This window comes from Argopecten irradians, chromosome 11, assembly GCF_041381155.1.
Source record: "Argopecten irradians isolate NY chromosome 11, Ai_NY, whole genome shotgun sequence".
Classification (NCBI taxonomy): Eukaryota; Metazoa; Mollusca; class Bivalvia; order Pectinida; family Pectinidae; genus Argopecten; species Argopecten irradians.
The window spans coordinates 7893175-7944176 of NC_091144.1; the positions used below are offsets into that span (position 1 = coordinate 7893175).

The 51002-nt window shown below is 33.7% G+C and overlaps 1 protein-coding gene across 1 annotated transcript; it reads left to right on the plus strand.

The window, feature by feature from the left end:
- Positions 1 to 36262: 36262 nt before the first annotated feature.
- LOC138334674 (hematopoietically-expressed homeobox protein hhex-like) lies at positions 36263 to 48381 on the plus strand. Its single transcript, XM_069283334.1, has 4 exons — positions 36263 to 37151; positions 45917 to 46104; positions 46986 to 47036; positions 47391 to 48381. The coding sequence occupies exons 1-4, from the start codon at positions 36722 to 36724 to the stop codon at positions 47568 to 47570; spliced, it is 849 nt and encodes a 282-aa protein (XP_069139435.1). The 5' UTR covers positions 36263 to 36721; the 3' UTR covers positions 47571 to 48381.
- Positions 48382 to 51002: the final 2621 nt, after the last annotated feature.

The following is a 51002-nucleotide window of genomic DNA, read 5'->3' on the forward strand; positions in this document are numbered from 1 at the left end:
TAATAGTTAATAGGAGGTAAAGTATGGAGGCCCAACACGACAGAATGTCTACTACACACATTATTCTGTAATAGTTAATAGGAGGTAAAGTATGGAGGCCCAACACGACAGAATGTCTACTACACACATTATTCTGTAATAGTTAATAGGAGGTAAAGTATGGAGGCCCAACACGACAGAATGTCTACTACACACACTAGTCTGTTATGGTTAATAGGAGAGAATATCGAAAGAATGAGAATTAAGGAATCATTTTTAAAATATATTCTTTCCTCGTTACAGATTTTTCAAGTGTTCTGAACATTTATGAGGTTTTCGTTAGTTTTGTCTATGTTTACATCATTCGTTGGAATAGATGCATTGCTCAATTATAATTATGTACAGATTATAGATTTATAAGGTGAAGAAGCATTGCTTAACATAGACCGAAATCGGGTATATATCGGGTATATAAAGACTTTGTTGGCTCTTACATTTTTATTACCTATCTGTACTTGAAAATTACGCCAGTTGGAATATTTTAGGCCGCTTGGATGTGTATGCCCTCGTTGATCTAACGTTTTATATACAATTTTGAAGAGCACCCTTAGAAGTGCTCGCTATGAATACCAGGCGGAGGTATATCTTTGATAGATTGTTAGGAATTCACTTCCAACTGTTTACATTTTGACAGAAGAGGAGAAACGTAGCGGCCAGACCGGGATTCGAACCCGGGACCCTCATGATTGACCCAGTCCAATTCCAGACCGGGATTCGAACCCGGGACCCTCATGATTGACCCAGTCCAATTCCACTACACATAAAAGGATCTTGGTAATCAAATCAAGTCACATTGACAACACTTTATTGGTGCAAAAGGAACATCTGTGAGAAAGACAGTGGGTTTATGTCACACACATGTTAAATCCGAAAGTCACTTTATCGTTATTTCCCCGTCACTGTTACTAGTGTCAGCACGTTGTTTTTAATTCGTCTGTTTATTTAACGCTTTATTCAAAATTATGCTGTTTTCTTTACTTTAAAATAATAATTCGTTTGATAAATCAATGCGTGTATGATTATTGTTCTGATTTTGTGTCATTTTCAGCAGAGACACAGTAACAGTCATATATATAGGTATTGTAGAAAAAAACATGCATATATATGCATTGTGTAAAATAAAAACTTAAATTTATGTTATAAAAATGATATTTACATTGTAAACACAAATAAAAAAAAACACTAATAGTGTATGACATAGAAGACTTGACATTTTTCTTAGACGAACCGTGATAAAAACATCCCGATAACCTGTAAAATCACCTTTAATGTAGTTCAGAAGAGCATCAATGGACTTAAGAAATATGTTTTGTCATTGTGAGTCACGGAGGTAGATCCTTCACGTAACACAGTTACATAGCGCTGTAACAATATAATGAAAAATTGATCCATAGCCAATAAACTTCAAATAAAAAGATTAATTAGGATTTACATGGATACCAGTCTCCGATAGCTGATTCTTTAGTTTAACTCACACATTGTTACTCCAGTTCAGAATTATCAATTTAATGACAAAACTTGTTTGAAGTCCACTTTAAGAAAATAAACTTAAGCTATTTCTCGTACAAATCCCCTGATCGCTAGTTTGGGGTTGTTTATTGTAGAGATACGTCTCAAAAGCTAGTTTTGGGTTGTCTCTTACATGGATTTACGTACCTACAGTTTTATAAGTTTTTATCCAGGTTGGATTTCCAACATTAAAATAAGTTCATAATGCCAGTTTCAAGTAAACCATTTATAATAATATCTCTCTTGCTGATCTCAGAACAAATCCCAGAAATCTTGAATTAGTGTTATCACACAATTTATCACTGTCGTGTATAGTGTAAAGTGACACTTAGAACCAGTGTAGTAATACTCGGACAGCAATGTGTATCTATATTAATCTTTTATCATTCTGTCGTGTATACCTTAAAACAACAGTCTGTAAATTGATATAAAACCACGATGTATATATAAAATTAATCACTGTAATTTACTTAAACATAACAACTAAACTTACAACAGTATTAGAACTTTTGACAGCAGGACAGTAGTTTATTCACTGCATTCACGTATCATCACTGATAGAAAAGACCAGCAGTCTACATTATACAAAGAAATAGAACATACATTATCGCTGAACACCGTCTGAAATAAAATCAACAACTGTACTTAATTGACGGGCATTACCGTAAATCAGCTTATTTCCGCTTGAGATTTGATTTCGAATGGAAGTGAAAATTGTGAAAATTACATAATAGTCGTGTAAATGTTTCAAACAAAGTGGCAATGGCATTGTATACAATGTATGTCTCAATCGCGAAATTATGTCGCCGTGGAAAAGTCATTAGGCATGAAAACACAAAATTAAAAACCCGCATAAGTTTGCACATTTTAGTATAATGTTAAAATTTGGGATATTTCCTAACTGTCGAATGTGCAAAATGTTACTCAATACATGCATATTCTTACAATTTAATCCAGTGACGGTGCTACATGTACATAAATACTATTGAAATAAATAATATTGGTCTGCTACATAGGCCGTTGCTAACCTTTTGAACTCTGACAATTTCATAATATTGTTCCCTTTAGAAACCATTGTTATGTTCATAAACATCTCCATGTTTCCATTATGTCGGACTGTCTTGGAAACCAAACCTCTGTCTAGTTATATTCTTTCGATGTTTCTTCATGTTTGCTACCCGGACACTCGATCTCCTTAGTCAACATTAAGGTAATTAAGACCTGTTCTTGACATCTGATCAACAATTTGGACTCCTCATTTTTTGCTATAAGCCCTCGAACAAGCGAAAAGTTAACTGCTGTTTAAACATTCCAATTAGCGTGATAGGAGGCCTAATAAAGGGTTTCCTGGGAAATAATCATGTCCTCTTTTACAGCTAAATATCCGATAGGGAATTAATTGGAATTACTATACAATGTATCTATACAGTTACCAATGATTTTCTTCTGTTATTGCCGAACGACTATAGATTAAAGACACTTGGTGTGTATTAAGAACATTTGAAAGTGATTTCCCATGAAACAGTCGAGGCCCATGCTACCCCATTGTGAACCCCGTAGACAGTTCGAGGATGTTTGACGATGGGACGATTGCTCCCAAGTGGTCAGATTTGGTGAGGATTCTCGATACTGGATGTTTGCTGATTGGCTTGGGCATGTTTGTCTAATCAGTCCAATGATAGTAATAACACCTGAATTAGGTCATCCACATTCAATATAGGCCCTATTCACTTTTATTAGTCCAGCAATTGACATATTTGATCCGGGCCCTACCTAAGAGCCATTTACACATCCCGTTATACTCGTTTAACAAACAACCGGGAATGTCCGGTGTACTGCTGGTATACAGGCAACAATACTCTTCATATTAACTACCTGTGTTTATCTATAAACGTTTTCAATTAAAGTAAATCTATCAACGCCAAAACAAAATAAATGTTTCCATTTGTAGTGATATGTAATTGAATACACATGTGTAGTATTGAGGGGATGTTTGTATCACTCTCTGATTGCACTTTCCATACTTTTACTTAAGATATTTATACTCTTCTACAAAAAATCAGAAGAGAAAATTAATAAAAAAAAAATATTTCAGATGTCAGTTAAAGTAATTGTGTCTTTCAATCGTCTTATGATTAACCATTCAAATCCTATGCAAAATGAATATGCGGGCTTCTGCAATACAGATAGCTGCATCAGAGAAATGTTTACATGGATTGATGTCTTATATGATTACGTTAAAGTGGACTATTACTGTTCGGTGGTGCAAGGCAATTATGCAATAGCCAATCCATTTTTAGATTCGAATCGAAGTTTAAAGAACATTAAAATTATTTTATCGTAACAAACAATTTTTTTTTTAATTTACATCAGAATCTAATTTCTATGTACATCTAAATTGTTTTTTTTTTCGTATGGCCCGAAGGGCCGGTGAGCTTATGTCATGGCGCGGCGTCCGTCGTCCGTCCGTCCGTCCGTCCGTCCGTCCGTCCGTCCGTCAACATTTCCTTTAAATCGCTACTAGTCATAGAGTTCTGCATGGATTGTAACCAAATTTGGCCACAAACATCCTTGGGGGAGGGGGAACAGAACTTGTATAAATTTTGGCTCTGTCCCCCCCGGGGCAGGAGGGGCGGGGCCCAATAGGGGAAATAGAGGTAAATCCTTTAAATCGCTACAAGTCATAGAGTTCTGAATGGAATGTAACCAAATTTGGCCACAAACATCCTTGGGGGAAGGGGAACAGAACTTGTATAAATTTTGGCTCTGACCCCCCGGGGGCAGGAGGGGCGGGGCCCAATAGGGGTAATAGAGGTAAATCCTTTAAATCGCTACTTGTCATAGAGATCTGAATGGAATGTAACCAAATTTGGCCACAAACATCCTTTGGGGAAGGGGAACAGAACTTGTTTAAATTTTGGCTCTGGTCCCCCGGGGGCAGGAGGGGCGGGGCCCAATAGGGGAAATAGAGGTAAATCCTTTAAATCGCTACTAGTCATAGAGTTCTACATGAATTGTAACCAAATTTGGCCACAAACATCCTTGGGGGAAGGGGAACAGAACTTGTATAAATTTTGGCTCTGGTCCCCTGGGGGCAGGAGGGGCGGGGCCCAATAGGGGAAATAGAGGTAAATCCTTTAAATCACTACTTGTCATAGAGTTCTGAATTGAATGTAACCAAATTTGGCCACAAACATCCTTGGGGGAAGGGGAACAGAACTTGTATAAATTTTGGCTCTGATCCCCCGGGTCAGGAGGGGCGGGGCCCAATAGGGGAAATAGAGGTAAATCCTTTATATCGCTACTTGTAATAGAGTTCTACATGAATTGTAACCAAAGTCGGCCACAAACATCCTTGGGGGAAGGGGAACAGAGCTTGTGTAAATTTTGACTCTGGTCCCCCTGGGGGCAGGAGGGGCGGGGCCCAATAGGGGTAATAGAGGTAAATCCTTTAAATCGCTACTAGTCATAGAGTTCTGAATGGAATGTAACCAAATTTGGCCACAAAACATCCTTGGGGGAGGGGGAACAGAACTTGTTTAAATTTTGGCTCTGACCCCCGGGGGCAGGAGGGGCGGGGCCCAATAGGGGAAATAGAGGTAAATCCTTTAAATATCTACTTGTCCTAGAGCTCTACATGAATTGTAACCAAATTTGGCCACAAACATCCTTGGGGGAAGGGGAACAGAACTTATATAAATTTTGGCTCTGATCCCCCAGGGGCAGGAGGGGCGGGGCCCAATAGGGGTAATAGAGGTAAATCCTTTAAATCGCTACTAGTCATAGAGTTCTGAATGGAATGTAACCAAATTTGGCCACAAGCATCCTTTGGGGAAGGGGAACAGAACTTGTATAAATTTTGGCTCTGACCCCCTGGGGGCAGGAGGGGCGGGGCCCAATAGGGGAAATAGAGGTAAATCCTTTAAATCGCTACTAGTCATAGAGTTCTGCATGGATTGTAACCAAATTTGGCCACAAACATCCTTGGGGAAAGGGGAACAGAACTTGTATAACTTTTGTCTCTGCCCCCCCCTCCCCCCGAGGGCAGGACGGGTGGGGCCCTATATGGGAAATAGAGGTAAATCCTTTAAATCACTTCTTGTCCTAGAGTTTTGTTTGGATTGTGACCAAATTTGGCCATAAACATCCTTGGGGGAAGGGGAACAGAACTTGTATAAATTTTGGCTCTGACCCCCTGGGGGCGGGTGGGGTGGGGCCCAATAGGGGATTTAGAGGTTAATATTAAAATTCCTTCAGAAAAGAAACAATGAACCTGTATTCAGAACATTACTTGGCATTACAAACCAGGTGAGCGATACAGGCCCTATGTACATCTAAATTGTTTTTTTTTTCGTATTATGAACATGCGTCTGATGGATCACATTATGTTCTGTAGGAATAAATGAGAGATGGTACAACGTACACAAGGACACAGTTGTACACGGAGATTGCGATCAATGGCAAAATGTTGTACCAAAGGGAAAGTTGTCACTTTATAATACAGTTAGCCTCAGATCCAATGAACAACACATATTGTATCCGTCAAATTCCGAAATGACATACACTTACACTTATGAAAGTATTATACATACAAGAACACTCGGAGTGATCTCTCAGAAAATAAGAGCATATATTGATAAAAGTTATGATAAGTCTTATAAGTAAATCCTGGAGCATAAAATATCCTATCATAGAAGAAAATCCTATTACTGTTTAAGCCCGTGTTTATTCATCACAATACATTACATTTGGCCAGGTTTGCCCTTGAGTATGTCGGCAGTAACTATTTTGGGTACCCCTCACACATTTGAGGCTCCAAATGTCTGCCTTAAATTGCCCCATATTTGTATGTAACTCGTCAAAATTTCAAATCCGCGACACGAAAGCCAAGGGTCGGTTGGAGTATACCCGTTTGAGATTTGCCTCTTTGGGTGTTTGGACGGAAACACCACTCGTGGCTTCGACAACACAGACCCCGACAGCGGTGTCAGTTTCACGGGCTATGTTCCTTATAATGGTGTTTTCGCACACAATTGTCAAACAAACGAATAGATAGTTCACTTTAGAATAAACAATATTTCCAGTGCTGGGCTCGACTCTTGTTTTCCGCCGTACTTGAGCCTATGGATGACAAAGATTGGTAAACTACAGTATTAGAGAGAAAGCGTATTGGGGCCTATGGTTCAGGTCGGCAAGGTGGGGGAGGGATACTAATAATCTGGGGATATAGAACAACTATACACACAAAGAAACTCATCCACATGGATGATACATTAGGCATGTCAGTTCTTGGGGTCTAATTGTACTTCGATACTTAACGACAATAATTTCAGTTAAGTATTACTCTTTTAGTACACTTCCGCGGATAAACGCAACGATCTACATGGCAGAAATATGGAACGCCATAGCTGTCTCTTATGATACTATATGAATTTGTGTTTTCGTTATATTATATATTTTTATCATTATATGATTTAATCTTATCAATATATGGTATCGTTTTATCTATATTTGATTTGATATGATCAATGTATCATTTGTTTTTACTATTGTTTTATTTTCATTTGTCATGGTATTATTTTCTTGTATCATTATATCAATCGATTTCACCATTATTTGATTTGGTGACATATTTATATGATTTACATCTATCATTGTTTTATTTGGTGTTATCATTGTATTATTATTTTATTTGATTCCATCTTTATTTGATTTGATTTTACCATTGTATGATTCTACTTTACATTATTCCCAAACATCATTATTTTATTCCATAGATACTTTATATGGTTATACTTTTCCATTATATGGTTATACTTTTCCATTATATGGTTATACTTTTCCATTGTATGGTTATACTTTTCCATTGTATGGTTATACTTTTCCATTGTATGGTTATACTTTTCCATTGTATGGTTATACTTTTCCATTATATGGTTATACTTTTCCATTGTATGGTTATACTTTTCCATTATATGGTGATACTTTTCCATTATATGGTTATACTTTTCCATTATATGGTTATACTTTTCCATTGTATGGTTATACTTTTCCATTATATGGTTATACTTTTCCATTATATAGTGATATTTTTCCATTATATGGTTATACTTTTCAATTATATAGTGATATTTTCCATTTTATGGTTATACTTTTCCATTGTATGGTTATACTTTTCCATTGTATAGTGATATTTTTCCATTATATGGTTATACTTTTCCATTATATGGTTATACTTTTCCATTGTATGGTTATACTTTTCCATTATATGGTTATACTTTTCCATTGTATGGTTATACTTTTCCATTGTATGGTTATACTTTTCCATTATATGGTTATACTTTTCCATTATATGGTTATACTTTTCCATTATATGGTTATACTTTTCCATTATATGGTTATACTTTTCCATTATATGGTTATACTTTTTCATTGTATGGTTATACTATTCCATTTTATGGTTATACTTTTCAATTGTATGGTTATACTTTTCCATTGTATGGTTATACTTTTCCATTATATGGTTATACTTTTTCATTGTATGGTTATACTTTTCCATTATATGGTTATACTTTTCCATTATATGGTTGTACTTTTCCATTGTATGGTTATACTTTTCCATTATATGGTTATACTTCAAATAAAGATGAAATCAAATAATATAACGATAAATGAAAATAATACAATGATAACACCAAATAAAACAATGGTAGATGTAAATCAAATATATGTGTCACCAAATCAAATAGTGATAACATCGATTGATATAATGATAAAAGACAATAATACCATGACAAATGAAAATAAAATAGTGATAGAAGCAAATGATATATTGGTCAAATCAAATCAAATATAGATAAAATGATACCATATATTGATAAGATCAAATCATATAATGATAAAACCATACAAAACAATGAGAACAAAAATTCATATAGTATATTTGAACCATATGAGACAGCTATGGCATTCCATACAGAAACAATGGTGACTGTTTTCAATATGGACAGATATAATATAATATTCCGGTTACATTTCATTCTTAGAAGCTATTTTGATACATTGTATTAAATTAATATTTGCTGAATTTTTCATATTACAGAGTATTTACCCTTCTTTTGGATAGATGTACATTGTGACGTCATCATTTTGAGAGCGAAACTTCCGTCGTTCCTCTTCTACTAAATTTATGACGTTGCGATCGCAAACATGACATCAAAGTCAATGCCTACCCCGCAAGGGCTGACAACTTCGTAATATGAATTTGATATTCAAAATTTGGAAGACCTCTATCGTACGGTCATCTTCAAGAAGACCTGTCAATGACTATAATATAAACAGCAAACTTAACTAGTTGTTTTGCTTACTTAAGATAGTATCTGTTAAGGGGAGGAGATGTCATTGACCTTTTGTGGAGATCGTGATCATGTTTTAATTCATTTCATCCACTAAGAGATTAATGAATCTCCGTAGTTTGTAAGCCTCCGCCTCCTAATCGACATGTAAGGGTCTCTATTTAGACTGTAATTGAGTCGGCATTACAAACTTCCGCAAAATCGCGATTAAATCAAAAGTGAGAAAACTGCGAGAGGCTGTTCTCTGACAGATAACTTGTATATTTTAATTTGTGTACTCATCATGTCTAGTTGTCCAATGTTTATCGTGTAATCGATAAAGGTATAAACAATTCTTATCGAACATGTTGAGCAGATATACACAATGGAATATGGTATAAGATACAGTGCATATATTTACCTATATCCGATTCTTTACTTCTGGCTTTGCTTTATAGAAACCAACAGTTACATCTAATTTGTGTCAAAACATTTGCTAATATTATTTTTTACTACTTATATCCTACGCCTCTACATCTAGTTGGTGTCCAACTGTCACAGATGATTCGACAACTTCAGATCGTGTTCGCTGTGTCATGGTTTGTTTAATAAATGACTACTACTCAAGGGACAATAATGATACAGAGGTGAAGGGAGCAGACGACAGGGAAAGGTTGGTCTACAATGTCAATGGGTCACACATATCCTATTAGTGATGACGACAATAATGCAAGTTCTATATTTTATGACAGGTTAAATTAGTGTTTCAAGGTACGTTTGGATCAATTTAATCATTAGACCTTCTAATCTTTAGTTTTCTTAACTGGTCGCTGGTCACCAAAATGATTTTATTTTTTTATTCAGCTGAAGTCATTCCTATTTGCACGTAAGTCGCATAGTTACCTCTGGGTCGTGTGTTCGCATCCAATGTGGGATAGTTAACAGGTACTGCCATATATACAATGGAGGTGCTTTTTTCATCGGCTTTTCTCCTTAACTTAACATTAATACCGATATAGGTATGTTTGCAGTATTTGATATCGACATACATTTGCAATACCAAATAGAAATCAAAACCTTACATTACATTATTCATATTTGTACACTTGTAATCGAAATGAAATAAAGTATTGCATGTATTTGTTTCAGAAAAGTAAGCTTTCTTTTCACCTGCCATATAAATATCTAGGTGATGTCAACGCCATAAATGTAACTGTTGTATCATAATTGAAATATTTTATTAACAATCAGTCAACTAGGTTGTGTTCAGTGTTCACAATGTTCATCTTTGTCAGGAATAACGTAACATCATTTCGACCAATCAAAAATCACGAAGCATCATTTGAAATTCTGTGTACATTAGATATATATCAGACCAGCGACACTACCTCTATCATGTAGCAGTACTGTAGTAAAGCCTGGAGACCATCAGGTTGTAGACTATTTCCTAATTTGATACGGGATTAGGCATTCGTCACCTTGTATAGCCTGCTATATCTGTCTCACTTCTACATGTCAGGTTTGTCATATATAGTCAGCTTCATATCAATTTATAGAAAATAAAACAAGTGTACCCTGTAAAGTATCGGGTGTTATGTTTTACTTTTATTTCAGGAAGCATGTTCTGAAAAGCGGATTTTATCATCTCGTAAATATTTTTTATCATAAACTATTTCACATCTGTTACGCGATTGTATTGGTGTTTTTTTAATTATTGTGTGTTGTTTACATTCTAATTATTACTAGTAATAGCTATATTAGTGATACTTATATTAAACATTACTAATTGCCTGGTTAGGAAATTCGTTTTTTCCACCCTCTGTTTCCTTCTATCCTATGATTATATCCCAGAGTATTACTCCCGGCTGACCATGCTCTGTAAGCCTAATCTACGGACTATACTCACCACAGGTAGATAAAAACGGCGACGTCCCGTCGCTATAATTGTGTGTACCAATGTATTTCCACATTAACTGTTTAAACAGTTAACGCGTTTTATCAAGGTAAAAGCGCGTGACATTTGGAGTAACAGCATTTTGTTTTCATAAATATTAAGATATTAAATTAAATTTCTATTAGGGTTAGATAAAGAAAGCGATATATCTGTTGTGGTTGTCGATACAAACGGTTTATTAAACAGATACTTTGTGGAATGCGATTGTGCTAATCTGATTCCCTATTACTCTTGAAAGGATTTGTCTTTCGTAATAAATCACCGTCCATGAGTCAATCGATTGGTAAATCTACTTCGCTAATACGCTCAGTAAAATAGGCTGTCACAATGCGCATTACCGGAACTGCCATACTGTAATTAATACTCGCTGTCCGATATATCCATGTACACGTGAAACAGACAAATTAGAACAAAAATCAAATATAGAAATACATATTCTATAATTCTAATGGTACATCACAATACATACTAGTGCCTATTGCACAGAATGTATTTTTTGTGTTTGTTAATTTGTTTTATATCAAATTCGTTATCAACATCATCTATCAGATATTGTTATCGTGATGCGCTTCCAATCCCCAGGATAGGCATCGCTAAATCCATTGTCTTATACATCAAAATGTTTTCCTTGCTTTGGAACTCAAGGCTACTCAAGATCGATAACTGTAATTCAATGGCTATTCCAGCGATCACTCAGATACACGTACTTAATAATGAAACTCATCGTTAAAATCTGAAAAAGATATCTACCACTCCTAACGGAATCAAAACATAATTATATGTAAATAAGTAAAACTGCAAACTTAAAAGAGAATTTTATGAAACAATTAAATGAGTTATGTATAAGAGTTGTAATGCATTAAAAGTTAACAGTATGGTATGGCTTGTTAACACTTTCTATGCTATACTGTGTTAGTGTAGGTAGATATCATACATTTACATAAAAGTATTGTCTGATCTACCTAAAGTACTACACAAAAACACCCCATAAAAAGTGTCAAAGATGGTTTTGAGGGTTTGTCTAAGTACTAGTCTACTTTCTATTATTACGAAAGACACCTGTAGTACGTTCTATTATTACCAAAGACACATGCAGCACTTTCTATTAATACCAAAGACACCTGTAGTACGTTCTATTATTACCAAAGACACATGCAGCACTTTCTATTAATACCAAAGACACCTGTATAGTTCTATTATTACCAAAGACACATGCAGCACTTTCTATTAATACCAAAGACACCTGTAGCGTCGTGTTTGCACTTTTGATATAATGATCAATTTATTAAATAATAGCTGATCACAATTCTATCGATGTTTTCCTTCAACATTTACTAATGTTTATGACAAGTTATCACATAGCTGATCATTGAAGACATAGTACCAATGCCACATCACTTGTTTCTAAACTCGGTGTGTGTTTAAATATTTGATGCAGTTATTATTATAATTATATATTATTATTTGTGATTTACCTTTGTCGCCCAAGAATGGCGTTTCCAATGTAATATGTATTCAAGTTTTTTAAATGTCAATGAGTCTACCGACTTGTAGACCAAAACTGTATTTTCGACATCATGAAGAACTTTGTTAAAAAGTTTGAGTTGTCTTTATCATAATGATACATTTATATAAAATTCTGTTATATAGTATGTGTCCCATCACTAAATCTGGAGTTTGAGCGATTTTCCATTTATCATGAAACAGAAAAGGATTGTGTTATCATTTTCTCTTACTTCATCGAAGTGATCTTACATTTGGGTAAGTATGTTGCTATGCGCACAAAATAAAAACGAAAAAAAAAACCACTTATATAACTGTTTATTAGTCACATCAACAAATTATTCCCAAACCAAACTTACTGTGGAATCCAATCCTGGTGATACTGAGTATTTTTTTCTTTCCAAACGACTTAATTAATAGCCAAGATTCAACTGTTAATTAGATATATGGTTTAGCTAATACTTGTTGTTAGGTTTGTTGTGTTTAACACGCCACAATAAGTAGTAAATAAAACAAATCATATATTAATTAACTCTATACAACAAAAAGAACCTACAAAACTTTGTTGATAGTCGATTAAAATATTTTCTCATTCTATCTTTGTGGGGAAAAGTGATTTCGTGTTGATTTTACATTTATGGATATTGTCTATCATATCCTTATCATTGTTAACCTTTATTGTGTCAATCTTACAACAAAGAGAATCCGACAGTCATGTTGTTTGATGATATTCAGCACGACCACATATTACAGAACTAATTAACGATTGCTTCTGACATTTTAAGCATGTTGGTCTCCGAGATCACGTGATATCAAATCGGTCCTAGTCATGATACATTTTATTAAGAATTATTTTAGGATATGAATAATGTCAAAACTGATAATAAACTGATAAAACTGACAAATGTGAACAGAAGTGTTGTCGGAACAAAACTCCTTGAGATGGGCGTACCAGGGGACTTGTAGATTAGCCGTGTCCAAGTCTCGCTGTGTCCATTATGCAGTTATTATAGGTATTAGGACTGGAGTAGATATTAGATTTTACAACCCACACTATAAGTGTATATTGTTATCATAAATATACTGTTTACTTACATATAGATAGAACTTATCTATGGACAAATCCCTTATCATCCTCCCGACCCTAGGACTTCTTACAGCTCAATCAATTATAAATCAACTCGGGTCAATTTAATATGTTTATGTACGTCAACCAAGTAACAATGCTTTATAAATGTCCTCTATATACATTCTATACACAACCGGACGATAGACATAGAAGCTTACACAGATAATAATGATGAAGTTGTCACGAAACCTTTCCATCAATTATTTTAGATTGTAAATCGTTAAATTGATGTAAATAACATTAAACTACATGCTTTAAAATACTTATACCGAATTATTATTATCTGTACTTAAACCAACTGATGTACGCGGAGAAATCGCGTTATCATCCTTAATAAAGATTTCATCTCCTTAGTTATATTTTACCCGTATTTAAGTCACCTCTTTGGTTTTACTTTACCTGTATTTACATCACCCCTTTGGTTCTACTTTACCTGTATTTTTGTCACCTCCTTGGTTCTACTCTACCTGTATTTAAGTCACTTCTTTGGTTCTACTTTACCTGTATTTAAGTCACCTCTTTGGTTCTACTTTACCAGTATTTAAGTCACCTCTTTAGTTCTACTTTACCTGTATTTAAGTCACCTCTTTAGTTCTACTTTACCTGTATTTAAGTCACCTCCTTGGTTCTACTTTACCTGTATTAAAGTCACCTCTTTAGTACTACTTTACCTGTATTTAAGTCACCTCCTTCGTTCTACTTAACCAGAATTTAAGTCACCTCTTTAATTCTACTTTACCAGTATCTAAATCACCTCTTTGGTTCTACTTTACCAGTATTTAAGTCATCTCTTTAGTTCTACTTTACCAGTATTTAAGTCATCTCTTTAGTTCTACTTAACCTGTAGTTAAGTCAACTCTTTGGTTTTACTTTACCAGTATTTAAATCACCTCTTCGGTTCTACTTAACCAGTATTTAAGTCACCCCTTTGATTCTACTTTACCTGTATTTAAGTCACCTCTTTAGTTCTACTTTACCTGTATTTAAGTCACCTCCTTACTTCTACTTAAGCAGTATTTAAGTCACCTCTTTAGTTCTACGTTAACTGTATTTAAGTCACCCCTTTGATTCTACTTTACCTGTATTTAAGTCACCTCTTTAGTTCTACTTTATCTGTATTTAAGTCACCTCTTTACTTCTACTTAAGCAGTATTTAAGTCACCTCTTTAGTTCTACTTTACCCGTATTTAAGTCACCTCCTTGGTTCTTCTTTACCAGTATTTAAGTCACCCCTTTGGTTCTACTTTACCTGTATTTAAGTCACCTCTTTAGTTCTACTTTACCTGTATTTAAGTAACCCCTTTGGTTCTACTTTACCTGTATTTAAGTCACCTCTTTAGTTCTACTTTATCTGTATTTAAGTCATCTCTTTAGTTCTACTTTATCTTATTTAAGTCACCTCTTTAGTTCTACTTTATCTGTATTTAAGTCATCTCTTTAGTTCTACTTTATCTTATTTAAGTCACCTCTTTAGTTCTACTTTACCAGTATTTAAGTCACCTCCTTGGTTCTACTTTACCTGTATTTAAGTCACCTCATTAGTTCTACTTTACCTGTATTTAAGTCGCATCCTTGATTCTACCTACTTAATCTGTATTTAAGTCACCTCTTTAGTTCTATATTACCAGTATTTAAGTCACCTCTTTAGTTCTACTTAACCAGTATTTAAGTCACCTCTTTAGTTCTACTTTACCAGTATTTAAGTCACCTCTTTAGTTCTACTTTACCAGTATTTAAGTCACCTCTTTAGCTCTACTTTACCTGTATTTAAGTCACCCCTTTTGTTCTACTTTACCAGTATTCAAGTCACCTCCTTTATTCTACTTTACCAGTATTTAAGTCACCACTTTGGTTCTACTTTACCAGTATATAAGTCACCTCTTTAGTTCTACTTTACCTGTATTTACATCACCCCTTTGGTTCTACTTTATCTGTATTTAAGTCACCTCTTTAGTTCTACTTTACCAGTATTTAAGTCAAATCCTTGGTTCTACTTTACCTGTATTTAAGTCATCCCTTTAGTTGAACTTTACCAGTATTTAAGTCATCTCTTTAGTTCTACTTTATCTGTATGTAAGTCATCTCTTTGGTTCTACTCTACCTGTATTAAAGTCACCTCCTTAGTTCTACTTAACCTGTATTAAAGTCACCTCTTTGGTTCTACTTAATCTATATTTAAGTCACCTCTTTAGCTTAGCTCTACTTTACCTGTATTTAAGTCGCCTCCTTGATTCTAATTAATCTGTATTTAACTCACCCCTTTAGTACTACTTTACCTGTATTTAAGTCACCTCTCTGGTTTTACTTTACCTGTATTTACATCACTCCTATGGTTCTACTTTACCTGTATTTAAGTCACCTTCTTGGTTCTACTTTACCTGTATTTAAGTCACCTTCTTGGTTCTAATTTATCTGTATTTAAGTCACCTCCTTGGTTCTACTTTACCAGTATTTAAGTCACCTCTTTAGTTCTACTTTACCTGTATTTAAGTCGCCTCCTTGATTCTACTTAATCTGTATTTAAGTCACCTCTTTAGTTCTATTTTACCAGTATTTAAGTCACCTCTTTAGTTCTACTTTACCTGTATTTAAGTCACCTCCTTGGTTCTATTTTACCTGTATTCAAGTCACTTCTTTGGTTCTACTTTACCTGTATTAAAGTCACCTCTTTAGTTCTACTTTACCTGTATTTAAGTCACCTCCTTGGTTCTACTTTACCAGAATTTAAGTCACCGCTTTAATTCTACTTTACAAGTATTTAAGTCACCTCTTTTAGTTCTACTTTACCAGTATTTAAGTCACCTCTTTAGTTCTACTTTACCTGTATTTAAGTCGCCTCCTTGATTCTACTTAATCTGTATTTAACTCACCCCTTTAGTACTACTTTACCTGTATTTAAGTCACCTTCTGGTTTTACTTTACCTGTATTTAAGTCGCCTCCTTGATTTTACTTAATCTGTATTTAACTCACCCCTTTAGTTCTACTTTACCTGTATTTAAGTCATCTCTCTGGTTCTACTTTACCTGTATTTACATCACTCCTTTGGTTCTACTTTACCTGTATTTACGTCACCTCCTTGGTTCTACTCACCTCTTTAGTTCTACTCTTTCTGTATTTAAGTCACCTCTTTAGTTTTACTCTTTCTGTATCTAAGTCACCTCTTTAGTTCTACTTTACCTGTATTTAAGTCGCATACTTGGTTCTACTTAACCTGTATTAAAGTCACCTCTTTAGTTCTACTCTTTCTGTATTTAAGTCACCCCTTTGGTTCTACTTTACCTGTATTTAAGTCACATCCTTAGTTCTACTTAACCTGTATCAAAGTCACCTCTTTAGTTCTACTCTTTATGTATTTAAGTCACCTCCTTGGTTCTACTTTACCTGTATTTAAGTCACCTCCTTAGTTCTACTTAACCTGTAGTTAAGTCACCGCTTTGGTTTTACTTTACCTGTATTTAAATCACCTCTTTAGTTCTACTTAACCAGTATTTAAGTCACCCCTTTGATTCTACTTTACCTTCATTTATGTCACCTCTTTAGTTCTACTTTACCGGTATTTAAGTCACCCCTTTGATTCTACTTTACCTGTATTTAAGTCACCTCTTTAGTTCTACTTTATCTGTATTTAAGTCACCTCTTTAGTTCTACTTTACCTGTATTTAAGTCACCTCTTTAGTTCTACTTTACCAGTATTTATGTCACCCCTTTTGTTCTACTTTACCCGTATTTAAGTCACCTCTTTAGTTCTACTTTATCTGTATTTAAGTCACCTTTTTAGGTCTACTTTACCTGTATTTAAGTCACCTCTTTAGTTCTACTTTACCAGTATTTAAGTCACCTCATTGGTTCTACTTTACCAGTATTGATGTCACCCCTTTTGTTCTACTTTACCCGTATTTAAGTCACCTCTTTAGTTCTACTTTACCTGTATTTAAGTCACCTCTTTAATTCTACTTTATCGGTATTTTAGTCATCTCTTTAGTTCTACTTTATCTGTATTTAAGTCACCTCTTTAGTTGAACTTTACCTGTATTTAAGTCACCTTTTTGGTTCTACTTTACCAGTATTTAAGTCACCTCTTTAGTTCTACTTTACCTGTATTTAAGTCGCATACTTGATTCTACCTACTTAATATGTATTTAAGTCACCTCTTTAGTTCTATATTACCAGTATTTAAGTCACCTCTTTAGTTCTACTTTACCAGTATTTAAGTAACCTCATTGGTTCTACTTTACAAGTATTCAAGTCACCTCCTTTGTTCTTCTTTACCTGTATTTAAGGCACCACTTTGGTTCTACTTTATCTGTATTTAAGTCACCTCTTTAGTTCTACTTTACCACTATTTAAGTCAAATCCTTGGTTCTACTTTACCTGTATTTAAGTCATCCCTTTAGTTGAACTTTACCAGTATTTAAGTCACCTCTTTGGTTCTACTTTACCTGTATTTTTAAGTTCTACTTACCTCCTTAGTTCTACTTAACCTGTATTAACGTCACCTCTTTAGTTCTACTCTTTCTGTATTTAAGTCACCTCCTTGGTTATACTTTACCTGTATTAAAGTCACCTCCTTAGTTCTACTTAACCTGTAGTTAAGTCAACTCTTTGGTTTTACTTTACCAGTATTTAAATCACCTCTTCGGTTCTACTTAACCAGTATTTAAGTCACCCTTTTGATTCTACTTTACCTGTATTTAAATCACCTCTTTAGTTCTACTTAAGCATTATTTAAGTCACCTCTTTTGTTCTACTTTACCCGTATTTAAGTCACCTCCTTGGTTCTTCTTTACTAGTATTTAAGTCACCTCTTTGGTTCTACTTTACCTGTATTTAAGTCACCTCTTTAGTTCTACTTTACCTGTATTTAAGTAACCCCTTTGGTTCTACTTTACCTGTATTTAAGTCACCTCTTTAGTTCTACTTTATCTGTATTTAAGTCATCTCTTTAGTTCTACTTTATCTTATTTAAGTCACCTCTTTAGTTCTACTTTACCAGTATTTAAGTCACCTCCTTGGTTCTACTTTACCTGTATTTAAGTCACCTCTTTAGTTCTACTTTACCTGTATTTAAGTCACCTCCTTGGTTCTACTTAACCAGTATTTAGGTCACCTCTTTAGTTCTATTTTACCTGTATTTAAGTCGCATCCTTGATTCTACCTACTTAATCTGGATTTAAGTCACCTCTTTAGTTCTACTTTACCAGTATTTAAGTCACCTCTTTAGTTCTACTTTACCAGTATTTAAGTCACCTCATTGGTTCTACTTTACCAGTATTTAAGTCAAATCCTTGGTTCTACTTTACCTGTATTTAAGTCATCCCTTTAGTTGAACTTTACCAGTATTTAAGTCATCTCTTTAGTTCTACTTTATCTGTATGTAAGTCATCTCTTTGGTTCTACTCTACCTGTATTAAAGTCACCTCCTTAGTTCTACTTAACCTGTATTAAAGTCACCTCTTTATTTCTACTCTTTATGTATTTAAGTCACCTCCTTGGTTCTACTTTACCTGTATTTAAGTCACCTCCTTAGTTCTACTTAACCTGTAGTTAAGTCAACTCTTTGGTTTTACTTTACCAGTATTTAAATCACATCTTCGGTTCTACTTAACCAGTATTTAAGTCACCCTTTTGATTCTACTTTACCAGTATTTAAGTCACCTCTTTAGTTCTACTTTACCTGTATTTAAGTCACCTCTTTAGTTCTACTTTACCAGTATTTAAGTCACCTCATTGGTTCTACTTTACCAGTATTTAAGTCACCCCTTTTGTTCTACTTTACCCGTATTTAAGTCACCTACTTGGTTCTTCTTTACCAGTATTTAAGTCACCTCTTTAGTTCTACTTTACCTGTATTTAAGTCACCTCTTTAGTTCTACTTTACCTGTATTTAAGTCACCTCTTTAGTTCTACTTTACCTGTATTTAAGTCACCTCTTTAGTTCTACTTTATCTGTATTTAAGTCATCTCTTTAGTTCTACTTTATCTTATTTAAGTCACTCTTTAGTTCTACTTTACCAGTATTTAAGTCACCTCCTTTGTTCTACTTTACCTGTATTTAAGTCACCCCTTTGGTTCTACTTTACCTGTATTTAAGTCACCTTTTTGGTTCTACTTTACCAGTATTTAAGTCACCTCTTTGATTCTACTTTACCTGTATTTAAGTCGCATCCTTGATTCTACCTACTTAATCTGTATTTAAGTCACATCTTTAGTTCTATATTACCAGTATTTAAGTCACATCTTTAGTTCTACTTTACCAGTATTTAAGTCACCTCTTTAGTTCTACTTTACCAGTATTTAAGTCACCCCTTTTGTTCTACTTTACCAGTATTTAAGTCACCTCATTGGTTCTACTTTACCAGTATTTAAGTCAAATCCTTGGTTCTACTTTACCTGTATTTAAGTCACCACTTTGGTTCTACTTTACCAGTATTTAAGTCACCTCTTTAGTTCTACTTTACCTGTATTTACATCACCCCTTTGGTTCTACTTTACCTGTATTTAAGTCACCTCTTTAGTTCTACTTTATCTGTATTTAAGTCATCTCTTTGGTTCTACTTTACCTGTATTTAAGTCACCTCCTTAGTTCTACTTAACCTGTATTAAAGTCACCTCTTTATTTCTACTCTTTATGTATTTAAGTCACCTCCTTGGTTCTACTTTACCTGTATTTAAGTCACCTCCTTAGTTCTACTTAACCTGTAGTTAAGTCAACTCTTTGGTTTTACTTTACCAGTATTTAAATCACATCTTCGGTTCTACTTAACCAGTATTTAAGTCACCCTTTTGATTCTACTTTACCAGTATTTAAGTCACCTCTTTAGTTCTACTTTACCAGTATTTAAGTCACCTCTTTAGTTCTACTTTACCAGTATTTAAGTCACCTCTTTAGTTCTACTTTACCAGTATTTAAGTCACCCATTTTGTTCTACTTTACCAGTATTTAAGTCACCTCATTGGTTCTACTTTACCAGTATTCAAGTCACCTCCTTTGTTCTTCTTTACCTGTATTTAAGTCACCACTTTGGTTCTACTTTACCAGTATATAAGTCACCTCTTTAGTTCTACTTTACCTGTATTTACATCACCCCTGTGGTTCTACTTTCCCTGTATTTAAGTCAACTCTTTTGTCCTACTTTACCTGTATATAAGTCAACTCCTTGATTCTACTTAATCTGTATTTAAGTCACCTCTTTAGCTCTACTTTACCTGTATTTAAGTCGCCTCTTTGATTCTAATTAATCTGTATTTAACTCACCCCTTTAGTACTACTTTACCTGTATTTAAGTCACCTTCTTGGTTCTTCTTTACCTGTATTTAAGTCACCTCCTTGGTTCTACTTTACCTGTATTTAAGTCACCTTCTTGGTTCTTCTTTACCTGTATTTAAGTCACCTCCTTGGTTCTACTTTACCTGTATTTAAGTCACTTCTTTGGTTCTACTTTACCTGTATCAAAGTCATCTCTTTAGTTCTACTTTACCTGTATTTAAGTCACCTCCTTGGTTCTACTTTACCAGAATTTAAGTCACCTCTTTAGTTCTACTTTACCTTTATTTAAGTCGCCTCCTTGATTCTACCTAATCTGTATTTAAGTCACCTCTTTGTTTCTACTTTACCAGTATTTAAGTCACCTCTTTAGTTCTACTTTACCAGTATTTAAGTCACCTCTTTAGTTCTACTTTACCTGTATTTAAGTCGCCTCCTTGATTCTACTTAATCTGTATTTAAGTCCCCTCTTTGTTTCTACTTTACCAGTATTTAAGTCACCTCTTTGTTTCTACTTTACCTGTATTTAAGTCGCCTCCTTGATTCTACTTAATCTGTATTTAACTCACCCCTTTAGTTCTACTTTACCTGTATTTAAGTCACCTCTTTGGTTTTACTTTACCTGTATTTACATCACTCCTTTGGTTCTACTTTACCTGTATTTACGTCACCTCCTTGGTTCTACTCACCTCTTTAGTTCTACTCTTTCTGTATCTAAGTCACCTCTTTAGTTCTACTTTACCTGTATTTAAGTCGCATACTTGGTTCTACTTAACCTGTATTAAAGTCACCTCTTTAGTTCTACTCTTTCTGTATTTAAGTCACCCCTTTGGTTCTACTTTACCTGTATTTAAGTCACCTCCTTAGTTCTACTTTACCTGTATCAAAGTCACCTCTTTAGTTCTACTCTTTATGTATTTACGTCACCTCCTTGGTTCTACTCACCTCTTTAGTTCTACTCTTTATGTATTTAAGTCACCTCTTTAGTTCTACTTTACCAGTATTTAAGTCACCTCCTTGGTTATACTTACCTGTATTTTCACCTGGTTCTACTTTACTGTATTTACATCACTCCTTTGTTATACTTTACCTGTATTTACATCACTCCTTGGTTATACTTTACCTGTATTTACATCACTCCTTTGGTTCTACTTTACCTGTATTTACATCACTCCTTTGGTTCTACTTTACCTGTATTTACATCACTCCTTTGTTATACTTTACTGTATTAAGTCACCTCTTTAGTTCTACTCTTTCTGTATTTAAGTCACCTCCTTGGTTATACTTTACCTGTATTTACATCACTCCTTTGGTTCTACTTTACCTGTATTTAATCACCTCCTTGGTTATACTTTACCTGTATTAAAGTCACCTCTTTAGTTCTACTCTTTATGTATTTAAGTCACCTCCTTGGTTATACTTTACCTGTATTAAAGTCACCTCTTTAGTTCTACTCTTTATGTATTTACGTCACCTCCTTGGTTCTACTCACCTCTTTAGTTCTACTCTTTATGTATTTAAGTCACCTCTTTAGTTCTACTTTACCAGTATTTAAGACACCTCCTTGGTTATACTTTACCTGTATTTACATCACTCCTTTGGTTCTACTTTACCTGTATTTAAGTCACCTCCTTGGTTATACTTTACCTGTATTTACATCACTCCTTTGGTTCTACTTTACCTGTATTTAAGTCACCTCCTTGGTTATACTTTACCTGTATTAAAGTCACCTCTTTAGTTCTACTCTATCTGTATTTAAGTCACCCCTTTGCTCTATTTTACCTATGATCTCTATCGTCAGTGAATCATGCGAAATAAAATCGCACACAAACATTAGTTTATTGCATTAGTCTACAGATGGTCAAAAGAGCCACGTGTTTACCTTTTTTTCTTTGAAGGTCACCTGGTAATGACCTTGTCCAGGTCAGAAAAATTGACCTGATTCGGGGTGTAGGAATTGTACATGTCCGCTTCATCGAGAGCATCCGCCCTTTGTGACAGTTTCTTCTCTAACTTGTGTCAGTCTATTGTTACATGTGTCATAACCCCATCACAGTATCCGGGAGACAAGTGCTTTACGTATTCTCTTAACAAATCCCCTTTAACTCCGGCTAAAAATCATTTTCTTTCCTCAGGCGACGCCACTTGTGTTCATCTGGTCAATACAGATATATCTATATTTTATTGTATTCCGGATGAGATCAATGAGTGGATGTGCATTCGATAGGAAATGAAAACCATGTTTTCTACATATCAAGCTTAACCTTCCTCCTTATTCCCATGATAAACAAGTTTTATTGTAATATTTCTTATCCATCTTAACATTATGTAATGATGTTTATGATTCCATACACAAGTTACAACTCAACAACCATATTAAGTGAATAAGGTCATCCTCACAGACGGTGACAGAGTACTTCTTAATTCAACAACAAATAAAATTCCATTGTCCATGGCAAAACGTATGGGAAATATACACATATTTTTTTCAATAAGTAATATACCAAAAAGTCAATGAGGAGTTTACACAGTAAAAACCGCTCGGAAAACGATATTTGTTTGCCAAGACGTTTCGATGACTACGGTAATGAACACTGTCACCTTCATCAGACAAATCAAATCTGTGTAATGAAGAGAAAGTATACACATCATACTAGTCATATTCATTGATTGTTTAGCAGATAGTCGTATGTTATTCTAATGACCACACAAAATACGTTCATAGTTTTTTATTGTAGTAATTTTGTTATGCAAACACTACAAACTGTCGAAATAACGTTTTTTATTTGCATCTTTTTATATTAGCTTGCCAATGAACTTTGTGAACTTTGAGAAGAATGGGTGTGCATTATTGAAAAGAAGTTTAAATGATATGCCTTATTCTTCAAAAATACATAAATGCATTTGAATGCTACATCCTGCAATACCTACATATATTGACGAATTGATTAAGATTTATTGTAGTGCTGGCGACTTCGTTTAATTCATAGCTTCCCAAAACCAGGTATTTTAAAATTTTCTAAATTCTGTCAATATTGATGGAAATGGCTTCGTGTTTACTTGTGAAGTTTTTGTTGATACACCCAATCCGGTACATACCCAGACCACACCATAGCAGTCGTCAAATTGTCCCCCTTTCCGGATGTAATACTATTATTGACCACCAGGGAGTAAACAGCGACAGCTTTCATGCTGGCTTTGGCCGTTGTTACTATTCAGGTTGATTATTTACTCGCTTTCTCTTTTAATGACACATTTGTAACGTTAACAAATTGAGCAAAATAAACTAGTTTTGTTGTTTAATTAGTTGAGCAATTATTTCTATACAAATAGATGTAGTATGAGCGGATCAAGAAAAGTCAACAGAGCCTACCGTCACGACAATGACGTATGGCTAGAGGAACAACCTGTTACACAAATGGCAGAAATTTAATACGCTGTGTTCACGGCTGATGATAATAACCGACAATAATAGAACCGCATTAACAATTTGTTTTATATTGAACTTGTTGGAAACATTTAATCTTTAAGGCCCCTCGATGTCTAGATGTGTTCAGCAAATCACGGACGCTGTGTTTAATCAGGGACATCAAAGACATATAATAGAATATGTATATTTGATTATAAAATTGTTGTCCCGTTGATAATAGTATCAACTCGGTCTTAAAGCCATATGTATCTTATATTAGCCACTCAAGTGGCCAATAGTCGGCCGTATGGGTACGGTTTGTGACCAATACTTGTGAAGAGCGCGAAGTCTTTAAGGGTGCGAAAGTTATTTGATAATCAACGTTTTAACAATTTCCCATGATTTGTCCAGGGTCAAGTATCTACTCAAACTACGATCACCAAGCACTGTAGTTGTTGGTCGGCGTTTGATGTAGCCATTGCCTTCCCACATCTACTACACCGACTCTTTGTTATTTAGATTAGTTAAGAAACAGAGATTTATATTCAATTCTCATGACCGTTTTCATCATTTCAGAAAATGAGAGAATCTACTACGGTGTATGAATTAAATGTTGGAAATCATTTTTGTGTTTACCCCCACTGAAAATTTCCGCACTTGGTGCCGTAAATTTTCGACGTCATTTCCGGTTCTGAGTTTGTACCAACCAAACCCTTTCTGGTGTCCATTAAACGCATTAGACGATGACGTATTTGTCTGTAAAATGTCCCCAGGGGTTCGGTATAAAACCGTGATATACGATCACACTAATTCTATTATGTTATTTATTTTAATTTGTCAGCTTTGCGTCTCAACATGTTGTTATTAAGGTGAAGGTCTATCCTGATTGTCGTATATCCAACATACATTGTATATATTGTAGGGGTTATATATCAGTAGCAAGTATTTACCTATTGAAGCTATCAGCGACTATTGGGTTTTTTACTTGTCTAACATATTTATTTAACAATTTCGCCACCATGAAATTATACGCATGTAAAAGCGTTTGCTGGTCTGTTCTGAGTCACACTGGCGTAAGTATACCCTGCTTCCTTAATCTGTCGTGTCAAGATAAAAAGCTACATATGACTAGCGTAGAAAGTCTACGGGGAGATATCCTAATCGGGCAGGTAAGGTCCCAACATTAACTTTGTACTCGGAGGCGGTGATCTGTCTCAGTCATTTTAAGCCTGGTGTTACCAATAATGAATAGAATATGGTGACAAAGTGTCATTTTAGCGGAAAAACTAAGCGCTCGACATTATAAAAGTGTCCGAAGCCATTGATTTGGTCGGGGTCAAAAAGCGCCGCGGCGCCAGCAGAACATGGCCAACATATAAATGATAGTTTGATATATTTGTATCGAGATCGGAGAATGGAATGGGCACTTGGTCTCGAGAGGGGACAGGAATAGTGGAGAGATGTTTGGAGTTAAATACCTTGGTTGAAGACAAATACAACCAGCAATGTGATAAATGATGAGGTAATTAGTGAAACGCTATCACCGCTAAATGAAATGGTTTCCCGAGGCTATAGAAGGGTCTCCATCAGCCATGGGCCAGCGTGGTGATACCTCACACCTCCATTGTGACTGCTGAAGCGATTTCACTTTAAACAATCTCACATGTCTCTTATTAATTTCCATATATCAATATATAGCAACGCTTAAAAATGTATAACTACCGCGAAACGAAAGAAGGGATCGACGAAATATCCTCAATATGCAAGAAAACATACCATTCGGGTTTTAGAAATATGAACCATATCGTGATATTCCAAGACATACTTTTCTAGTGGATGACTTGAAGCAAGCGCTAGATAAATATGTTTTAGAGTAAAACCAATTTGAATACAGAGACAATTATCTTGTATTCTACTTTGTTTTCGGTACAACGGCAAACGGTGGTCCAGACTCCGATTTCTCGAAACAAAAGCGCAGACTTAAGTCAAAACTTAAGTAACTTATATGAAAACTTTAGACTTAAGTATTGTTATATAGACATTGTTTTTACCAAACTGTGTGACGGTATTTGTTACTAACAACAATGTCTCGTGTGGAGCCTCATGTACCTCACTCAAACTGAGAGAGGGAGAAAATGTTTATATCATTGAAAATCTCGTTTTCATCTCTTAATTTTCCCTTTAATCAAATACAAAACAGGTCTTTGTTTATCATGGTCTTGATAGACCGGTTATGAACTAGATAATATAATTACAGAACAATTGTCTCCAATCTCTGTAGATTAATTACAAATGTTTGTTGTATTGTCAAGTCATTGATAAAGTTTTAAGATGAAGAGTTTTGGAGTGAGCAGCTGGACCGATATTTCACCTAATGAATTCATTTTAATGGAGGTTCGACTATATATTGGAAGTAAAAATAAATATCTGTGAGAACTACATAGGGATTATACAGATATACTTGAAATATGTATCAATCGATTTTTTTAGAAAACATAAATCCAAGCTAAAAAGTTTTGTTGACGAAAATAGCAATAATAATCGAGGTTTAATGGGGTCTAGATACAATATCAGCCCATGGTAGTAGACCGAAATCAACATTAACAAGCATTTAAAAACCTATAACAAAAGGAAAACAAATATTGATTGCAATTTATGTATTTGAAGCTGATGTAATGTTTTGCAATAATCACTTTTAAACAGTGACGTAAAATTATCAAGCTTTAAAATCGGAGCCTTCGGATTATTTGCGTTGACATATTTTGATATCAATCCTAATCAAACTGGTATGTTTATACGGAATGTTATTGATATTGATTTCAGTTTCCTTTTTTATAACAAAGCAGTGGATATCTTTTGTTGTTTTCAATTTCGTTGTCACATTCACCTGCAATACAAAACCTATCAAAACAATAAACGAAATCATAATCAAAAGCCTACTATCTGCAAGTAGTCTGCTTTGTTACATATCAGTTATTACAGCAATTAACATGGTATAAATCAACCAAACTCTAAAGACCCAGTATTATAGGATAATTCTACAACTGCAACTTGAGCTGCCCGACATGAAAAATGTTTTACATGCATAGTACTATATATATAAAGACAACTGAGTTCAGCTAGTACACCAACACTTCAATAATGCATATACATTATCACTAGATTAGTGTGATTCCATCAATAGGATAAACATACGAAACGTACCGAGTACGGAATATCTTTGTTTTTATAAACATTGTTTATTTTTGTAGCCGTTCAGAATTCCATTCCGCGTCCGAAATATAATATCCAATCCTGGAAACATTATTTCCTAAATAACAACATTTATAGGACTTTCTGTACTGTCGATTTGTTAAATTTCATTGGTGTAAAATTTCGCGATTTATTGTTTGGATCTTATTAGTGGGTGTTTATTTTTGCAATTATATTTGAAGCATATGAAAACGTCATCCACGCGACATGATTTTGATAAACTACAAGATAATTTAATTATGCGACTTTGGATGAATCCGCGAATTTAGTGAAATCTTAACCCTGTGAATATTAGCAACTATAAGGTATCATGTTAAACACCCCGACCGCCTACGATAATGTATCATACGACACATGGAAATGTATGGTGTATTAGTGTAAATAACTCAGAACAATCATATGAATTAGTTGGCCCCATAATGACAGTACTAATTGTAGGGTGTCTTGGTCACCAATCGCCGTTAGAACACTCAAACCCGGTATCTTAAGCCTCCTTCATAAGCTCGGTAAGGCAGGGCCTAAGTTCTCCACCAATACTTCCACACAATCAGAGGCCTTTCTATGGGGGGGGGGGGGTGTGTGATTAGAAGCATTTAACTAAAATTCTATTCTATATTGTTCTGCTATATAAGTATTATCCATCAAGGAAGGGTGTGCATTATTCAATGTGATTCTAAATCTTATTATCAAATAACACCCTTTTTTAATCAGATGTGTCTCCGGGATCTAAGCAGCTTATATAAGTATCGCACACAATCCTTCACATTTTAAACGTACACAATCCAATGTTTGATTCTCTACGTTTTCTATTGCTCCTAGTGCGTTCGAATCAAAAATGTCTGTTTAGGGTTATATTGTCAAAATAATAAGGCCGGAAGGTCGGAAGAATTTGTTCTTTTTTTCTAGTGTCATTCACTCTAAAATCGAAATCCTGACTTTTAATTTTGTTTTCGTAGTAAAGTTGGAAAAAATTAGGGTCGGGGGTAAAAAATTAGGGTCGGTCGGGTAACCCTAAACAGAGATATTATTTTTTGTTTGGCCTTAATCGTCTTGTCAGAAAACTAACTTTCTTTCTTATAGCGTCTAATTATTGACTATTAATAGAAAAGTAACATCTAATATTCTTAGTGAAGTAAACATTTGAAAGTAATTGCTTCTGCTTGAATATACATATAATGACTTACTCTTAGAATTGTATTGTAATTCAAAAATCAAACCAATTGAAATGAGCGTTTTGCCTTTATTTTCTTTCCATTCTCCTACCATACATGTACACTTCTAAATTTTCTAAATTTTCACTGACCCCTCCTCTCCCCCCTATAGTGACACCTACCTCCCCTTGCCTATCTGACTCGTGAGAAAGGCTAATACTCTCGATTCAGTTACGTCAGTCGGGCTTATTTGAGTCCAATCTAGCATTACCTGTACAATTATCGTCTCCCTATTTACATAAACTCATGGATTTATAGTTTTATAGACAATCATATTAAGAGGGTTCGTATTTAATGGACTAGGTAAATTTCACAAACATGGGCATAGTTGTGATAAATATATTCACACATATAATATATAAGGGTTAATGCTGTTTGGACCTGATTTTTTTCCTAAGTTTTGTAGAAGCTGTTAGTGGCTTAATTTCTTTTAATTTCAACTCTTGTTGTGTATCACTGATGGATTTTCTAGTTTCTCTAGATTCTTTTGCTGTCATCATTGTTCTATACCTTGCATACTTGAAATAGTTCCTTTATCGCCATACTTGTAACTTATCCTTTGTCAGCAAAACATAATCATACTTGGCAGATTCGATAGGCATATTTGATACATACATACATAGCTGATTTTATCGCAAATCCAAATTAACAACATGTTAATTGTAAACAGGTGTTTATAAAGCTATGCGAAAGCTTAATCCTTATGTCATTGTGGCTTCAAAAAGTTTTGTATTACTACAAATGGTGTCGTAAGTTATAAAAGTATTCAAAACAAATATATACAGGATCTTTCAATTGGGCAAAACACTTCCGGGGGCTTTCATTATATAGGTTTTAATGACATGTATTGATTTTGTATCACTTTAGTTATCTTAAAGATAATCCACCGCCGACAGAGTATAAACGATATAATATCCATCATTTGAACAGTAACAGATGTATCGCCCTGCTTATGTGTGTCTAATTAATACAAAAATGCATGTAAAATAATTTATTTTACTTTCGGTGCACAATTAGTATTATTCAATTTTTGGGTATAGTGCTATGGAATTTCTGCGGGACGCAATTAATATTTAAAAAAAAAAAAAAAAAAAAAATCGTGAATTAAAATAAGAAGCTCAAACATTTCAATAATGGCAACTGTGTAAAGTAAGTAAATTTTGTAACTGATGAGAAATACTAATTCGTCTGTTTTTGATCGAGAAAAAATACCACTCGTCAGCGGTTGAGCATCTTTAACATTCTTTAATCATTCGTATTGTTACTGATGCTGTATTTCAAAGTATGATTAATATAGGGTAATACATATCTAATACAGTTACCACCAAACGCCATTTATATGATGTTTGCATCCGGAAAATTCACCTTGAAAAAGAACAAATTAGGAAAGAGAAAAAGGAAAATATCCTCGTAAATTTGCGTATCGTTTTATATCACAGTCTGTCTTTACGTTGACTTGGACATGATGTAGCGAAATTAATTGTGATTCAATATTTGTGAAAATGTAATATTTTTAAGCTTATCATCAAGTGACTCCATTCATTACACCCATCATGAGTATTTTATACAATATGAGCAAATATGATCATAGTATAATTATGGAAAAAAAGTAAGAGGTCAAGTTTATAAACTAGATGATCTTTGAAGGGATATAGCAAAGAAAGATGTATATAACCAGAATTATAACAGCATAAAGTCACAAGATACAATGTTAGGCGAGTGATTGATTAAAAAAGTGTCCTTGGAGAATGACAATAATTGATTAATTATTTTAAGAGAAACACTGAAATTTCAACAAGACAATAATTCCATCGATTATGATTTTTCTCGTTTGCCGATAATTTGTATAATGTTTAGATACGTAACATATGCATTATTTTTATAACAGTTATTTCATGTGGATATGTGAATACAAACATCGATTGTGGTTACATTTGTTCCTTTGTATATTTTATGTGTGTTTTTAATGCCAATTAACTCTACAAAAATTTCCTTATGACATGAAACCCATATTTTATAGGAATTATAACAACGGTGATTTCGCTACTGATAAATTAGACAATATTTTGTGAACAATTACATTTATCATTAATTCCTGATACATTCATAAAATACGGATGAAATATTCAACTGATTACAGTGATAAGATAAATTACAATGTGCTACCGGAACCAGTTATAGCGACTAAACACGGAAACACTGTGACGCAAATGCATGTTTGTACTTAACGCACAGTAGTTATCACTTTGTAATAATTGTAACAGTACTTATGAAATATCACGTTATATATTTATCATGGGCTACTGATATCCTGGTGCTCGACTTACTCAATAAATGTTAAAAGTATTCTATTTTTTATCATTTCAAGCATCTCGTTCCTGGAATTACGGACGACCACTAGTATGAAATATATATATATATATATATAAATTTAAAGAAAAATCCTTACGGACGAAATCTATAAGAAATAAAACAATAACGACTGACTAGTGAGCGCTTTCGCCCCATTCAAGGGGCTTATAAACAGTCTGAAGAGCTCCTTGAATGGGGCGAAAGCGCTCACTAGTCAGTCGTTATTGTTTTTATTTCTTATATATATATATATTATATATTTTATCATACTGCAGCAAAAGTGCTGATTACTGTTTTATCATTGAGAATTCAATATACATTGTATATTTGAACAATACGTTAGTGATGCATCTTACAAAAAATCTGCATTATGCAAATTTTAGTTATATACATCTATTCCTTTGTCGCAGTCAGATAACACTAACAAAGCGATTTTAATATAGGTTTAAATGAAACTAAGATAATTACTTCGTCCTCACAGATAACAAAACATTATAAGTCGATCGACCTTAATCTTTTGCTTTACATGTCGTGTATCCTTTGCATTCTTAGGAGGAATTACAAGAGGAATTGTGAAATGGATATTTTTTCCTCAAAATGTACAATAACGTAACAATATTGTTTAAGACATAATGTTATTTTTTAGATATGAAATATTCATTAATATTCTTACATATTTTTTTCGTTATTATTGATTATGTTTTATTTCATGTATGTATTTAATGAGTTGGCTAAAAATTCATTCTGATAAGTTTTTGATTTTACTCCAGTAAATTCCCAAACAGAAGAATTCTAAACCGATATTTCCATAAATTAGTGATATAACATTTTTATGCCCAGTTTTCATTTGAACATGAAAGGATATTCAACCAAATTGAAAGTCCATTATGAGTTTAAGAATTGGATAATTTACCATTATCTTGTAATTATAAAGTTGTAAAGGACACGTACGTACAAAGGACATTTTGATAAAATATACATCTGACCGTATTATCGTGGACAATAACGGAGTTATTACCAAACATTCCACGGTTTACAAAACACCATTGCAAACGTTATTATGCAAATCTTTCTGATATACTGGGATAGGCATTAATTTAAAGTAAAAAATTGAAATTACAATTAAAAAAAATTGCAATAACACCAAAACAGTTAAACTTTAATTGTTATATTTAAAAACTTGAAGACGATATATGGTGCACACTTTCAGTCTTGTTAGTAGTGGTGTACAGAATAATGATAATGAGTGAGATCAAAACCTATAATTCTGGTACAATATTGACGAGTCATTACAAGAGCTCCTTAAATGATCCGCTCAAAAGAAGCAATATCTAAGTATCAAATCCAATGTGTAAGTAGCTAATTTAAAAAAACCACCACCAAGATGCATAAAGATACTATCGGATTATAATATAAAGAAAAACGATATTCTATGCTTCAACGTGAAAGAAAGTTTCTTTTTAAATATAAAAAAGGGATCAATAGGATCCAACATCATATTGCAGACAACAAAGATGGCGTGCTGCTGAGGCTGATCACATGTCGGCTGAGTGGCAGGCTATTATGTGAAGTGCTAGCACGGTAGCGGATTTGTGGTTTTATGTAAACACACATAATATCTGCCTAGTTTCCGTCCAAAGTTCCTGTTAGTCTGGACAGTGTACTTACCGAACAATGCATTTCGTTGTTCACTCCCCTATCTCGTCAATCTCAGGAAGTCATATATGTACCGTAACACACCACTTCTGGCAGTGTTATTGCGCCAGAAATTAGCCTCATAATTAATTCCTTGTTAATCATCGTGTTATTATTAAGATGTTTTACGCTTGAAACATGTCTTAATATCCAGATATATTGATGCATTGATGAAAACCATGAGTATAAATTTATGTGTGAAAACAAAGAAGAAACAACGACAAGAAAATGCTAAAGTTTTAAGAATATGACAGGGTACACATCGTAGTTGTAAATGAAGTGTCAATTTTCCCACTGATTATGTAACAATATCATTACACAAAAATTGTTGCAACATGAACAAAATGTTAAGAAATAACCCAGAAAGCATAGAAACAAGCAAACATAATTAGCTCTTTAATTGCAATTCACAGCACCATCGTCTTTGACTTTATATTGCAATAAGCGGATGAAACATCAAAAATGATCCCAGACAAAATCAACAACTTATGTTTATATACAGCTAAATTATATGGAATCGTTGCTTAGATGTAAATTTAATCAGTTTTCATTAAGTGTAGACTCGATTATTGGTATATGTAATATGAATTGATGGCTCCAGTTTCAGTGTGATATGAAAGGTTGTTTACTCCAGGTGTATTTTTCCAAAAATAAGGAGCAACCGCTATTAATTTGGAAAATATTACTTAAATTTGCGATGAATTTAAAATTGTCGTTTTACGCGTCGTCCGATACATTTGTATTATTGTACAATCGGAAGGGGGGATGACTCCGTGTGAAAGATGGGCGGTTACGATGGGGCGCATGCCCCATGAAAATACTATATTTATTTTCCTCGATCAAAAGACGATGTTGTACTTCCCTGTTATATGATGTGTTTCAACTAATCACACAAGCACTATAATAAACATGTGGTATAATTCTATACTCAATTAGTATACGTTTGTATTCTTATAAATATTTCATAATCTCAACATATGTCATAAATGATATCATGCATATTTACATTTATTACATCTGTTAAAGAATTCAACAACACTGATAAAGTTTTTAATTATTGTTTGGAATAAGTTTACAGACGAATATCTGAATATTTACCTGAAGTTTTCCACCTATTACACGAATCACCATAGCAGTGGACTTATATATGGAAACAGTTATTGGTGTGTCAATATCCACTTTTAAAAATTTTCATGGATGTCTTCCAATTAACTTTTTTAACAAAGATTAAAGAAAATAGATTATCTGTTATATTTTTTCTATGTCATTTTGTATAGTATAAAGAATAATCATATTTGTAATTAGAGAATAGTAATTAATATTTAAAAGTAATTTGTTTGTTTTGTTTTTTTCTTTCAAAATCAATATTTATTTTAGTGTAGCATATATGACAATGTTTATCCTTTCAGCGTAGTAAGGTTTACATAGGGATCATCAAGGTCCTCATTTTCATGATAACTTTTTATAAATGATATGTGTTGTATTGTGATGTTGTAAGGATAGCTGTTAAGTTTTAAAATTACTACACGGATGTAAATGTTTGTAGGTTCAGTATGTAATAGAAATGTATTTTGTATCAAGAAAAGGGAAATAGTTATGGTCAGAAATTACCAATCAAATAATTTGGTTGCATAATTCAATCTTATTCACTAAAATTGACATTGATTAACCAAAGGTGTCAGCATGGCATTCCCAATGCATTGATGTAAATACACAATCAAGAAGTGATTTTATTCTATATATGTAACAAATAAGGCAACAAAACTCAGGTAAAAAAAATACGTTGTAACTGTGCAATATCACGATATGTGCTGTTATCATATATGTCCATAAATATTAAACACATTCTAAGGCGATAGAAATGACTGGTTTTTGTATTATTATAATCATTATTTTTAAATTTTGATACATTTTGTGGTGTACTAATCTGATATTATGACACAAAGGTGAATATTTAAGCCATTAAACATATAATATTGATATTGTTTTGTTATATCTGTAGTTCACAGACTATTATTATATCTATGTTTAAATGCACGTTCTTTGCGTCATGCCGTCAACGCGAAACAGTAATTTCATTCTGAGAAAAATTAAAACGGGATTTCCGAGTTTTTTTTTATTTAAATCATGATTAATCATCGGAAATGAGTTGATGCTTTTCTGCCCACATGACCGGTTCTTTATACGTACGTTACCGGTTTGCCTATGTAGTAAATATGTTTGTGGCTTGCGATAGAAAAATATTTTTTAAGATTTTATTTCATATACTTCATATACCTGGAACACCTTGTATGCATAATGAAAAAATATTCATCAAAATATGCAGCAAAAATAAACCAAAATGGGGGTCGCATATTCACTCAGCAATTTTATTTTGACAGGATAATTTACTTTGCAAAAATAATGTGTTCTGGTATATTATCAGATTATCTCAAACAGAATATATTGTTTTTCTGTCGACTAATGAAAATTATATCAATATAATGGATTTTATCAATATTGGGGTTTAAAAAATACAATGTTTTTATTGAAATATAAATATATCATCATAAAATAATGGTCACACTTTCGGTCAACAAAATAAGTGAACTTTTCACGGATATATATTATTGTTTTTATTTCTGGAATTTACGAAAGTAACAATAGTAAAAAAAACAAAAAACAAATACACATGTAGTCAGCCTATGTCGGTTAATATAAGGCGATTGTTCTTGGAATATAGTGTCGAAACATTAAGATGCATCGATATTAAAAATAGAAAATCAACAAACTTATATAAATAAAAATATAAATGTAGTTATACTTTTTGGTTTGCATTTTTTTAAAAACTGTTTATAGATTTATATTAATATTCTAATACTCTTCGTACATGTAATAATCATACCGGTATTTCTTTTTGCCTTTCTGCAGCATCTTCCATTTCACAGTTGTCTTCTAGCTGATATAAGTAATACCGCTGTGACATCGTAATATTTTATCGAAACAGAAACATTATTATATGTAATGATTATCATGTACAAGGATTTTTTCAGAAAAAAATGTTATTAAATTCTTCCTATTTTCATTCATGTTAAAAAGACATGTTTTTCCAGATTCATGATTGCATATGTTTCCGTCGCAGATAATACAAACAATACATACATTTTAATGTAGTGCCTATATATCTACCACATAAGAGGTATTTGTTTTTTGAGAGAAAAAAAAACACAGAGTGCATCCGCTGATTAGAATTGAAGGGTGGAGTATACTTTAGGTGTCCCGTCAGTGCGGAGGCCCCGCCCCATCCATTTACTGAGGTTGTCGACATGTTGAGGAGTGTCACCACTTGATTAGAGAGGTATAATGCTATCCCCACCAGGACGATAGAAGTATTTACTCACCGTTATACACTGAAGGGGATCACTGTTTATCGCTGAGCCAATGTTTGAACAACATTCAAACAGAATTGCTTGAACTTTAACCTGAAAGTGATCACTTAAAGTAGAGATTGCCCCAATAGAAAGAGAGGACCGATACCCCTTTGGCCCGGTTCGACCATTAGCTCCGCCCACTTTGCTACGAATTGGGCGTGCATTGCCTATCCTGCGGTCCTATTGTTGTATTGCCACTTTATACTGATATCATTATGAAAAGCATATCACTAGCACAAGTGTTAATATCTAAACATAAAACAAGGCGCTTCAAACCTTCCGGATTCTCTTCTACTTGTGTTGGGATACGTGACAAGGGATACATTTACATGAATGATCTCATCAGATATTGTACCACCACTGCTGATCTTGTAACTCAGTAAGGAACTTAGAAACGACTGATGATAATCTGTCCATCATTCCGCAGCTGGAGGCGAGAAAAACACGTATTTGTATTGTGATACAACTTCCCTTGGTGTCAACATAGAGGTTTGATTGTGTCTGCGTAATCGTTAACAGTTATTATTAAACTTATTACAACCCGTGAATACACAAAATGGAAACAATATACAACACATAAAGGAGGAAAAATGAGAAAGTAGTTACATTGTGTCATTTTATAGATTTTACGTGTTGCCGTGGATACCACCAGGATAGAGATGTTGCATCCCGTCGCCCAGCTTCAACAACTTGTTCCGGGAGCAGTTCCCTCCCTATACTCTCCGTCCCACCTCCATCACCCTGCTGCTGCCGCCGCCATCGCATCCTTACACTCACAGAGCTCAAGCCCTCCATCAGGACAAACGTCCTTTTTGATTGACGATATTCTTGGCAATTCTCAAAACTGTCCTACTTCGTCTGGCTCCGGACTCCTCAAGCCTACTCCTATCAATCCTGCCCATGTGTCCTCGGCACCAGTGACTGCTACTAGCTTGTACAAACCCTTGCCAATGTACGATGCCAACACTCTCTTGTCTCATTCTTATTTCACATCGCCAGCGACATATCAAAATACTCTCATGAACCACATGTACTCCGTCCCTTATGCCAGACCTGAATACTACTTAGACCGACATGCATATGCAAAAGGTAGGTTCACTATTTAGCATTTATTTTACCTCCCTCGAAGGTAAGTAACCGATGTACATCCATTTATTCCCTGGCTAATACAATCGTGATCAATCTCATAGCAGTCTTTTCTTCGTCAGCTACTTTTCTTAGACGTACTTTGACATATGAAACGACAAAAAAGCTACGTGTCACATGTATATTTATAAAATAAGAAACTTCTACGAACGCACAAAGCAATACCATGAATACAGGAAAACGATCGGGTTTTTTTCTTCGCCTTTGGCGTTCAAAAACATATAATTTTCCTTTCTCCTTCCGGAATGATTTTACACATTAATAAATTATTCATATTTACTTTAGTTCGAATAACAATTATATTTCTTTATCGTTAATCGTTAACTTTTTACAAAGGCAATCGTTTTTATCGAAAGAAAGAAATAAATAACTATGGAATATATTATAAGCTACAGTGTAAAGCTAAATGCAAAGCACTTCGAAAAGTGTCATTGCACACTATTAAAATATATACACTTAACAAAAAAAAATTACATCAAGGCACTTGATAACGAATATGCATAAATTTATATATAATCGTATTATATAAGTGATGCATTTAGGAGTATATTACTTTGGACTTTTGACCCAGGTCGAAGGAGTGAAGTTGTTTTCCCGTATCGCTTTCCTCCTGTAACGGTAATTGAACGTTCTGAATGACAACAACAAACGACAAATTATAGCCCAGTATAGAAATCGACACCACATTTAATAAGTGTCCCTGTATATCAACTGTTTCCGAGTACTTAACTTCAGGCATCAATTAACTTTCCCAGTCGGAAATGCTGTTTGAACCCCTGTATCATGTGCTGTATTAGTAATCCTCAATATGTAGACAACTCAATGGGATAATACATGCTGAAAAAAGAAACACAGAATATTCTTACAGTATCATTTCCTTTCGAAAATATTCATGCAAATTTAAGTATAATTTCAGCTTTTACTAAGCAATATTCAAATATATCCCTTTGGGCCCTTCAACGCAATTCAATTCAATGATTCTGTGTTAACGATCAAGGGAACAGAAATTGTGCGTTTTGTATAGTATATATACTAGTGGCTCGTTTATTACATACACTTGTTGATAATATTGTCGTTATACAATGTTTAGAAACCAGATTATGGTAGCAAAACGTCTCTAAATAAAGTCTACCATAAGCCAATATATATGTATTATACAGTTAGGCAGAATTTTCAAATTAGTTTTGAATAAATCTCTTTTAATTATCTATTTTTCATCAGAATAATTATAATATAAGGATACGGTAAATATATGTTATAATCTACCATTGCCTGTTATCTTCAATTATAATGTCTGTCTTTAGTTAGTTACTTGTGTATCGCCTGTGTCTACCGATATGTTATCAGTAAAGAAGTAGTAATCACATCAAATTAAGTACTTAGTTTCGTACATGGATAGTTACATTACCAAAAATTACGTTTTAATACCTGTACAGTAACGTTACCGAAAATTACAATTGGGGATAATTAATACTCGGGAAGGTAAATTACCGAAAACAAGGGGTTTTGTACATTGACAGTTACATTACCGAAAATAAGTTTTAAAATACCTGGATAATGACATTAACCGCTTTGTATTTTTATACAGGGACAGTACATTTACAGACAAATAGGTTTTTTTTTATGCCTGTACAGTAACCTGACAGTTATATTTACCGAAAAATAGTTTTTTTACAGTCACAGAAACGAATGATACTTGAACTTGGTAACATTACCGAAAACTAAGGTTTTTATACTTGGACTGTAACATTACCGAAAATTAAGCTTTTTATACTTGGACTGTACCATTACCGAAAATTAAGGTTTTTATACTTGGACTGTAACATTACCGAAAATTAAGGTTTTTATACTTGGACTGTACCATTACCGAAAATATCTTTATGTCCGGACAATAATATAACTAAAAAGAGTATTTTCATACTCTATTACCAAACTATAGGCATCAAAGATTGAAAAATCTAATAAATTATAATGGGTAAATTAACATGTTTATGATAACTTTTTTATGTAATTTAATTATTGAAAATCACTGAAAAAATATTGGTTAGAAATTGTCCAATAATTTTGAATAATTGTTTACTGTTAAAAGTCATTAACTTAAATTTTGGATGTTCAATATGTTGGTAATTATGGAAAGCTGAAGACATTTTATTAAAGCGCAAATATAAAGTTACATGTACATATATTTAAGTTGAAATTACTAAATAATTCACCAAAGAAAAAATATAGGTTGCACAAACTGTCATTCTTATATATTTTACACAAAGGAAAAAAATAGTTTCCTTTAGGCAAATAAGATAACTATTTTTCGACATGTTAGGTTGATAGGTTAAATCTATGTCATCTCATGCAAAAAGCCCTAGACGTAGGGTGCCACTTCTGTGCTGGCAAGTCGTTGTTAATTGATAAATATGTACATAAGCGTTTATTTAACGGTATATAGCCAGATGAGATAGTAGTCAATATTTAACATTCAATAACTACGATTACCTTATGTACACTTGCTGCGTAAACACTTAATTCATGAAATGTGTTTTAATTTGTAATTCTGTATACATAACAACTACCTAAGATAAAGAGCATGTCTAACAGTATTTTGGCAGCAATCTTATCATTACCTGAAGCCTTGTTAGACGATACAAAGGAAATCGCAATCGCTATTAAACGATCACATCAAATCAATTAACATTCGTTTTTGGATATTACTTAATGAAAAAAAAATGATGTTTAATATATTTTATTTGCATAATTAAAAATAATACCATTGACCGTACATATGGAAACAATACTTATAAGATTGAAACATACGTTAATTCATTTGACGTTTAACTCATATTCGCAAAAACAAATAATGTATTACTGATGAAAATAACTACCACAAATTGATATTATTGTATCTATTATAAAACTATTAATATACTATCTCAGATTAATTTTTTGTTTCATTTTTTCTATGCTATACTAAGCTCTGTTAATTCTTATTTTTTCAAGCATCATATACAAGAAAAAAAATACCGTTTTTCACAGCTAAAGGGAAGAGTAGACAAATTGGTTCATTTTTTCCTTAAGAAATGTCTAATAGCGGTATGATTGCAGTAATCGTTAGCTGGGTCAACTGGTGGGCGTAAGTAGGTAATGATGAGTTTTTGTTGGAGTGTGCTTAGTGTGAAAACAGTTGTGTAGTCATTAATCCACATTATTATTCTACTTGGACCCTTCACTTCCACCATTTACATCAAGTATCGTCATAGTCTACATCCCATTTGACATTTGAACTCTAAGGACAAATAGGGTTTGACTTCACTTTGAAGCTATTTTTGCGATTCCTTTGAATCTATAGGGTTGATACACAATTGGTGAATATTTTCAGACAATATGGCGTTGCATAATATGTTTTCTTTTGATTCATACTTAAATTGCACTTGAACCCATTGTTTGGCACACGAGCGCACAGGAAACTGAAATATTAATTTGAATCTTCGAAAATAAACACTTAATATTTAAGGCGAGACGTTTGTTAAATTGACTTTGTTATTTTGTTGTACGAATCTTTAGCGTCTTTTTGTACTTAAAAGCATTATTTACCAAATAAATTATAATTACCATTAAATAACTATATTTAGTATTATATACTCGGCTGCACAAACATTTATTAATCCTGACTGAAAGCATTTCCTCTATATATTCAATATCTAAACTGCAGATTTGTTTTAATATACGTATATATCAATGATATATTAAAAGTGAAACAATTATGTCATTAGAAACGATTTAAGTCGTTTGTTTATACTATCTAATAAAATACTAATATAACAGTATAAAGGATGCGTAGCGTTTTTTGTTGGTGTTTTTTTAAATTAAAGTCTGTTCATATTTAGCATATTATACAAAATTACATATATTTGCTCCAGCAGACCATTCGTCATTCACGCTTTCTAACGACAACCAGTCATTAAAGCATACAAGTAGCGCTCTAATACACAATAAAGATGCGTACCACTTTAATACGAGATTCAAATCAAATACAGCATTTTATATAATTCTCTCTGTTCCGTCTTTATATTGAAAGCTTCTAAACATTAGAGTTCACCATGTGAAAATGATATTTAATCTAATACAACAATAGTCGTATAAAAGACATTGTTTAAATGATAAACATTGATAGTGTTTGAGATGTGTAGAGCCAGTACTGTGTTCTGTCGTGTTGGATTAGATGTAGTGCCTAATCGCCACTGAGTGATACCTCTGATGTATGTAATGTTGTGTACACAATTAGACAGCCCCGTACAGAAGAGCGTGTGAAACACGTATATTCCTCAAACAAGCAGATTAACAAAGAACACTCTTTCTTTTACACAAATTGTCTAGATATCTTAAACTGATTTATCAAAAAGCGAACGTACAACGTGTTACAGTTCTGACAGTAATCGGGTGTTCACCAACATCCATGAACGATTATCAAACGAAATTGTATAAATAATATCTAAATGTTGATTTTAGAATAAACATTTATTATACCCTATTAAGGATATTTTTAAGTTTTAGAAATAATTAAAGTATGGTGTAATATATACCTTGTAGTGCGTACTGCAATAATAATACTTTCTTTAAACTTAATTATCCCTAAAAGATGTTGAAGCATTTAGAATGCAATGTTCATGTTAGTCCTTACGATTCCAGGTATAGCTTGACTATATATTTGGTGGTCATATAAAATTGTCTTACATTTTTACTTTGGGTACTTGATACTACCTTTATAATCACATATTTCCTTATCGCGATTGCTATGTATTATTCTCAAAATAAATTCTTGTTCTATGTTGGTTTCCGAAGGTTTGACACTGAGCGTCTCTGCGGGTCAAACTGACATTAGCGTTATCGCTTATATAGAAAACTACAACAGAAATAATATGTTAAATTTAAAGACTAGAAGTTATCGGTAGTACTATTAAGGAGTTACAGACATTAATGTCGCTATCCATCTCCTAGCTAGTGGTTTCATTGGTAGCTTGACCATCAACCACGGCATGTACCCTAACCCCATGAGCGCCAGGCCGGCGACAGTGTCCACGTGTCCAGAGACGAGCACCTGTCGTAGTAATACCACGCGGGTATCAACTTAGTGATACTTTCGTTATTTATGTTACAACTAGCAATAGAACAACAATTAACAAGGATTGTTGGATCATCCCATTGATAGCTACACCTTAACAAACATTCTTATCGACAGCCAGTCAACAGTCGGCTTCCTATGTCCATTCATCTCTTTGTCACGCGCTATTGTCTTATCAGTGCGGTTTGACCAATCCGTGAGATTGACCACATATACCAAGTAACCGAAGGCGGTAAATACTCGGGACAAACGTGGTCCTTACTGGAATGTAAACATATCATGGTTATGTAAACGTTTAACTACAGATGAAAGACTTGCTCCACGTTAAATGAATGAAAGTTTGGCATTAATATACAAACTGAGTAAACTATGGAAGCACGGGCTTTTCGTTACCTATCTCTAAACAGGCCTTAGTAAAGCTATATCAGAGCTTATAGGCGATAATTACGGTAAAATGAGAAAATCGAGATTACAGCTATCGAGGTAGTCGTGAAGATGAAAAGTTATGATGACCGTGTTTATTTAAATCTAATCAAATATTTACTCATTTGCTACCAATATCAACACTTTGGAATACTTCCTATCACTGTTTTGCGTAATGCTAAAGATTAATGAAACTTTCGCTAGCAGTAACTGGGTTACGTTACCTTAGCAGGAGAGACGCACCTCATATTAGAAATCTAAGTCATCTTTCAAGCCGCTTTTTGCTTTTAAATGATTTGCTATCAGCATAATGGCACTGGCTAGACTACGCCAAATGCCTTAGCATTAACCGAAACAATTTTCCTAGCAATATTTTATAAAACGTGCAAGTATGCGAATTCCATTTTCAGCCGAAATCCATTCTCCTGCATATTGAACATTAATATTTTTGTCCAGTTTCAAGTGTCATATTTTTATTTCATGTGATAATATTAAGAAAGATTAATTGCTTCTCGAGAAAACCCATTATCGCAGCATTCATAAAGTAAATGGGATTTTAGAAGGACTTACAGAACAGCTTTCTTATTTGATGTTTTTGGCGATTGCGAGCACTTTGTATAGGTTCAAATTATTGTTTCACTCAAGTAGTGTTCAGAGGACCTACGAGGACTATCGCACCCGGCCATATGTCTATCCCGCGCGCCGGAATTTCACGAGTAAGTGTAGGACTATGAGATCAATTGGTATATTCGCAATCTGCAAGGCACGCGCTTCCGCTTGGTGGCGTGGTGTCGTGTGGCTATAAGAAGTAATTATTCTGGCATAGCGAGGAAACACGGTCATAAGCAGCCATGGCCGCACCGAGACAAAAGGATGACAACTTAGTCGCCAATTAACCTTTCAATTAAAACCATAATGTAATCACTACACAAGTTTTTAAAAAATTCCAAACTCTTGTGCTTTACCTTTAATGTAAGTTTTGAATATTTTCTAATTAAAACTGACCGTTTGCATTGTGATATGAACAGTTTATTTTTTCGTTGTTTCGAGATCAAGCTTGTAGGGCGTACGTTCAAGGTCTACAGTGGTTACACAGCGGAAGCAAATACAGTCTAAATTAGTCAAATACAGGATGATCAAACTCAGACGCTAAATATTAACCTTCCTAATCGGAAAAGTTTAGGAATAACCCTCTTTAAAGTCTCTCTGGCATTAGACAGTATGTCGCCTATTCAAGTACTGTTATTGTTTTCGTAATTTATAAGAATAATAGCCAACAATTGAAGAATTCAATTACCAGTTGTTACTGGAGAAACACTTAGGGCATTAAGAGCCTTTTGCTCATATCAAACAGAAGCTCGCTGTATCTTGTTGACATTTAGATCAGAACTCATTGTTCTAGATATCAAATTAGCCTTGGCAGAAAGTTTTAATTGATGCATAATCCTTTTGTTCAAATTAAGCTTTGAAAAACATACCAATTATAAATCATAAATGCTACTCATAGCCCTAGGGTGGACATGTGCTTTATGTGGTGGTGTCACAGTACTTCGGGATAGTAGAGGAAATTAATATAAAAATTAATGTGGTGGGTCCACGGTACTACGGGATAGTAGAAGAAATTTATAAATAAAATAACGTGGTGGTGTTACGGTACTTTTGGATAGTAGAGGAAATTTAAATATAAAATAATGTGGTGGTGTCATGGTACTTCGGGATAGTAAAGAAAATTTAAATATAAAATAATGTGGTGGTGTCACGGTACTTCGGGATAGTAGAGAAATTTTAGATATAAATGATGTGGTGTTGTCATGGTACTTTGGGATAGAAGAAAAAATTTGAATATAAAATAATGTGGTGGTGTCATGGTACTTCGGAATAGTAGAGAAAATTTAAATATAAATGATGTGGTGTTGTCATGGTACTTCGGGATAGAGGAAAAAATTTGAATATGAAATAATGTGGTGGTGTCATGGTACTTCGGGATAGAAGAGAAAAATTGAATATTAAATAATGGGGTGTTGTCATGGTACTTCGGGATAGAAGAGAAAATTTAAATATAAAATAATGTGGTGGTGTCATGGTACTTCGGGATTGTAGAGAAAATTTAAATATAAATGGTATGATGGTGTCATGGTACTTCGGGATAGTGGAGGAAATTTAACTGTAAAATGATGTGGTGGTGTCATGGTACTTCGGGATAGTAGAGAAAATTTAACTGTAAAATAATGTGGCGTCACGGTACTTCGAAATAATAAATGAAATATATATATTAAAAAATATGGTGGTGTCACGGTACTTCAGGATTTAAGAGGAAATCTATATATAAAATGATATGTTATAAAGGCACAATTGAAACAACGATATATTTGTTGAAATAAATTATAATTTCACTTTTAAATTCATTTTAAAGAAAAAAAATACTTTTTCAACTTGTTCTTGAAACAAACTTACTTTGACATTTGCAGTCAATAGTGACAGATATCAAAAATGATATCAAAATTAAAAAAAAAATCTTAATTAATCTATTTTGTTTAATTAATCATTTTTAACTATTTGCATGAATAGAGACTAACCATTACATTGACAATAGCGTCAAGACTTATAACGAAAACATACGTGTATCATTACTGGGAAGTTGTATTGAAGACACTTAGCTGACCCTCGAAATGACTAAACAAAATAATATGACCACTATCATCTAATATACACTGTTGAAGTGGCCAGTAATTGGTCTGATCCTAGTGACGAGGTACAGTTAAGTGATTCCGGTAAACGTTAAGGTAGCATTCAGTAATTATCAGATCAATATCCTGCCAAAGGTAAATCATTACTTACTATTATGAAGGTGTATCTTTTTCTTTTGTTAAGAGAAATTAACTAGCTCATTTTACAGCTGCTTGTATAGATAAAGCAACTGTGAACAATTATCACTCAATGTAATAGGTTATTAATATTTGAACAAAAACATCCTAATGTTTAAACGGTACAAAACTGCAAAAAGAAAACAAAACATAAAAAACATATATTATGACATATATTATGACATAAAATTCAATTTTCTGCTACCATACGTAATCGATGTAATTCTCTCTTTTTTCTGGAAAGTACTGGTGCATAACTTCACATGTTAAATGTAGCAAATGTAAACTTGAAACGTTTTTCTCCACAGCTGGGCCGAAACACTTCATGTGGAACTATCCTTTTATACAGCGACCTATGCACAAGAGGAAAGGAGGGCAAGTGAGGTTTTCAAACGACCAAACGTTAGAGTTAGAGAAGAAGTTTGAGGCACAGAAGTATTTATCACCACCAGAACGTAAAAGGCTTGCAAAGGTGTTGCAGTTAACAGAGCGACAGGTAGGTACTTATTTTAATGAAAGATGTGTAATTGTAATTTAGAGGCTTAGTTTAACTTCTTGATATGCACATCCGCTATGCCATCAAGATAATCATCGAAAATGTTTTGGTACCATGATTTGTTTCATTATTTCGGTATTTGGGATACCGACATAATTTACTTGATTGTTTAACGAGGAAATGTAAGACACTTAAAACTAAGAGCATTTTTGTTTATCAATTATTAGGCATGGGTCAAAGAAGTAATATCAACAGTAATACGGGATCCCCACAAACATATTTGTGAACGAAGTACTAGCAAATAATATATATGGGGCAAGGAAGAAATCCTAACCCCGTGGAAAAAAGATTGTCGAATCTTCGAGGCAGTCTGTCATAAAACACAAAGATTCAAAAATTAGTGTCGAATAGAGCAATTAAAGATCCTTGAATGCAGAACACTAATGTATACGTAGTTGGTAATGTTATAGGAGTGTCATTCTTATCATTTTGTTCTCTGCCGACCCTCGACTTTAGCTTTCCACAACTAGTTGTGAGATACACGGCATTGTGTGAAGGACTAGAGTTTAGAATGGTCTGAACAAGTGTCTTTGGCCGCTAGTGGCAGGTGAATGAAATCTGTCGAATGAATTATCGGTCTTGTCTGATAACCACAAGTTGTTCAGTCCGAGTTAGCTGTATCAAGTAACATATACCATGACGTATCACGACATTTTCTCCTAGGTCGGTAATACATCGACGCCAAGCTAACACAGTATGTCGATATTGTCACATATTTCAAACTTTGTTGAGATCAGGAGGCAGTATATTGACATGTGGACGTGATTTATACTTTGGATTAGCTTAAGTATCAACCTTGCGTTTTATTTCTATCTTTGCAGGTGAAAACATGGTTTCAAAATAGAAGGGCAAAATGGCGCCGTTTAAAACAGGTACATTTTATTTTGATTAAAACCGAATAAATCGTAGTTCAAACTATCATTAGATATCTAAAGCAAATATTGTTTGTTGTGGTTACATCTGTGTTTTGTCTTCTTACTTATGAACAATTAGTTATGTTGATACGATTGGAAATATCTTACGCCATTGGAATTATCCTACATTTCCGGGTGGGCGGAGTTCCACAGAGTATTTAATTATTGAAATGGCTTAGCCTTCTGCTCATCTTAATTAGTGAACATGAACTATTTTCAACCATTGTATATTAATATTCATTTAATGCTGTAAGTGTTGTTAAGACACATATCCTGGTGTGGCGTATAAACTCTAACATATTTTGGTTTTAGGAATCTCCATCTGGTGACAAACAGGACGATTCTTCAGAGGACAACAAAGAGGAACATTCGTCAAAAAGTGAAATAGATGACATGGACAGATGTACGTCAGACGAGGAAGAAGATTTAGATAATGATATGGACGATTCCGACGATGAAATTGACGTTGGGAAAGAATGCATCAGTAAATAGATCCGAGTGGACCATGTGCCCAATCTTTCTTATATAACAGTTGACATTGATACACACACGAGTTGTGTTTGTTATGGTCAAGATATTTGCTGAAATGACGGAAAGGTATTGAATCGAGAATCGCTTCATTTCGACAGATACATTAGCATTCGTTGGTCCCCTACTGCTTGTTCAATAAGAATTTACCTGGTGACACAGTAAAAAGACTCAGTGATGAACAAAAAACGTGTGATGACAATGGAGCGAGAACACTGGTGCAGGTAAATGAACAGTTGATAATATGAACAAATAGACAATAATGGAAAACACGTTGAGCGTTGATCTAAAAAAACTGAAATTGCAATTAAGTGCTTTGTAGTGCAGAACATCAAAGTGCTATTCATCGTCTCTCGGGTGTGACCTTAGAAAGGTTATAGTTTGTGTATATAGAATGACAGTTTTAGCAATAATTATTATTCTGTGAAAGATGTTCTTGCCACTGGGACAGATACTAAAGAATATGAAAACAACAAGATTTATGCAAAATGCATAATATTGTTTTCTTTATGCAAGATATGTTTATTTTCCTGAGCTATACGAACACAAATTAACAATAGCAATATGTTCTATAGAAAAAGGTCTTGGTAATGCAATGGACGTTATATCCGGTACCTCATTATTAACTGTATTTTTCAATTGTTTACGTGTATGATAAAATATATTTATATCACTGTTTATTTAAACACATTCATTGAAAAATATTACTTTGAAAAGCTGAATGTTTTTGGATGAATGACGAATGGAAAAGAAACAAAATAAAAAAATAAATTGAATACGATATAAGACTTGTTTTATTTCCTTCTTCATTCATACTTATTGCTCTACGAGCGATGTTGTGCTTTCCCGTAAAAAAACATCATGCCTTTTCACTAGGACGATATTACCGTGTATGAAATGCTGCACCAACGCCATGAACATGACCATTCGACGTACATGATATTGTTTCACAGTAACATGGTCATTTGGAGTACACGGTATTGTTTGACAGTAGCATGACCATTCGGAGTATATGGTATTGTTTGACAGTAGCATGACCATTCGGAGTATATGGTATTGTTTGACAGTGGCATGACCATTCGGAATACGTGATATGGATTGACAGTAGCATGGCCATGCAGAGTACATGGTATTGTTTGACAGTAATATAACCATTCGAAGTATATGATATGGTTTGACAGTAACATGACCATTCGGAGAACACGGTATTGTTTGACAATTACATGGCCATTCAGAGTACATGATATGGTTTGACAGTAGCATAACCATTCGGAGTATATGGTATGTGTTTTACAGTAACATGACCATTCAGAGTACATGCTGTGGATTGACAGAAACATGCCTTTTCGGTTTACATGATATGGTTTAAATGACAACGGTCGCCAAATGGGGATCTACCATACAGCCACACGTTAGAACCATTAAAACATACAAAATAATGCAATATACAGTAAGTGTAATCTTGAAATAATTCAAGTATTTTTGAAACGTTGTTATTCAGCCAAATCGTGGATGCTGCTGGTATTAAAAAATATTAACGAAAAAAACTAGCCAATAATAAATGTTGCGATTAGATTAAATATTGTAGCAGCGTAGGCAAGTTGGATTTTAAGTAATTGTATTTTATTCACTTAAGCATTGATGTCACTATTTTTTAATTTTATCGGGGTATGAAAAAAAATTGTTTGCAAACTGTGTGAATCCGCGTAGCGGATTCTCACAAAAGTTTGCAAAACAATTTTTTTTCATAACCCGATAAAATTAAAAAATAGTGACATCAATACTTACAATTAATTTTGTACTCTATTTGATAAAATGATGTATGTTTAAATGTAACATTATAGTGGTTTTTGAAGGGATTTTTTTTTACGAATCAATACGCAACGTCAATGTCTCTTTTTTTACGTCAAGATAACGTCGGGGTTTCGCGCCATTCTCGATTTTTTTTTCATAGTGGTATGCAAAAAAATATTGGCCAATCAGAAAGCCGGATTTGGTATGAAAACAAAGAAAAATTAATTATTGATAATTGAACAATATGTTACAAACTTTATACAGATACTGGACAGGAGCTAATGGAGTGATACTGTAAGACAAAAAAATGTAGTATTTGATTGTATGTCAAAGTTATATTGCATGTTAATTCACTGTAACGATATGTCACTTAAACATTTGATATTTGAACATTGACATGTAACTTGATGATTTAGCTCCCCAAAAGCATACATAAGAGAGCCGAAATCTAGGGATCATATATTCCTGGTTTTGAATAAAGCGCCTTCAATCACCACCATGTTCAGTGACTTCGGGTTTTGTCGAATTCCGAATCGTATCACGTGACTGACCTTCAACCCGACCTGCATGTGGTGAGCCAGGTAACTAGCGTAAGCGCGCATGTGTTTGTTTACGTTTTCCTTCTCTCTAATATGAGCAAATCATGCTGGTATATGTCCACGGGATGAGTATTTGAAACATCCGATTCACACATTGCCGTAATATATTGTGTGTACCAAATATTGTAAAATGCCAGCATTTCTTTGTAGATTCAATCTACTGAGGTTGACAGCATGTTTTGTTTATGAACAATTGTTGATATTTTCTCTTGGTTTCTCAACTGTCGTGATCATTCGAGATTGTCGCGACGATGTTCGGAAGAGTTGCGAATGATTCGGCTTCACGTGAACACGTTAAAAAGATTTGTTGCTTTTATGATTGAAAAATACTTCCAGTGCTGCAACTTTATAAAAAGTAGTAACATAAGAAAGTTTTAATCTCAAACGGAGAAAAATATGTATAACACTTAAACAGTTTTCACTTTGACAAAAAGAGCAAAAGTCATAGACCATAGAACTTTAAATAAATGTTAATAGACTACAAATTAATACTATTTCATACGGCGATATAGCTGGAGGGTTCTAAAGCATATGTTAATAGATAATTAATTAGGATAAGTTACACGTAAAATTTGAAGACAATAACACAAAAAAGAGAAACATAATATAATGTTATTTAATTTCAACGCAAATCAATTATATAGTGACTTTTGCAAATGTGAAATACTTTAATGATACTGGTTAACGTCTGAATATATAGAAAATAACATCTGTCAAACAAAACAACAAGTGAGCAAAATCAGGGGTTGTGCTCCCATTTGACAATGAATTAAAACAAATACTGAATATATCGCTGATAACATAATTTAATTTTATCGGGGTATGAAAAAAAATTGTTTGCAAACTGTGTGAATCCTTCTCACAAAAGTTTGCAAACAATTTTTTTTCATAACCCGATAAAATTAAAAAATAGTGACATCAATACTTATAATTAATGTTATAGTCTATTTGATAAAATGAAGTATGTTTAAATGTAACATTATAGTGGTTTTTCAAGGGATTC

Bases quoted from the DNA above. Each gene is read 5' to 3' on its own strand.
- LOC138334674 (XM_069283334.1), top strand. From the start codon at position 36,722: ATGTTGCATCCCGTCGCCCAGCTTCAACAACTTGTTCCGGGAGCAGTT. The intron at 37,152-45,916 runs GTAGGTTCACTA...TTTTCTCCACAG, and splicing joins CCGACATGCATATGCAAAAG to CTGGGCCGAAACACTTCATG. The intron at 47,037-47,390 runs GTACATTTTATT...TTTTGGTTTTAG, and splicing joins AATGGCGCCGTTTAAAACAG to GAATCTCCATCTGGTGACAA.